Here is a 72,089-nt window from a genome sequence, read left to right on the forward strand (position 1 = left end):
CCCATTGTTTTGAAGCCTAGGCCCATCCAACATGGTGAGGGATGGAATTTTAGGCTTAAATCTGAAATTCCTGACCTTTTTAATTTCAGATAGAACCATACTTGATGGTATTATGAAGCCAATCAAGTTATTTTTTCATAGTTTATATTTTTTTAAATTGGAGTCTTCTGAGCAATATTTTCCTTGCTAGTTTTCTTCCCCCGCCCCCTTTCTTTTTGGTTCAACACTGATTTCTCCCCTCATTTGCCATGTTTTATATGACTAGCTTTTATCTAATTTCAAGATATTCCATCCCAAAAACTTGACAATGTCAAACACACCGCAGGAAGTAACATTTGTTAGTTAACTCGTGATGAGGTCATGTTTTTATTGTTCCTACAAAAAATGGTTATCTTTAAAAATGAATAAATGGATAGCAGATTTAAATACAATTTACATAATTAGAATCAGGAGTATTTTTCCATACCTGGATTTAAAAACAGGCTCTGTGTATTAAATTTTATGTTTTTGTTTTGCTTTGCTAGTGAGCCTTTTCTCCAAGGACAAGTGCAGTATAGTCTAAATATTTGACAGTGCTGTCTCTCCAGAAGAAAACATCCTGCATTTGTAGAGAAATGTTGGACTCTATAAACTAACATCTTTCTCATCTCTAACTTATATGATCTGTATTATTGGACTTCAGGCCTGATTTTTGATGTGGCCTACAGACCTCCCAAAAGCCCTTGGTTTTGCATGACTGTCCCACTTTCACCTACAAAATCCCATCCACGCTGAAGAATGCCCTGTCCAATGGGGCTGGCCGAGCTCAGCTCCTTAACTGAAGGCAGAGTGACCTGGCCCATGTTGCCTGAGGTTGCAGCTCTGATCACTCAAATTTAGGTGATCAAGCCAAATTCGAATGAGTGGCAAGAGGCCCAGCAGTGTAGTCACAAGCCCACCATGAGCCAGCCAGGGACCCCAACGCTCACAGCTACTTGCCATGATGCAGCGTATGTTTTGGTCCTTCACAACCAGCCTGGACGCTGCTGATTACTGGAGACAAACCAAGAATCTAACTCCCCAGATCTACCCCTGCCCTGGGCAGCAGACGAGCTGGGCGAGCCAGCAGCCCGGCCCCCAGCTCGAGCGAGGAGCCATAGTGGGGAAGTTAGCTCTCTGCTTTGCTCTGCATTGTGGAGCTGCTGCCAGGCTGCACCCCAGAGCTGGCTGCACGTGCAGGATGAAGTGATGCTTGGGAACAGTTTGCAAAGTGACTGCAATTTGTCAAGGCTCGATTCGCCACTGCGCGAGGGGAGCCCGGTTCCCGTCACTGCGCACCCCCCGACCCCGCTAGCGCTCCGCCATTGGCGGACAGCTCCCCACGGCCACGCCACGGACCCAGCTTGCCACGACAGCTCGCCGGCCTCGGCCCCGCCCCGCCCCGGGGCGCCTTACGTGCGAGCCGCCGCATCCTCAGAGTGGGGCAATGTCTCTCCCTGTGATTGACATCCCGCCGTAGCCTATGAGCGAAGAGGGCTGCCCCAGCCAGGGGACGTAGGGGGCGAAGCTGACCAACCAGGACCCGGCAGGGGGGCGGCCTTATTTCCTCTCTTGTCAATATGTCCCGTCCCTCCCCGCTGGTGGCTGTGCTGCAGGGGAGAGTCGGGGTTCGCCTCTGGCGGCGGGGTCCCTTTGAGCTATGAGCGTGGGCAGCGCGCGACCATGCAATGGCGGTCGCTGGTGCTGGGCCTGCTGCTGCTGAGGCTGGGGCTCCACGGGCTGCTGTGGCTGGTGTCCGCGCTGGGGCCCGGCCTGAGCTTCCACCAGCGCTTCCCCTTCGCCCTCCCGCCGCGCGGGGCCCCGCACCCGCCCTGGCCGCGGGCCGCCGGGCGCTGCGGCCGCGCGCACTGGGGCTGCCTGCTCCGGGGCGGGGGCGGCGGCTGCGGCCCGGCCGGCGGCGATGAGTACGAGAAGCGCTACAGCGGCGCCTTCCCCCCGCAGCTGCGGGTCCAGCTCCGCGACGCGGCCCGCGGCATGTTCGCCTTCGGCTACGACAACTACATGCGGCACGCGTTCCCGCAGGACGAGCTGAACCCCGTGCACTGCCGCGGCCGCGGCCCCGACCGCGCCGACCCGTGAGTGCGCGGCGGGGGGAGGGGAGAAGGGCGCGGCGGCGGGGGGCCGAGGAGAGGGGGTGGGGTTTGGTGAGGAGGTGGGGGAGTTAAAATGGGGGTTGGGGAGGGAGGAGGGGACTAGAGTGGGAGGGGGCTGGCAGGGTGGGGGTTGAAATGGGGGTAGGGGAGGGAGGAGGAGACTAGAGTGGGAGGGGGCTGGCAGGGTGGGGGTTAAAATGGGGGTAGGGGAGAGAGGAGGGGACTGGCAGGGTGGGGGATTTGGTGAGGAGGTGGGGGAGTTAAAATAGGGGTTGGGGAGGGAGGACAGGACTAGAGTGGGAGGGGGCTGGCAGGGTGGGGGTTTGGTGAGGTGGGGGGTTAAAATGGGAGGAGGGGAGGGAGGAGGGGTTTAGAGTGGGAGAGGGCTGGCAGGGTGGGGATTTGGTGAGGAAGTGGGGGTTAAAATGGGGGTAGGAGAGGGAAGGGGACTAGGGTGAGAGGGGGCTGGCAGGATGGTTTGGTGAGGAGGTGGGGGTTAAAATGGTGTAGGAGAGGGAAGAGGGAACTAGGGTGGGGGTTTGATGAGGTGGGGGGCTTTAAAATAGGGTAGGGGAGGGAAGAGGGGACTAGGGTGGGAGGAGGCTGGCAGGGTGGGGGTTTGGTGAGGAGGTGGGGGGCTTTAAAATGGGGTAGGGGAGGGAAGAGGGGGCTGGCAGGGTGGGGGTTTGGTGAGGATGTGCTGGGGCTGTTGAGATGGGGGCTGGGAGGGAGAGAAGATTTGGTTGGTGGGCAGGCAGGGAGGTGGTTTGGGTGAGAAGGGGTTTGGTGTTGTGGCAGGATGGGGGCTTGGTGAGCAGCAGGGGGTTGTCAAGATGGTGGCTAGGGGAGGGAAAGGGGGTCTGGGGGCTGGCAGGTGGGGCTTTGGGGAGCAGAGAAGCCTGTCTAGTGGTGGGGGATGGAGGAGAGCTGCTTGGAGAGATCTGGCCGTGGATTCCTGGTTCATTTCCCTGTCCCTTGGTGGTTGTGGCTGCTTAGGGGGCCCAGCTGTGTCATGCACACCCTCTGCTCCAACCATGCAGAGCCCAAGGATACTGTCACTTTTACATGGTGCCTTTTGCGTTAAAGAATTGCGGTTACTTTACAAACTGTTCCCAAGAATCACTTCATTCCTCCTGGACATGCAGCCACCTCTGGGAAGCAGCATGGCAGCAGCTCCAGAGTGCAGAGTAGTGCAACAAGCTAATTTCTCTACTATGGCTCCTCGCTCTAGTTGCGTCTATCAGTAACTGAAGAGCGTCCTCAATTTCTCTGTGCATTTCTTCATATTCTTATTGTTGCTCTAATATGTATGTTCCTGTTGTGGTATCTCTGTCTCTCCTAGTGTATATCTGTAGATGAAGACGTGTACAGTAGCAGCCTGCCAGCCTATGTAGTTTAACTAGAAGCCCCAATAACTCCAGGAAGTGTTTAGTGTTAAACCAGTCGAAGTCCAAGGCTACCCTCCCCTTTACACCTATCTGCAGGTTATTCAGGAGGTGAGCATTAATTCTATCCCATCTATTTTAAAACATAGTTGTAACCAGATAATTGATTGTAGAAATTGAAGTTGGCAGTGCAGAGATGTGAAGTAGCTAGCTCCTAAACTTTTATAGGGAATTGTGTGTGACTTGCATTGACTTTCATGTGCATAGGACAGCTAAATCCTCATAATGCTTTTAAATTCTAGGATTATGCCTCAAGTCACATATGTTTAGCTTCGTCTTGGAAAACACAGCAAGCATTGCTATACCTGCCAAAGAGCAAACTGTAACTTTAAAAATCTTGTGTCCAGTCAAGTTATGATAAATGGCATGTTTTCTGCTTTGTATTTCCTATCTCCACCCAGTACCATGTTAGAATGTTAAAGAGCAATAATTCAGTATGACAGAAAAGTACTTCTTGGGTCCGAAATTACCTAGTCCTTTACTTCTGGTTTACATTACTTTTGTGTGTATGGAAGGGAGCATATCGCTTGATGATTATATGTTCTGTTCATTTCCACTGGGGCACTTATCATTGGTCATTATTGGAAGACCAGATACTGGGCAAGATGGGCCTTTTGGTCTGACCCAATATGGTCGTTCTTATATAATAGTGAGATTTGGTTAGCCTGTTTTTAAGGCTAGTGACTTGGACAATAATTTCCTTCTTTTAATGTAGCTGAATTAACTTGTATATGTGGTCTGGATAAAGAATCCTCAATGAATCCAAATAGAATTATATCATGGCCCAGGTATCTTGTGATATATATAGAGAACTGGCTTGGCTTTGAGCATTGTTTCTAATCTCAAATGTGTGCTTGTAAGGAAATTATTAGTTTTTGGAAGCAGAATGGAAACACTTTAGTAGCACTAACTGGTAATACTGCAAATGCTTAGTGTTGAGTCAACGTAAACCTAGGCCATTGCTTAGAATTGCCACTGAGTTCTAGCTTTGAGAAATGAGAACAAGTTAACATGCTCTCATTCTAGAGAGAGCTGTTTTCAATCAGACATCATTTTCTTTAGAAATAGCTATTCACTGATGGCAGAAGAGAGCTAAAGCAGCTGTCCTATAAAATGTACACAGAATATTTAGGACTGCCCAGGGCGAGAATCACATTCAGATTTCAGAAAATTTGTGCTGATAGTAAAACATCCATGACTGTCTTGTTATGGTTGCTATTACTACATCAGAAATCCTCTCTGAAGGAAAGCCTCTGTTCACCCGGTTAACCAGCTTTGTGCAGTTTCCTTTCTGGTAATTTTGTAGTTCTCAGCTCATAGATGTTTGCATGCCTGTATGTTCTCTTTATCCACAACAAATAGCAAATGTGTGCAGTGTGCAATGTACTCTGTAAAGTCTCAGTTCCTACTGTTGATTTAAAACCTTTGAATAATGACACACTCTGTAGATTAGTAACCTGATTGAAAGCCCATTGAAGGTCTGGACTCTTAAGAATTGTAGTTTTTTTAAAAAGAAAGCTGGTAAATTTTTAAAGAAACCACTTTAGAGACTTGCCATTCTTTATAATGAATAAAGACGCATTTGTAACTGCTGCAGATATACATTTACCCAACAACTTCATTTCAACTGTGTTACCTGTTTACATGGTAGAGGTTTTACTACTGTAACAGGCCTGTATTTAACTCTTCTTAATCACATAAGCTGAACACTTGGTCTCCAATGCAATACTTCCCCGCCCCCACTTTTTTGTTTAAAATAACAATTCCAGATTTGTTAAAGATGTAACAATATGCCCATCTGACCTGTATATAGTTCTGCTCACAATGTCTTACATACAGTGAAATGGATGACTGCAACAAACTAATCCAGTCAACCATATTTATTTTGATAAAACAAACAATTCAATGTGAAAAGGCTGTACAATGAATACACTTTTTTTTTTTTAAGAAGACATCTTGAACTTGAGACAAATAGAGAAGACAAAAGTGACATGCTAGACTTGAAAAACAGTTTGAGCTCCACCATGCCTTTCTCTAGTCCCTTGGCAGAAAAAAAAAGGGACTGGGGGGAGGAAGAGGTTGAGTAAATTCACTATATTGTAGTCTGGAGAGAGCCTAGGCTACAATAATGCATCAGAAGCGCCTTCAAATGTATCAGCTTGAGTCCTGAAGAGGAGTGAGAGGCCTTTGTAACCTGTTGAAAAGTACTTTTTTTGTCAGTCAAGACAGGGTCATAGGGCTCAATTTTATCCCCATGGGAATCCAAAGCAAACTTCTTAGCAGCATGAGACTCGTACACTTCCCCTAAGTAATGTCTTGTATGCCTGGAAATAATTAAATACCCAAATACATATGATTGGCAGCTTATTCTCAGACTTTATAACAGAGAGTGTTGCCTGGTTAATTTTTTTAAGATTTATCTTTTAGTGGGGTGATAGAACTATCTATTTACAATCATGTAACATTTAACTGTATTTGTTTCAGTTCAAATCTGAATATCAATGATGTCTTGGGAAACTACTCTCTAACTCTGATCGATGCACTGGATACCCTGGCGGTGAGTTGTCAAAATACAAAAGTACATATCTTAAATTTCTTAGCAGGGGGTAAGAACCCACAAGTTGCAGTGGCTTAAGTATTTTCCAAGAGGACATGGATGGTGACTAGAATTGCTTTTTTGAGGCTGTAGCTCATGAAAGCTCATGCTGAAATAAATCTGTTAGTCTCTAAGGTGCCACAAGTATTCCTGTTCTTTTTTTGAGGGAGGGAAGGAAGACAAGTGGCAGTGGGGAAAGGCTAGCCACTCATTATGGAAAAGACTAAAGGAGATAAAACGGAGGATCTTTAACATCTTGTCCAGACCTCAATTGTTGATTGTGTCAGAGGTAATCTTTAATAGCAATAGTTCTATAAAGCATTCTCAAGCTGTACAGACACTGTACATGTGTTAAATGGATGAAGCTCTAGAATTTTTGAAATTGCAGTTCTTTGAATCAATCTAAGTAGATAGAAATCACCAGGAGAGAAAAGAGTAGCATAGGAAATTGAAAAGAACAAACTGAATTTTGCTAATTGAGTTAAATCTGTTTTAATGCACCTGAGTAGTATTGTCAGTGATGAGTCTTTGCTAATTAAAACCTGATGGCAGTGTCTTAACTGGGGTCAGAGGGACTGCCTGAAAAAGAGTAAAATCAGTTGGGGAGGAGGCTTGAGGGGAGTAGGAGATTCAAGATGGTCTTGGAATACATGGTTCTCTTCCTGGCTTGGTTCCTTCACTATCCCAAGCTCCTGGCTCTTGTGGCTGTAATAAGTCTGGATCACTTTTGTAAGTCTCCTCTTTCATTGACTTGTATTATCAGGCCTACTCTACCCTTAAAATTTAGGTCAACATAGCTATGCAGTGCAGGAGTGTGAAAAATCCAGAATTCTTCCATCGACCTAGTTGACCTCTCGGAAACAGGAAAACCCCTTCCATTGCTGTAGAAAGCATCTAAGCTGTGGTGACATGGCCTCATTCTATACCTGCTTCAGTGTAACAAACATGGTTACGTGTTGACCACTTACGCGTACCCTGCCCCCTCCTTTGCTTAAATATAGTACGTGATTGTGTTCTCTGCACCTTCTTGGTTTTACATGGTAGGCTTTTTCTCTTTTGTGAAGTGTTTTCAAACTTTATGAAGTCCTGAGTACAGCCTTTCCATAGTCTCATTTTTTGCATTGCATGATCAGGTTTTTATTTAAACTAGATGCTTCAGTCAGATAATTACTATTTGTCCACATCCATTGGATGGACAATATCTTCTGTAAATGAATTCTGCAGTTGTATATTTTTCTTCTATATACTGTCTTGCACTGTGATCTTTTAGAAATTTTTGCAAACTAAAGCACTTCCTCATCACTAAAATGGATACGTACTCTGTGGTGAAAAGCTGCAGCTGTCTGCTGGAACACAGCAATGATTTACAGAACTTAAAGCAGGAAATGAGAGGAAAAATGTTTTTTAACTGAAATGGTAGAGGGGACCTTAAAACACACATACCCAAAGCTTGAATCCGGCTTTCAAAAAAATGAATGTCGATATTTCTGATGTTTGGTTTTAAAAATAAAGTGATATGGTATATTTAATGGCCACAGGTCCACTTGTGTTTTTAGTTTCCTCTCATGTCCAGCAGTATGCTGCTGTTCAGGACCACACTAGATCATTGGCTCAATACTGGTAAGAGAGTGCCCCCAGTAAATATCCACTGCTTCTTGCATAGCATCTGTAGGCTGTTTTTCCTGTTGAGGTTTTCAACCAAGAACTAAACCTGCTTAACTTGAAATACCATTCACCCTTAGTCACAAGGCTGCTTTCTTCTGAGATTCAAACCTTTTCCTTTAGGAGGTTCTTGCAGACAGAGACTTCCTCAATTCACAGCTACAAGCCAGCCTCCTCTTGCAGTAGCAGCTCTCGTTCTGAATACTGGCTAGTCCCACTGTAACTCACTCATTGTGCCCTCATGCTGTTCTTAAAGGAGCAGCTCCATTTCTCTTATTACATAATTTAGTTCACCATTAACAAAAATATATGCCATAACAAATACTGTATAAATCAGACTGATTACTAAACACAAACATTATTAATCTGTTTCTAAAACATCTATTCCTGGGGCCTCACAATCACAACACAAGGTGGCATAGCTGCTAAAATAGACCCCATGTCGCTGTCACAACACTAATGCAGCTATGTTAATAAAGTGGAGTATATTGATGTCCCTTTCCTCATGCTGCTAGTGTTTTGCATTAGCCTCTGGTGGTAGCATTACTATATGAAAAATGCAGTAAGACAGATTTTCTGTGTCCTTAAACAAGCCTTTGGTGGCCAGCACCTTTTAACTTGGTCAAGAACACCCCAAATAATGAATTGGGTACTGCCCTAACAGAATCTATAACATTAATTTCTTTTTTAAAGGGGCAGGTTCTATAGCTACATGTGGGAAGCTGAAAATTAAGTGGGGGAGGGAGGAAAACCAGTTCTGTTTATCTTCATAGAAAACAAACTCTGAGCTGGACTTGAGGCCTCATGGAACGGCTGAATTCACCTCTCACCCTGGCATACAGCTGGAGTAACTTCCACAATGTTAATGGAGTTCCACCAGTGTAAAAGCAGTGTGAGAATTTGATTTTAAAACTCTCGGTGTCAGTATCCATGGTTGTGGTGGAAATAATTTTATTTTGTATATTTTGTCAACTCTTGAGCTTCTACAGGAAATGTGGCTGTTTTTAAGTTTCCCTCTACACAGAAAAAAATTCCTCTAATTTCCTGTCACTAATGTTTTTGAAATAAGCAATATAACTACATCTATTTGCAGGTGGTGTTAGCACAGACCTTGCTAGCATTGGGTAAAGTTAACTAAGCATTGCTTTGTTTCCCCCTTGTAGTATGCCGATTGTAAGAAATGCAGACAGATCTTAAAACACAAACTGAAGGCATATGAGTATCAACACATACTAGCGTAAATGAACAAAAGAGCGTAGTAAATATACAAGGCAAGGAAGGGCCGACTTGTCGATTTTTAGATGTTTTTATTATCTTGTGCTGAGTGAGGTGACTCGGAATGCTGTTTTGACGGAGGAGGGGGAAATAAGTGTATTATTTAAAAAGGGCAAAATGTATTGTAACAGTTCTAGATACCCTTTTGTACTTCCACTGCAACTACTTAGTGAAGTATTCTTGGCTTGTGTAATGGAATAAGTTTCAAAAATGTGCTGTACAGGGGTTAGGGGACAAGTTAGTGTTTATAAATAGAAACACTGACTTGGAATATCAAAACCACCATTCTCTACCCAGATGACACATTTGTGGCTTAAAATAAAAACTGCATTAATTCTCTTTTCTTCTGTGCAATAACCTGATCGACCTCTTTGTTCTTCAATATTTTTCTTTCATGTTGAAGATAATGGGAAATTCTTCAGAGTTCCAGAAAGCGGTGAAGTTAGTGATTGACACAGTCTCGTTTGACAAAGATTCTACAGTCCAAGTCTTTGAGGCAACAATCAGGTATGTGGTCATAAAAATCTGACTAATTAGCTGAGATTTTACATGTGTGTAGGAATGACTCAGAGAGGTTTCTTTGCTCAAAAAGAAACTTACTGGTCCAAAAAACTTCATTGCTTCCTAATTGTTCGCTAGGTATTGTTAGTCTCAGAGTGACTAGAAGTTGTACTCAGTGAACTGTCTTTCAAGTGCCACTATTGTTTTTTTGCTGTTAAGTGTCAGGGTTAAAACAAAAGGCAAGTGTGTTATGGAGATCATTTTTAAGGTAGTCTTCTAGTGCTGCTTGCTCAGTCTTTTCAAATTGCAAGATAATATTTGGACAGCTGACCACTTTTTTTGGAGAGTTTATTCAGGGTATTCATATAAAATATGTTGTTGTGCTCCCTAAAAAGGGGCTTCTGTCAATATATTGTAGACAGGCTTGGCATATCTGAAATCCCCACATCCAAGTAACACTCCAGTATAAGTCAAGTTCAGCAGTGCCATTCACTGTAATCTATAATCTGCAAACCATGCAAAATAAAAGAAAAATAATTTCCCAACACTAGAATTCCTCTCGCCTCTCTCCTTTCTTTTCTTCTCCTAGACATTTGAAAATATGTGCTGTGCAGGATGTCTTAAATATCACCTGATTCAGCCTAGTTGGGACCAAAGGATTGATATTGATTACTATCTTCCCAAAATTCATTTTTATTCTAATTTTGTGTATAACTGGTATTTCAGGAAAGGTCTCATGGGTTAAATTTGGATATTTTTGTCCTCATTTATAGTTCCGTTACAATCTCATTTTATTGTCTTATCTTGAGTTAATTAACATTGTGGGAAGACACATTGTGCTCTCTAACCTGCTTTTAAAAAGTCTTTTTAAAAACTTTTGATTTGGTTCATAGCCCTGTTTCATTTGAACTTGCAGATGTTGACACTGTATCAAGGTGGAGCTGTACTAACAAGAGCAAAAGTCCCTGCCTAATCAAATCCTGAGGGAGGGAGTTATAGGGCTCTTTCCAAGAGTGCAAGCTCTCCATTCATTGTGCTTGGTCTGTGAATCCCAAATGAATCTCTGCAGCCCAGGACTGAAGTTATTCCTTCTGCATTGTATAATTTAATGGTGCAGGAATGTGGGGAGCTAGGGGTGTGTGTGTGAGAGAGAGAGAGGATGCCACCTTCTTTCCCCAACTCATTACAGCTTTGCAGTGGTTACGTCCTCTCTGAATCACTCCTCTTTTTCAACTATATAATAGTCTTTCACTTCTCTGACTGATGGCTCATTTTTTAAGCTTGGCACTGTGTGCCAGGATTCTTATAAATGTTCTCACAGTTGAACTAAATCTGTTTGTATAGTAAAACTAAAAAGAAAATTAATGTATTGTGAATGGAGATGTTGAGATAGACAGCTAAGACTGGAGGCAGTTTATTGAATTTCAGTTTATGATAGGACCTAACCTTCAGATCGATGGAGTTTTACCAAGTTTGCTCATGTTCTTTTGTAGCATTAGGTATTGGCACACTGTAAGAGGCAGGATATTAGATTCATATTGCGAATTCTGTGGGTTTTTTTTAAACGTTCTGCAATCTCTCTTCCAATAGGGTTTTGGGAAGTCTGCTCTCTGCCCACATAATAATTACAGATACCAAGCAACCCTTTGGTGACATGACCATTAAAGATTATGATGATGAACTCTTACATATGGCTCGCGACCTGGCAGTGAGGCTGCTACCTGCATTTGAGAACACCAAAACTGGAATTCCCTATCCTCGGGTAGGTGTGATACAATCTATACTGATATACAGGGGTAACTTCCTTATGCTTATCTTTGTAAGGAGATGCAACGTCTGTTTTTACAGTAGTGAAATCTTTCTTTTGTCTAAAAGGTACAGCTGTTGGCATCAAATGTGACTTACTATATTTTCCAGTATTGTGCAGATTTGTTTTGAGGCCATTTATCCCCTCTGTAGATGCCAGGCTAAAGATTAAAAACTTAACTTCTCTGATATGCCTAAACTTTTTTGTTTAGAGAATGTAGAATAGGTAGTTACATTCTCTCTCCTTTACTCTAGCCAAACTGTACAGACTTATTTCTAACTCTTCCTCATTACTCAAGGTGCTATGTGTTGACTTTAAAGTACAGTATACATTAAATATTTTAATTTAGAAGGTCCCAACTAAAATTGTTAACTGTTATCATGTAGGGAGGCATGTCTGTAGAGTTACTTCGGTAGCATCAGTGAAATAATACCAAAATAATGCACATCCAGAATAGAAGCATGGACACTAAATTAGTTTAAATTATTATGTATTATATCAGCAGTCTAAAATGAGAAGTAATGCATGGCAGCTGGCTTACCACTGACATTTACAGTTTTATTTTTATATATATATATGTAACTTAAATGACCTTAGCTGAGTTAGAAAAATTTACTCTCCTATAGCAAGTTGAAAGCCATCAACAGCTGCAGAATCCAGGCTTTTGCTTAAAATGTTTCTAGTCTTTAGTGTTGCAAAGGAAACATTCCAATGTTGAACAGTAAATCAATGCAGTCTCTTTTTCCTGAGTCCGCAAATTGACTTCTTTGCCAGGTTCATCTGTTTGAAACGGGTGGAGGCTAAGGAAGGAACAGGAAAAACGTTGATTTTTTTTTTTTTTTTTGGTGAAAACTTCCTCCCACGTTTTGGCCAACTATATAGTGATTCAAAACTTTCTGAATATTGATATTCTTAAAATCCTGGAGCAAGGGAAGAATTCTTATTGCACTTTTTCCAACCAGATCTGTTGTCAGTTTTCAATTCCATGGTATTAGAGCCTGTCTAACAAGTGTCTTAGTTTTTGCTCCTCCGAACATTGTGGGCAGTAATGAAATTTGCAAGGAAATTGACAACTCTGATGGGTTGCTCTTGGAGAAAGTCCAGTGCATCCATATAGTGCTGTTCAAGGGCTGCCCCAGAGGAAGCAATGAAGTGAAGGCTGGGAGAGCAGAAAAGTAGAGAAGATACCCCTTGATTCTCCACCACTATCATGGCAGCCAGGAAATGAGGGAGTGGGGGTAGGAACTGAAGACAGCACAGGTAAATGTATCTAGTGATATACCTGAAGAAAATCATAGAATATCAGGATTGGAAGGGACCTCAGGAGGTCATCTAGGAGGTGCACTGAAGCCAAGAAAGGTTAATGAGTAGGACACGAACAAGAGGTTTGTGGGTTTTTTTAAAGTAACTTATTGCCAGTTAGCTTCTGTTCATGCATCATTAAATTAATCTTACTGAATAAAAACAGTTTCTTTACAATTAGTGTGTGTGTGTGCATGCAGTATGGCAGGTCAGATGTCTTTCATTCTGGCTTTTAAGCTTAATCCTTGGGCTCGCAGGTAGCAAGTAAATTTTTCAAGGCCTGGAATTTAGTGCTTGTGAACAGTGCTGCTTTGCAGAATGAATGCAGTATGGTGGGTAGCAGGAGTGCCCTCGAACTAATGGGAAATGATTCTTATAGGGCAGAGATGGCAATCCTATCTTGATGGCCATTTGTTTCTTAGCTCTCTTGTGCAGATAAAACTATATGCCATTGGTGAGGGCCTCTTGCAGCTGCTGCAGATCTAAGTTATCTCTGCCACTGAGAGTCTTTATTCGACTATGAAAGCAGAATATTTCTTCAAATGTGCAGAATTATGAGATTCCCACTAAATACTGTTGAGAATGAGAACGTTATCTCTGCCGTAAAGTAATAATGGACTTAAGTGCGGATACTGCAGAAAGATGATTTTCCTTGAAAGATGCATAGCATCTCATAGCAGAAGATTAACACATCATTTAGGTAATTGTTTCTAGCTACAATGTTGCAGTTTCAGAGTGGAGCACCTATTCTGCAGATGAAATGTGGTGTCCTACCTCAGTCTTCTTTATTGGGATATACTTCTCTTCTTCACAACAACCAAATGTATTTTAAAGGATTATTGTTGTTGTTTTGTGCTGTTATGTTTGCATCTACTGCATGTAGTGTGGACGTATACATAACCATGTATGTAGTATAAAGAGATTGTCTGTCTGTGTCCTTTCATTCCCAGGAATGAGGGAACAAGTTGAGGTGCACAGAAGAGTAAAGCTGTAATTCACAGTTTACAAACCTAAATGCACAAAATTAAGCACCTGAATTTCATTGGTGCTGAGCACTTGCAGTTTAGTAATTGTGTGCTTAGCACTTCTACTTACTTAGGCATGTGAATCCTACTTAGACATCTAATTTCAGGCACTGAAGTTTGAACTCGAATTGCAATTCATTTAGCTCTGGCTCCAATTGGCGGGAAGTTAATCTTTTCACTATATGTAACTAATGCACACTCTGTTAAAAAGCCTGGCATCTATAATAACAGCTAAGAGTGGAACTTAGAACATTGTAGCGCTCGTTGCTCAACAGGTCATGCAACTGAAGCTCCTGTTTCTGTTTCACAGGTGAATCTAAAGACGGGAGTCCCTCCTAACAGCAATAATGAGACGTGTACTGCAGGAGCTGGCTCTTTGTTGGTGGAGTTTGGCATTCTTAGCCGGCTGCTTGGAGATTCCACATTTGAATGGGTGGCACGGCGAGCTGTTAAAGCTCTGTGGAGTCTTAGGAGCAATGACACTGGACTATTAGGTACTTAAAGGCTCCCATGTGCTTTCCAGATGTCTTAGTTGCTTCAGTCAGAACAGGATGTATTAACTGTCTTGTCTCCCATCCTTCTATTTTTAGTTTCCTGACTTCCTGCACAGTAGTGCTTCTCACATTCTCCAGTATATAAAGGGCACCACTTATCTTCTCTCTGACTTGGATATTGTGAGCTCTCTACATATGTACGCTTATTATCAGTCTGTGATGTTCTGTGGATGTACAGGGAAAGCATCATAGAGATCCAGGACACACACCCCTGATGGTTGGATTTTTCCAAAAAAAACACAATTGTGAAATCAGTTTCTGAGTATGGCACAAACTTGAAGTTCCTACATATGTAGCCCTCATTAACATAAATTAAAATAGCATGTGTGTAAAGGCTGCAGGATAGGACCTTTAGTCTTGGAATAACTGCATGAGAGTACTAAGCTTAATTAGTTTCTTGAGCAAACAAGCATTAACTTTTTTACAATACTTTTTCCTTATAGTTATTTTGTAACTTGAATATGTGCAGGTCAAGAATTGGAACTTTAAAAACGAGTTGTCACCTGTGCTTCAACTAAAAAATGCACCAGGAAATGTTTTAGACATAAATCTTTGTCTTTCTGTCTATCCCTGAAGGAAATGTCGTGAATATTCAAACTGGCCATTGGGTTGGAAAGCAAAGTGGCTTAGGAGCAGGTTTGGATTCGTTCTATGAGTATCTATTGAAGTCTTACATTCTTTTTGGAAAAAAGGAAGACCTAGAGATGTTCAATGATGCATATCGAAGTATTCAGAACTACTTAAGAAGGGGGTATGTTTCCCACAGCTATCATTTTTCTTAAACATACAAACCCTCCAGTGCTGGGTTATAAGTTGTATAGTATCAGCTGCTGTCTTTGGAGAAACTGTGCCCTCAAACATTTTTTTCTTGATGTAATTATCTGGCCACCGTTGTTTGAAATTTGCACCAATAGTACTCTTATATAGATCAGTTGATGGGGGAGAGGAGAAGAGAAATGGTAAATCACTGTACATTTAAACCAGTATTTATTACTTGGTACAGTAGTAAAAAAAAGAGACCACCCCAGAGGGAGGGAAGGGAGTGTGGGTGCATGTAAGAGAGAGAAACAATATTGTACATGCTTGTTTAGGGCCCAATCTTACCCTTGCTGTGTCAGAGATAAGGCTCCCATTGATGTTTGTGAGAGTAGGATTAGGCTCTGAATTGATATAAATAATATTATATGGGATTAACCCTGTTTTTCTAATTTATTATATAGGCTCAAAAAAAAAAAATAGTATCCCCACATCTGTAGAATTCACGGTTTCTGTGATAGTTGTAAGTTATGGCAGTGTTGTAACAATTTAGCATTAACATGCCTTGTTCTCTGCTGAAAATGAAACATTCATGTGTTGTTATGGTTGTTTTGCAGACGGGAAGCCTGTAATGAAGGTGAAGGAGACCCTCCTCTCTATGTTAACGTAAATATGTTCAGTGGGCAGCTGATGAACACCTGGATTGATTCTCTGCAAGCCTTTTTTCCTGGACTACAGGTAATCTCAATTTTCAGTTTTTTGGCGATTAGGTAGTGCGGTGGGTTGGTTTATTAGAAATGTTTGTTTTAATGCTAGTTCTGTCAGAGTCTGAACCACAGGTACCGGTTTCTTCCTTTCCCTGGGGGTGCTCAACCCCTGCTCAGCCGCTGCCGCCTCCTCCCCGGCGCATGCCACAAAATAGCTGATCTGTGGCGGGTGGAAGGGGAAGGGAAGGGATCATTTGGGCCACCGGTGAGCAGGAAGCACTGGTAGGGTAGCGGAGAGCTGACTGCCAGTGGGTGCTAAACACCCACTAATTTTTTTCTATGGGTGCTCCAGGGCTGGAGCACCCATGGAGTTCAGGCCTTTGGTCTGACCATATCTTGGGAGTCCCCTGCAAACCCAGCAACCAGTGTGTCATGGCTGACTGTCTGCAAAAGAGAGGACCAAGACTAGATAGTAGGGTAACTCTGCCTAAGACTGAACTGTATCTAAAAGGGTGTCATCAGGAGGAGGGAGAAAACTTGTTCACCTTAGCCTCCAGCGATAGAACAAGAAGCAATGGGCTTAAACTGCAGCAAGGGAGATTTAGGTTGGACATTAGGAAAAAGTTCCTAACTGTCAGGGTAGTTAAACACTGGAATAGATTGCCTAGGGAAGTTGTGGAATCTCCATCTCTGGAGATATTTAAGAGTAGGTTAGATAAATGTCTATTAGGGATGGTCTAGACAATATTTGGTCCTGCCATGAGGGCAGGGGACTGGACTCGATGACCTCTCGAGTTCCCTTCCAGTCCTGGAGTCTGAGTCTATGAGTATCAGCAAAGCCGTGCTGAGAAGCATGGCCTGCACTTCACTAGACTTAAACTAGTCCCCAAATTTCAAGAATTAATTCTGATGCTAATTTTATCATTTTAGGGATCTGTGATGTGTTGATATAAGCTCCCTCATGCCAATGTTTCTGGTGTGAATGAACTAACAGCATGACTCTGCTTTTATTCGGGCCTCTTCCCTCCTTGAGGCGTATGTTACTTCTAGGCATACAATGCAATATGTGGGATGAAAGTGAATTACTGTCTCTTCGTTGTGTTAGCATACTGTTTCTTACATGCACATGTTTATAGCTGTTAATTATTTCTAGGTTTTAATAGGAGACGTCGAAGATGCTATTTGTCTCCATGCCTTCTATTATGCCATATGGAAACGATATGGAGCTCTTCCAGAGAGGTACAACTGGCAGTTACAGGCACCAGATGTCCTTTTCTATCCGCTGAGGCCAGAGTTGGTGGAATCTACCTATCTTCTTTACCAGGTACTTCTCATTCTTTGAGAATATGGCCTATATATGTGTTGTGGTTTCAGAATGCACCTCTGCTTTTTCTGTTATGTACTTGGTCATGGTCAGGCAGCAAATCTCATGCCAGCCCATCAAAAATATTTTTTATATAGAAAGTCTCCCTAGCGAGCTGTGTTTTACACATGTAAAACAGTATGTGCTGCTTTCTTTGAAAAGACGCTATACTATAAGTCAAAATGCCGCCTTTCAGATGTCATACGTAGCAGATCCTTGAACAAATACTTGTATGAAAGAATTAATATTTAAACTTGGTGTGGTAGCTGTTACAGTGGAAACAGGATCTGTGCAAAGGCATGTAACCACCTCTCCTCTCAGGTTCACCCTGGCACAGTTTCTGATGTAGTCCAAAGGCAACAATAATACTGCTTTAAACCATCAGCATCTCTCTGCCAGAAAACCAACAAAGATTCCTGCATCTGTTCTCTTCCCTGAACAGGACCTTTCCACTGGGGCAAGCCTCAGGAAACAGTGGGGGCACTGAATAGTCTGTCTAAAAATGGCTATCTTGAGAATGTGTTCCACTAAACTCCTTTATAGTGCCAATAAACCCCAACCATAATAAATACCAGCTTGACAATATTTTGAATTCCTGACTTCTTTTTTTCCTTTCTTTTCTTTGTCTACCCAGGCCACAAAGAATCCTTTTTACCTTCATGTAGGCATGGATATTCTTCAGAGTCTGGAAAAATATACAAAAGTCAAGTCAGTTTTCAAAGTCCTTACCGTTCTGTCTACTGTCAATGTGTATTTGTTTAAAGATGCTAAATGATCTGAAAATGTAAAGAGGTGATAAATATTTTTTCAGAAAGTGACAAAGTACTTAAAAGTTACATTTAATAATACATTCTGGGGGTTCTTATTTGAGTCAGCATATACATGTGATGTAACTGGCTTGTCTTCAGGTAGAAATTTGCATCTTCCACTGAGAAGAAATATTCAGAGTGTGTTGTGAATAATTTCTAAATTTATTAATTTTTTTAAACAAAAGATCCTTCCAATAATCTCTTTTTGTCTTGATACTATTTTTCCAGAGAATTGGGTCAGTTTTTGGCGAAAGGGAGGAAACTGACTTGCTTAAGTTCTCTTAAGAGGAATATTCCTAGCCTCAAAGACCAATCGCTAGTTTAAGTTTGGACTAAATCAAAATTTAGGGGTTCTCTGAACTAACATTTTGGTTTGAGACTACCTTTTTGTCAAAACAAAAGTTACTCTTAAATGGTGCCATTGATGTTAGAGTATGGGCTTGGTACCTATTTTACTAATGTTATTGCAGGACTCATACAGGAAACTTCAGGTAATTTGGTTTTAGACCTATCTGCTAAAATACAGTGATTCCAAATAAAACACTGTGAAATGTAGCTTCTCTCTGTTGCAAAATGACCCTAGATTATCTTTCACTTGCACATTTTTAGGCGCAGAATTTGTTTTTACTACTTTTTAAAAGTCATCCAACCACCAAATATGTTAGACTTGTGAAATATAACTGCAGGTAGCCTACTAGGCTGGATGACAACTGCCTTTATGTATTCCTAATGATACCCCAAATTGTGGCTATAAGGAAGACCAAGAGACTGTTGGCAGCTCTCCTCAGCTTACCAGAGAAGTTGTTAAACTGTAAAGGCATAGATCAGGACTCTGGTCAGAGAATGGCCATACAATCTGGATTCTTGCTACAAGTATATTATATTGCACTGGTTATCCCAATATATTTGTTTTAGAGTAGTACTGTATAACAAAATTTGTGGCTTAGTTCACAAATAACAGTAGTGGTATAAGCATCTATCTTTTTAAAGTGTGAGATATCTCATCTTTCTTGAATTTTAACTTCATCCTGTGTTTGGCATTTGCTGTGAATGGAGTTAGGAATGTGTGTTGTTCTTAAATGTCAAATGGGATGGAAATAAATCCAAACTAAATTTAATTTTAGATGTGGCTATGCTACATTGCATCATGTCATAGAGAAGTCAAAAGAGGACCGGATGGAGAGCTTCTTTCTCAGTGAAACATGTAAATATTTGTATCTGGTATGTATTTACATCTATCACCATTCCTCCTTGCAGGGATTGCAGGCAAGCAACAATAATAACAGTAGAAATGCAGGGCTGGAAGGTCCCTTAAGAGGTCATGAAACCCATCCCCCCTCCTCCATCCCTTGCTGAGGCAGGATTAAGTATTCCTGGACTAGTAGTCACCAACCGGTCGATTGTGATCGACTAGTTGATCCTAGAAGATCTCCCCGGGCGATTGTGATCTCTGGCAGTTCAGTGTGGCTGCTGCTAAGGCAGACTCCCTATCCCGGCCCCATGCTGCTCCCGGAAGTGACCAGCGATGCCCCAAGGGCAGGAGTGGGAGGCATCCGGGAGAGCTGCGGGGGTGGTGCTTGCAGAGAAGGGCAGCGTGCAGAACCACTTACCCTCCCAGAAGCCACAGGGGCGCATTGCTCCCTTGTGGGAGCGGTGTGGGGCCAGGATAGGCAGGGAGCCTGCCTTAGCCTGGCAGCACCCGCTGTCGACCGGGAGCTGCTGGAAGTAAGTGCTAACCAGTAGGAGGCCACACTCCAGCCCTGATTTCCACCCCCCTAGAGCCAGTACCCCAAGCCCCACCCTGATCCCCCTCCTGGAGCCTGCACCCCAACACTCTGCCCCAGCCCAGAGCCCCATCCTGCACCCAAACTTCCTCCTAGAGCTTGCATCCCTCGCCCCCTCCTGCACCCCAGTCCAAGCTCAGTCCAGAGTCCCCTCCCACACTGCAAACCCCTTGGCTCCAGCCTAGAGCCCGCATCCCCTCCTAAACCTCCTACCCTAGCATGGTGAAAGTGGCGGTGGGGGGAGGGAAGAGATGGAGTGAGCAGAACGGGGCTTTGGGGAAGGACGGGGGACAGAGTAGATTCTGGGTTGCCCTTGAAATCAAAAAGTGATCTTGGTCATAAAAAGGTAGGAGACCACTGTTCTAGACCGTCCCCGACAGGTGCTTGCCTAACCTGTTCTAAAGACTGTCCAGTGACACAATGCTGTGGGGGAAGGGAAAGGCTGGCTGCCATAATGATTCATCATACAACCTTCTGAATTCCTCAGAAAAATCTTTAGTCTGCACACTTCATGAGCACTTAAATTAGTGCAAAATGAATGCTTAAAAGTATTCAGCTCTCATACTGAGTAGTCATCTTCTAACTACCACCAATTTCTCTACTTTTAGAATTAAACTACCTCCAGCCTAAATTTATAATTTCCTTTTACTCTAATGGAAATGTGTGCCTCCAATCTCAGAAAATCTAAAGGTTGTTTGGTGTACTGACTTGTTTGGTGTCATGTTGAATTAGTGCACATGCATTTGATGAATGTCCTGGTAACAACCATGAGTTTCATTAGATAGATAGCATCATGTTTTTATCTCTTTCCCTTGCCTCTTGTTTAGTTGTTTGATGAAGAGAATCCAGTGCACAAATCTGGAAATAAATATATGTTTACTACTGAGGGGCACATTGTGTCTGTGGATGAACGTTTTCGTGACTTGCTATGGCAAGATACCTTCCCTGAAGAAGAGGAAAGGAATGCAGAAAAACTAAAGCCTAATGAATTAAAAGCCATGAACTCCAGTTCTAACGTAAGCAGTATATAAAGTGTCTCCGGCTGTGTAGTTGGAGAAAGGGGTGGTGGAATATTACACCTTGACAGATCGGGGAGAGGAAAGCAACTTTGAAGTGGTAACTAATGAACTTTGTGCAGCAAACTTACATTCAGATATTTAAAAATTACTGAACATCTCAAGACTTTTGAAAATTAGAGTGAATGCCTGTCTGAATGGGTCTGGATGGCTTGGAATACAGGTAATGGCACAACCTGTCAGATCCTAGGTCTCTTGCTCCAACTGTCCTCGCTTTCGTAGTAATAGAAAATAATTGTCACCTGATTGTTAGGGGATATGCACAGAGTAAATTTGTGTCCTCCATTCATTCCTAGAGGTCAGCTATGTGCATTGCCCAACCACCAGCTCAGACTTGGACTTTAAAGCCGGAAGGGACCATCCTGATCATTTAGTCTGACCTTCTGCATGTTGCAGGCCACAGAACCTCACCCACCCACTCATGTAATACACCCCCTAATCTCTGATTGAGTTACTGAAGTCCTCAAATCATGATTTAAAGATTTTTAAGTGGTGGATTCTCTGTAACTTGCACTAGTTCAAACTTCCAAGTGTCCTGTGCTCCTCCATGCTGCAGCATGTGAAAAACTCCAAATACAAACCAAGAGAACACTACTTGTTGTGAAGTTTGCCTAAGACAGAATGTGCAGGGTACTAACCAGGGTTCGGAAGGGCAGGAGAGTGAGGACCCAAACACTACCAGGCACAGCAGTACTTACTGCCACAAGTAATCAGCGAGACCACTGCATATGATGCTAAGCTTGACACATGGTAGTGTTTGTGGGATCAGTGCCTGAGATTGTAACACTGCAGTGCAGAGAATGTACATGATTGATTATAAGAGTTTTGAATTTTATGATTTGTTGCTTTGTTCACAGTGCAATAGGGTTCCTGATGAGAGAAGATACTTATTGCCGCTGAAGAGTATTTACATGAGACAGATTGATCAGATGGTGGGTTTGATCTGAATTTGTTCTTCAGAGTAATGTTTCATAATATGCAAGGAGGAAAGTGGACTCTGATTCTGATACAACTATCTACGAATGAACACCTGCAATACGTCCTTACATACACTGAATCACTTAAATAGCCACTATGTTTCTTAAGGATTTAAGTATAAACTGAGAAGGAGGTCTTGATAGAGTTTTTAATCGTCTTCTAAAGTGAAATGTAGTAAAGCAATGGGAATTCTGAATACAATTTGAACAGAGTTCTGTCCTGATAAAATTTCATACAGCAAACTTTGTATTGCAAATGAAGGCTGGATAATCTTGGAGACTTTTTTTTTAATTTAAAAAAGCAATTGGCATGTGCCATGAAAATCATTTTGCTCCCTTTTTGTAGCTGTATTGTAAATGATACTAAACTTTTTCCAAAGGAGCATCTAAATTGAAAATGTTTTGATGGAAAGGAAAGGGAATGTGCAATTTTATCACCAAATTTAATCATTTGGATTGTTCTGACTAGCAATAACAATGCTATTTGTTCCTCAGGTAGAAATATTTGTAGTGTTTTTTGGTTGAAGCAGGTTTTTGTTTAGAATAACAGCTTTGAGAGGCAACTCCTAGTCATAAAAGAGAAGTTTCTCAGTACAGTCACAAGATGTTTAAAGCAGTGTTCTTAACGTGAATTGCACGTTCACAAAAGCATACTAGCTATAGAAACCAATAATTTAAGAACAAGGTGCCTTTGTAGGGGAAATGCACAAGCCTCTCTGAGCTGTTCATCTTGTATTGCTTAGCTGAATAGATGTTCAAAATATTCTTTAGGTCATTTCTGTCATGTACCTAATCTCTAATGCCTTTTGTAAAGAGATCTGGAAGAAGTATACAATTATATGACAATATGAAAACAAAGTAATTATATTGTTGGTAGTGCTTTTGGGTTTAGTGCCTTAAGCTTACCTTCCCTCATGAAAAAAACGGAGCATTTCTTTGAGTGGGAATATATTTGTGTTAAATGGAGTCAGTTACTTTTGGAGTGCCTTGGTCATACAATGTTGAGTCCCAAAGAAACTGAAGTTGGTAGTTTAAATACCGGAAGGATGTTGCCTATTATGCATATCCCAAAGAATGTTGGATTCTGTATATCTTTTTTCTGTGAATTCAATCAAATATTATACTGTACATGCTGATGAGTATTGCCATGGTTGAGGAATTCATACAGAGCCTACAGCATGCTGAGATGCCTCTATCGAAAACAGTAGCAGTAGAGTGCATTCATCAACTTTCAGGAGGTACGCAGCATTTCACAGGTCGGGCCCATAGTGACTAGTAACGCAGTCTTGCCCTGTGATTGGGCCTCCATGATGAACTGCGGTGAGGTGGAGGGGAGGGTGGAAAACAGGCTGGTTGCCACCTGCCCTTCAACTGTACCAAGTGCAATTCAGCCATGCTTGAGGGTTATTGTGTGAATACTTGAGAAGAAAGCAAATGAATTTGGGACAATTTGTCATGAAGGAGGAAAAAAATCCCTTCAGCTGAGACTGAAACACAAATTATTTTAAGAGTTACTACTTTTAGTGCTTCTCATCAGTTAAATCTATATTTTAAAATCTCTTTTAGACTGCTGTTAAAATGTATTCAGCTACCACATTGTTTCTTACTTTTAAACAGAGCTAAAACTTCAGTAGGAATTTCAAAGTAACAGAGCCAAATGTGTGTGTATGTACAGATCATCTTAGTCTTATGACAAAAATCAAGTTCTTCATAAGCCATATGTTGCTTTCATAAAACATTTCTAACAAACGTGATGAAGTCCATGTATATGAGGCGCATGCTTAACTTAGTATACAGATGCATCTCAGGGACCTCCGACTAGACTTTTCTGTTCTTGCTAATAGATTTATCATGTGTTCAAGAAACAAAATCTTGTCTTCCTATTTTTACCTGGTAACTTTTGAGAATGGGGGAGGAGAGGGTGACTTAGGACAGGTAGCAGCTGTAAAGTTCCCAAAACATACTTGTATGAGGGTCTGGTGCCTTTTTGAATTTAGATGCATCCTGAGCTATATAGTATTTTTTTCTTAATTATGGCTTTCAAAACTATTACTAGAATATTTCATAGTCACTTCAGTGCCTATTTTAAAGTAAAACATGCTTCCGAGATGGTGTTACCAAAGATGTATTAGGGGAATGCAGGTGACAGAATCTTAACTGGGGATGCCAGTCAGCCTCAGCTGCTAATTTAAGTGCAAAGGGTATAACTAAGAAGCCTATTCTGTCTACTGGGGAAGGCATAAAGCAAAAATATCTGGGCATTCCAAACTGCTGCTACCTGGGCCAGACCTCTTAACTAGCAGGTAATTTGAAGTGAGAAACTTTAAAGTGAGTAATGTGAAAAGAAACCTGCATAGGGCCTCTAAAACTTGCAGCTTACAATTTATTGTAAGCAATTAGTTCATGCCAACACGTGTCCTGGTGACCTACTTCTGCTGACAGCAAAATGTCCCCGATCCTCAGCTAAGCCCTCTGAACACGCATTATATGCCCTGCTACTTACAGTAGTGTTTGTGCCTTCTGAAAAATTGAGCTGAAATGCAAGTTCCAGTTGGGGGTTAAATAAAAGTATATGTTAAATTTGGGTAATTCTCAAAAGAACAGTTTGTTTAACCAGGCTGTACAGTTTTTATTTTTCCTCAAGTTTTTAATTTTAGAATTACACTTTTTTTCATTTTTATGTGGACTGCCAAAATTAGACGGACATTCTTTAATTGCGGAATTGGTACAGTGTGGGCAGAGGCAGTGCAGGTGTCTCTGCTTTGTTCAGCTGGTGTGCCTCAGCCTTGTATTAGATTAATACATTACATCTAGTACGGAGAAGAGTTGGCTCTCCATGACTGCTTCAGTGCAGATCACTAGCCATGATGTCAAATGGGGTGTAGTCACCTGTCTGCTAGAAACAGGGCTGATGTCACCAATTTGCTTTTCATAATTACCTAATAGCCATCATCCCATAATAATAAACTTGGGTAACTATGGTACTGGATTTAATCTAGTGACCTGAAGGTGAAAGACACAATCTCCTCAAATGATCCAGTTTTTCCTTCTCCCTGCACCCCCCTTCTTAAAATATTTTTGAAATAAAACATTGCAAAACACAGGCCACATCTTATGTTTAGGGCAATAGTGTGAAAATCTATTTTTAATTAAGTATTAGAGCCAAGTTGAAAATACTGCTGGGATGACTTGCTGATATTTGTAATGTTGTACGTCTCAGTGTAATGTGCAATATAATTTTTCTAATTAAAATTGCATTGTATGTATATATTTAATTGTTGTAAAATGTATTTAACTGGGGGAGGGGAGAGACCTGTAAAAGGACCAAATGTTCTTTTATAAATGTCCTAAGAAATTTTGTCAAAATTGCTTAAAGTAAGATTTTACAAATTTGTATTAAAAGGCTATCTTTGACTTTTTTCTTTTCTTTTTTTTTTTTGTTCTCTTCCTTTGAAGAGGGAAGGGGGATGTAAGAGATTTTAACAGTGTAACTTTGGGAGTCCCGTGGTGCAGTTTGCAGATTACACATCTTCATTTCTTTCTTGGACTATGTAGTCTGCACATTTCATGCCTCCTCCCCGCATACACCTTCCAAAAATCTGGCTTAGTTGTTGGCTGAGAAGGCTGGACTACGTTATGAAACGGGAGTTTTCTGTAATTTTTTTTATTAAACCTATGTCGTCTTCAGTTTCCCCTATAGTTCACAAGGCTACCCAGTGGGCAGGGAGGGCATTAGGTAAAGGGCAGTTTACTCTCAGCACAGGCTAAGAGACATAGATGTGAATGTTTACTAGCTGTCTGAGCTTGAATGGGTCATGATACTAGGTAGGTCTCAGCCAGTCTTTTTTCAGTGGAGAATCTGAGAAGACAATGGCAAATCCAGTCACCTGGGCACTGGTTACTAGGTGTCAAGGGACAAACAACTGGGAAGATGAGGTTGGGGGGGTGGGATAAGAGTTGGTTGTTGGGCTATAGGTTAACCTTCATTTCGCTGTGCTAACCCAAGGACTTGCTAGGCTATGTTCCAGTTGACTAATGAACCTGACTCTCTTCACAGTGCTGTTTGAGTGTCACTGCAAATGCTTGGTGAGGTACATTAATCCTTGAAGAGTGTATGAGTCTCTCTACCAGGAGTCTGTCTTAGCAGGATTGCTGAACACAGCTCATGGTGTGAAGCAGAGGTTCAGTCTAAGGAGGCGATGAGGCTACATTCTTTACCTAGTGAAGGAAGAGTCTGACACACCTTGGGCTGGGGTTTGGCACATTGAAGGGGTTCTTCCTAGAGACTCTGAAAGCTGGGGGCATAGCACCGATCCTGTGGATCTGTGATGCAAGTGAAATAAAAAGTATACTAAAAGTTCCCGTGCAGGGAGAGCTGTAGGTCTTGTTACAGTCTCCTGTGACAGCATTAGCACCCTCTTAGATAATATGAACAAAAGGAAGTGCAGAACAGCTATTTCTGCTGCCAGCAATGTTGGGGAAAATGAAAAGCTTGTGAAAATTCTCACACAGTACAGAGGGAAAATTTAGGAAAAAATATTTTTTTCCTATATATTGAAGAGTTTCCCTTAGCTTGCCAGGTCTCTGAACTAGTGTTACCAGCTGTAGCCTCTCAAATATAAAAATGCCAATAATGAGCATATTCCTCCTGTCCCATATGGGATTCATGTTGAGGGTGGGGGAGAAGTATGTTTAAGGAATTGTTTCATATGGTAAACTTTACCACAGATCAAGTCCCATTAATCTGCCATGAAACTGCAACCATCTAATCCCTGGCCAGTGTTCTGCCCTTCCACAGCCAAGCCTGCTCTCATCCTTGCTTTCTCAGCATGCTGAGTGCATTGAGATCTGAGTTTTTCTGGAGAAAAGGAGTGGCTTAAACCAGATCTTGTAACTTCCATTTGCCCATGGGAAAAGGCAGGTTTTTCTGCATGTCCCTGCTTGCCTTTCTTTCCTGGGCTATACTTAGCTTCCAAGGCTTTGGTGTGGTCCACCTCCCCCACTCTTGCTTCACTTTTCTATCAGTTGCTATGGTTGAGTCCCAATTCAAAACTGTAGTAGAGTGTGTTGGCAGAGGAGCCCTTCCATGTCATACAGGGCTGTTGCTCTCATTAATAGTTTAATAGGTAGCAGGTTTAAAACAAAAAAGGAAGTATTTAACACACTGTACAGTCAACCTGTGGAACTCCTTGCCAGAGGATGTTGTGAAGGCCAAGACTAACAGGGTTAAAAAAAACTAGATAAGTTCATGGAGGATAGGTCCATCAATGGCTATTAGCCAGGATGGACAGTGATGGTGTCTCCAGCCTCTGTTTGCCAGAATCTGGGAATGGGTGACGGGATGGATCACTTGATGATTACCTGTCCTGTTCATTTCCTCTGTGGCACCTGGCATTGGCCACTGTCAGAAGGGCCAGATGGATCTTTGCTCTGATCCAGTACGGCCGTTCTTACATTATTAGTTGTAGGCCCTTTGAGTGCACCTTTCTTGCCCTGCTCAGCTAGCTATTTCCTCACTCCTCTGAGGCAGACTATTACCAAACCACGATCGCTGGGAAGGAAGAGGATGAATGCAAGTGGGTGGGGTTTCTGTAGTGATGCTGTTTTTTCTTCCTCCTACCTGTCCAGAAGACTGCATCCTATCCCACTGGACACAGAGCTGGTAATTTGTATTTATGACATTCAGGCTCTTTTCATCATATCTCCTGTAGGCCTAAAACCGTGTAACCTGAAAAAGCTCCAGCAGTCCATGCGCTTAGCAAGTCAGGCTGCTGTTTGCAATTCTTCCTGCCCACAGTCTACTCTTTGTGCTTTCTCCCTGCTGAACAGAGTCCAGTTCCAGGTCTCTCTCATATTCAAAGCCTTTATGGGATTCATCAAGCTTACTGGAAAGAACACCGTAACCTTTCACAACCCTGACCTTCCACTGGAGCCACGAAACTCTTTTGACAACAGGAATCCTGTGAGCGCAGGTGACAGGATTTTCCCAGATGCTGGATCTACACCATGGAACTTGCTTCTGCAAGAGCTGTGACTAATCAAGTCCTTTTGTAGCATTCAGACCTAAAGGCAAAACATTTCTTTGATGTAGTTTTCTTATTTGCTATACCCACCCTACAGCAAGTCACTTGCTCGTACAAACATAATCAACTTAAAAGCTCTATTAAACCAGTCAAACTGTTTCCCTTTAAGAAGGGACCTAAATAATTGTAATTTGTTTTATGATGGTTGAGGAGGGAGGGGGAAATGCTATGGGGTCATATAAGTAGCTTGACAGACTACAGCTGCTTTGAGGCTGAATTCTGGAAAAATCAGGGCTCAAATGGGGCTGATACACACCATATGCCCTACTGGTACCACTCCAGTGCAGCAGCTACCTTGCCCTGTCACCTTCCTTCTGTGATAGCTAGTGATGTTCTACTCAAAAGTGCAGTTGCTGACCTGGGGTATTAAAGCCTTATCTCAGGCAACAACAGGAGCAGTAGAGACACCTGGCACCATTAACTATGGGAGGAGAGAATGAGCAGCAGCTGCCCCTGCTTCCACAGACTCCTGATTGATCTGCGGTAGCTGTTGCTCCTGACCAGGATAGGGGTCTGGACCTTTCCTCCTTGCAGACTATGCTGCTGTTTTCTAGTTGGGAGTGAAGAACTCCAGGCTGCCCCTCTATCCTAAGAGGCAGCTGTGAGTCGGGCTGGAGAGTGGCTTGGCCAAAGGTGGAGATGTGCTATCGCTGCCCAGTGCAGTGTTGAGAATGTAACTGGGGTAAGTACTCTCACTTGTTTGTTTCTGGTGAGACCTAGAAACACTTACCCACAGTTATACTAAGCAGAACCCAGCGCATCTTGGGAATTTAGCTTTCAAAACTGAACTTTGTTGCTGTGTTCCCAGACTGTTTGAGCTCTTTAGTCTAGACTAAGGTTATTGGAAAAGGCTGTTGTGAACAGTATGAGGCATTGTCCATGGTCTCAGAAGTATAAAATTCAGAATAGCCCTGAAGCAAGGCTTGGTCTTTACTTTTTGTTTGTTCACTCTGTGTCTGGCCTTCTCTACTTTTATCATCTGCTCTGTGGACCTGATCTAAAACCCACTGAAATCAATGGGGAACTTTCCATTAGCTTCAGTGGGCTTTGGATAAGGCCCCAGTTTACTGATCTACTGAACATAAAGTCTATCAAACCTCAGGCCATTGCATTGGGATTTTGTGATGTACCCTATGGTCCGGGATTTTGTCTTTGCCTGCTCATCTAATACCCTCTCTTCTTTCTTCAGACAACTAGATCTCACTTCAGATCCACTTGCAAACTGAATTTAACAAATTTAACAGGGCCAAAAATGTCTTCTGCTTGAAGAAAAGAACAATAACCCTGGTTTGACACCCTTCAGATATGTCGCTCACCTAACAGTTGTCCCGAAAAGAAGCACTTGTTTCCCCCCTTCCAACACTCTACTACTTTTGCTTATCCTTGTTTAAAAAAATCTGTGTTTTGAAAATAATTGAGTTGTCAAACTGTATAGCTTTGTAAGAAGGCTGAGAGTTTTGAATAGAGCTCCTGATAATATTTCTGCTATTTAGGAAAAAACATAAGAAAGAGAAGCTGGTATTCTAGCTTGCAATTTCCAGGAGACTGGAGTAAATGAAGGCCCATGTGTGGTTAAGCTGTTTGGCCCAGAGTTTTACAAGTGTTTAGAAATTGCTGTGCTCAGCATTGCAAAACCTAATTACTTCAGGAGCCTAAATGTCATTTTCAAAATGGATTTAGGCACTTGTGAGCCAAAATCTCATTGACAGTTGATGATGTAATTTTGGCTTCTAAGTCCTTAAATCCCCTTTGAAAATGATTTAGGCAATGTTGAGCCCAGCAATACCTAAATAATTTTAAAATCTGGGCCTTAAAGCCTTATAACATGAGAGAGAACCTCTAAAGGTTTGGGAGTGTTCAGTGAGTATTTTCTCAAACTATCCCCATTATGAGGCAATAAAATGAGTGAATACAGAAAGGGGTAAGATTTTTCAGGTCGCCTATGTTCTAGTGTATTACATTTAGCATCCATGTTGTAGATGTGATGTGCTTCCACAAGAGACCACTCTTGCTTCACTATTTGGAACCTTGCTGTGCTTCAGACATGGAGGGGGGAAACCAATTGTAATAATATCTTTTAAGCTGAGTGTTTGGAAGTGTAATTTCATGGTTTTCATGAGCCTCGCTTTTCCTCCAAGCGGATCTGTGCAAAGAGCTGCAAAATGGAAAGATGACCAAGGAAAGCTAAAATGTAAATGTTCAGCTGTCGACAGACTGTGCGAGCCATGTGGCCTCACTGGAGGATTTGGCCCTATAGCTATAAGAAAGATTGCTCCCCTTAATTGGTAACGGTGTTTTACCTACAGGGAGAGCAGAAACTATTCTCCAAAAGCTGTTTCCTATTGCTGCTCTTCTGCTTGTTCATCACTTAAACTGATCAGAGGGATATTTGGTTATAAAGATCAGATTGGAATAACATCTGTTTTCAAAGGTAAGGGAATTCTGCTGCCTTGAATGTCACTTGGCTACAGGTAAAGAATATTGCCACTTGTGGGCATGCCTACTGGAATCCATTATAACCTTATTTACATGCCTTGGCAATGAGATGCTTAACATAACTCAATTTCTCCTTCCAAGATGGGAGACATGAGGGTTTCACACTCGTTTTAAGGGAGTGTAAGTCCGCTGACTTCAGTAGAGTTACTCCTGGTTTACACTGGGGTCAGTGAGAGCAAAATCAAACAAATTGAATCGGAGGGTGGGTCAGATTTGAGGAGTTTGCTGTTCTATGGATTAGGAGGTGGCAACTATAACTGTCAAAATGGAGATTGCTGAAACTGACCCCTAGAGCAAGATGAGGCTATACCTGGATGATTGTAGGTCATTCTGTTTGTGAGCGTGCGCTGCTGTGGTCTAAGAAGCAATTTGTGGGGAGGAGATCTAACTGAATAAATGGATTGAAGCCACTGTAGAAATGATTCAGATGGGTTTTGTGTATGTCAAAATATGAGGCAAGCTGACGGATGGTTGTTAGTGCTGATGAGTGTTTCAAATAAAATGTCATCCCTAGCGTTAGTAATTCTGCTAACATGGATTATAATTGCAGTCTGTTAGAGCTGCTCATGGGAGCCAGACTTGTAAATCTCAGATGGAGTAAAAAAAAAAAAAATTGCCTGTGCCTGTCAAAACCCATCATTCTATGGACAAATGCTAATAGCAGAGCGCTTATGCGAAGCCCTCAAAAAGTCAGTGGGGTTCTGGCAGTTTTTTTGCCTCAGGCAGGTTCACTTACTATCATTCGAAATATTGGGTGCACACTGTACCTTTCTATACCAACTGTAATTGGCTGAGATATCCCGGCTTAATGGGAGATGGATGCAAGTCAAATACATTAACCTTGTACAAGATGACAGGCCCCCTAGCCATAAAGGTACTTAGGCACCCGTGTCTGGGTTTAGGTGCCTAAATCACAGTTTTAGGCTCCACTGTGATCTACTGCTGAACACTGTAGATGCCTAAATTTGCTTGGTGCCTACATTTTCAGGGAAGAAGTTCCCTTAATGTCTAAGTTTTTTTTGCCTCTGAGCACGTGCACTGATGTCTCACTCTAGCTGTTGGGACACCGATCTCACACCTCAGCCCCAGAGTGATCCACAATAGGGGAAGAGAGGCATTCAATCGCCTATATCACTTGTGGAGCCCAGACAAGCAGGTGTGCTCAGAAGCCTCCTACTGAATCTGGTCCCATTCAAAACCTGGCACCAGGTGGTGGTAATGTGCTGGTGCCACCAAACTTATAACTTTTAGCACACTTGTTATAGCACTTTGCCTGGATCACCTGGCTGCAGAGTCATTCTCACTCTTGCTGTCTCTTTTTTTGGCCCAGTGAGTAGTATCTTTCTCTCCTGCTTATTCAGTTCCCCTGTTACTCATACTATCATGAAGGCCTCTCAGCTGAGGTGAGCCAAATGCTCTCTAGCTAAACTGGGAATATTGCTATCCCCTTTTTTTTTTAATTAGTAAAGGCACAGCCTTAAAGGAAGGATAAAGAGCCCAGTAAGAGTTAAAATGCCTTTTATTACCTGCTATTCAGGGCTTCCTTGCCTCTTTGGTGGTGGGTTTGTGATGGTGCTGCAGAAGGGAGGCTTATAGGCATAAGGGTTAAATATAATTATCAAGTGAAAGTTAGCAAGCATTTAATTGTTGTAAATACAACACCTAGAGAGAGCAGCTGATTTTGTTGCAAAAGCAGCAATGGAATTAGCATCATAACTAAAGAAAGGCTCCTTGAAAAGCTAGCTTGCTTATGCTGAGGCCTACGTGAGAACCACAATGCTCTGTAGAGGGCAAGCTTTAAGTCAAGGATTCCATAAAACAATGTGGCATCTCCAGTGCATTTTTATCCAGCCATCAGAGAGGCTCACTCATGAAAGAGCAGACAGGCCTTGGCTTAATCCAAGGATGGATTTATTTACAACAAGCAGTGAAGGGTACTTCATTATGCTTCACTACTATGCCAGGATTGCTAATAGATAATAGAGCTCTGAGGCATTCGATGCAATAGAGAACACTGCTTTACACAACATTTTACCTGCCATGGAATTTCCAGAGCTGCATACCAACAACAGACCATCTCTTTTCACTGGTGAATTTACGTTATCCGAGCCCCTTCCCATATTGTTGAGATCAGTTACTACTTTGGGAGTCAGTTTTTTTTCCTTCTTGGAAGTCCCTAATCCATTTTAACTGGACCCAGGAGCCCCTGAGAATTTCATCAAGGCATTATCAGTTGTGTTGCCAGATAGGACCTGGTTCTCTCTGAACTGAGGTTGAACCCATGTGATTATTTAATGGCCGGGGGAGAGTTTGCTGGTTCAGAATTTCATCCATCCCAAACACCACCTTTACATTCGACATAAAAGATAGACTTGATTTTGTGATGTTAATGGGACTTGGCCGTAGAAAAGAATAGAGAGACTTAGATTACTGCTGTTCTGCTTTAGTGTAACTGCATAAATGAGGGTTGAGGTCTGACAGCCATTAGGGGGAGGAGAAATTAGAATTGTGTCAGTCTTACTCATTGAAGAGAAAACGCATGTAATATTTATGTCACTCTGATTCATTGTTACAATTTCTGGAACTGAAATACATCCCTGCCAGAAACAGGAGCGATCACTGTCCAGGCAGCTTTATGACTGCCCCAAACAGATGTCATTGTCTGCTGTTTAATAGATGCCTTGGTGAACCCAAATGGAGCCACCTGATGGTAGCTTTTAACATGGAAACAGGGATCTGTTTGTGTGTCACCTTTTATTCTCTTGAGTGGATTCAGAAGTGTGTGATAGCTAGAATAAAGGGACCCCACTAGCAACAAGTGGTACTGTCTGCCTCAATCCAGGAACTTCTCATGTATACTTGTGTATGTCCTTTGTGAGACTGCAGGGGTCTGGGAGCTGGAATTAAATGGTGTATGTATGGGGGGGGAGGAGGCTAGAAGTTAAGGAGCAATGATGTATGGGGAATTGAGTTTTCCTTAGCCAATCTCCATGACTATATCTACGATACATGTGTCATGTGGCCTACATCAAATTATATATAAAATGTCAAAAGAACAATAAGCTACCTCTGGACAAGTACATATTATCTGTAACTAAATTAAATAAGGATTTCAGCAGCATACAGCTCAGCCTTCCATTTCAGTAGCTTATTGCTCGTAATCCCCCTTGCATCCGCAGCAATACAACTGAATACAATAAACCAATCTCATTTATCACTAAATTTCCTCATGAGCTCCTGGCATATTAAGTGCCGTGATGGGAACAAGATCCAGGTGAAATTGCAGAGTCTTCTCTGATCCAGCAGTACCTTCTTCCCCAGGAGTCTAAGTCTCTCCAGGAAATCAGGAAAGTGTAATCACTGACTACTTCCATCTGAATCTTGCAAGTGATGGTGTGTGCCATCTACCTCCTATTTTGTCTGGCTTGACCAGATGGTTGCATGAGTTATCATGGCAAGAGGAATACAGGGCCTGATCCAAAGGCTGCGGAAGTCAACTGAAGGGCTCCCATTTGTTTCAATGAGCCTACTTCCACTGAAGCACAGTTAGACTCCCTAGAAAGGTTTATTGATTCTGTTGAAGGCCTGCAGTATAGACACGGACTGAGTCAGCAGCAGTGTCCCTAAATGTGGTTAATACTCAGTGTGTTTCAAACAGTATGTCTACCTCTGGGAGGAAATACCAGCCTCGTTAATACAAAAGGGCTTGTGTGGGGTATTGTGTTGGGATCATTACTCCCAAAGCAACCCAAACTGACCTCGAAAACTATTCAGAGCTTAATAAAAGCATTAATGAACTACCCAGGGTGTGTGGTGGTGGTTCACCTTGAACATGGTTGACTCCAGTGTAGGAATCTTTCCCAGCTCACCCATTTTAATCTGATACTTTTGGATTTTTGATCTTGTATTTGAATGTTTTAATTTTTCTGTACCAGAAGTGTGTTCTCAGCACCGTGAGTGCTTTGAGGTACTGTTGCTGGTTGTCTTGAATCTCACACTTCCTCTGTGGAAGGGCAGTGGCTTGCCACCCAACCTGTTCAAAATGAGTTCATACACTGTAACATTTCTGTCTCTTAGGTCCTTATCTAGCCCCCATTACCATAGTATCTGAGCACTTCACACTCTTCATTGTGTATTTTTGCTCAACATCATGAGGTAGGGAAATGCTACCTATGACTACCTGGCCTGAGAGATTGCGTGACCTGCCCAAATTCAGGCAGGAAATCTATGGTGGAGCAGGGAATTAAATCTGGTTCTAACCACTGGACCATACTTTCTTTCATTAACTTAAATGGGAGAAGAGTTAGGTCAATACTGAGAGCATTGGAAAACTCCATGGTTTTCAAATTTTTTTTTATAAAATAATGTAGCAGCATCATTCCTTTGAACAGCTTAGTGTATTCTCATATTATGAACAGCACTGAGATATAGTCCATCTTTATATTGTGCAACCTTAGCTATAACTATAAACCAAAAGGATATTTAAAATGAAGTGATTTAAGCCAACATTTTAAATTTAAAAAAATAGACGCCTACTAAATCTATTGCTATTAAGGGCTACATTTCAGTCTGCAAAAAGAGCAATTAAAGTCTGTGCGGAGAACTCTAATAACGTCTGTGAGAGAAGATATTGACATACCTGTTTGCAAACTTATCTTTTGAGAACATTGTTACAAGTTTCTAGAGCCATATGATAATAGATTTAAAAACATGCCATTTACCTATTGGAACAGACCATCATAAACCTTAAAAAGCAATTAGAAAATAATCAAGATCTTCCTTTATTTTTTAAATAATTAAAATTATCTCCATCTTAAGGCCCAAAAGGTTTTACAATACTTGCAAGCTGGATGCCATTAATTTTTCATAATGTTAATTTTATTATAATATGGTTTTCTTAACACTAATAGTTCTTGAAAAGTACCGTGTTCTGGAATCAATTATTTTCATCGTGTAACAGCAGTAGTGGCAATACGGCATTACATGTTTGTGTCAAAGAACTGCATTTGTTTAACTTCAAGTGAAATAAAAAACCAGAGGGTTTGGAAAATCTTTCCATTTCTCTGGTCCTTTTACAGCAGAGATTTTTTTTTTTTCCAAATCAGGCTTGGGGTGCGGGGGAGGACTTTATTTTTACTCTAAAAGGAGATTTAAAATAAGCCTTTTTAATAGAACAAACAGTCCCCATACTTTAAGATGCGTCTGAATGAAAAACAAATTATACAATAGCTATTGATTTCTTTCTTTGCAAGTAATTATTCTCTGTCAAACATTCTTATTATTTTACCTCCATCTGCACAGCTCAGTGTATTATAACTATGTGACAGCCAGGCTTGTATTTGCACTTAATTCTTTCCATCCCTTTCACAGAGAAACAGATCTTTTGTCTTTTTATTAAATAATATGACACCATGTAGAGCAAAGGGCAATAACAATAATTAACCCATAAATTAGCAGAGGCAAAACCAGATCAATACAATTTCTCTGAACAGCGTGTGTGTTTTTTTTTTTTGTTTTTGTTTTTTTATGGTGACTTTTTTGCTTTATAAACCAGTCTGTTTCCCCCGTGATTACATGATGGGTGAAGACTGACACATTTGAGTTCTGTGCTGCCTCTAGGGGCTGGTAGGGTGACCAGATAGCAAATGTGAAAAATTGGGACTGGGTAAGGGGTGGTAGGTGCCTATATAAGAAAAAGTCCCAAATATCAGGACAGTTCCTATAAAATCAGGACATTTGGTCGCCCGAGGGCTGAGCAGGTTATGTGGTGTTAAGAAGTGTTTGAGGATGGTGTTTATGTTCACAGGGTCACCAAAATATGGTAGCTGCCGCCTGAGATTGCTAGAATAGAGATTCTGTTGAAGTTAGGGCGTAGTAGAGATGATTAGTTTAAAAGCTTCTCATCTGCATGCAGCTGTATGGGACAAATTCTATACTTGCCCCCTAAGATCAGACCAAGGCTTATTGGAAGAGGTTCCACAAAGCCTGGTCCTATCTTGCTTATTCCTATCCTGGCCATTTTGTATGGCTCTGACAGTGTAAATCAACTGTAAAGCCAGTGGATCCAAGCCCACAAGAATTTCACCCTGCTCAGGAGCCATTGTGGCTGCTAACTCATTGTTCCTTCTAGTCTCCATCTGAGTAGGTGCGTAATCTCTGGCTGCTGTAATAGCTTGTGCTTGTATATTAATGCCACCTTTCTCACTCCCCACTCATGTCTTAGACCTCTATAAGCAACAAGTAACCAAGATGAAGTCAGTTTTGTAACTTTTCTCAGGATATGTAAGAATTTATCCCAAGGAAACCCAATGGCTGGCAAAGAAGTAGACTGTAATTCCATATGAAAAGAATGAAGTGTGTGAATGAGCATACACAGAGATTGTAAGAGTCAACACCCAGCTTGTGAGGGGGGAGTAATTAAACCTGAACTCTGAATTTCCTGGGTGTCACCACTTTAGAGCCACATTCTGGTTTAAAAACAATTAGATTTTTTTTTTGCTTCTGTTAAAGAAAATAAAGGGGGAAAAAACCAAAGAACTAAGCTTTTCTCTGATGCAAAATGACAATGTCCCTGAACGATTACATAAATAAACCACGTCTAACTTGAAATAGATTCCTATTACTTAAATAGAATCAGAGGAAATGAAGGTAAACTAAGATTAGCAGCATGCCCAGGCCAGCTAACTGTCTAGAGAAGTTCTGACCTGCCCCTCAAGGTGATATTGGGTATTAGGTGTGTATGTGTGGGTGTGAGATTATAACTGGGAACTCCTCAGATCTCTGTAAGGAATATTGAGGTTGCTCAGTGGTAACTCAATAAAGGGAGAGGGAAAAAAAAAAAAGGATTTGTAGGCCAAGTTTCAGCCTGAAGTCAATCTGTTATGACTCACATACTCAAGAAATCCTATTTTTTTTTTAAAAAAGGATTTATTATGGAAACACTAAAAGAACCTTATCTATATTGCTGGAGTAAACCAGCTCCTCTTCATTAATGCCTCTAGGATATAATACAAGCTGGTTATTAAGTAGTGAATTCATCCCACATATATGAGAAAATCTGAAATGTGAATACACTCCTAATGTGCTGGGTTATGGTTTAGGAGTTCATGTGCAGAACACTGTACAATGATTAAATCCAGCCCAACAGGGACAACTAACGGGAGCCTGGCACTTCATTTACCACTCTGAGATGTTTAGGGGTGAAGAGAGTTGTCTGGCAGTGTGTTAGCCTCCCTCAGTTATGATGTGTGCCTGTGGAACTTTTCAAAGATGGTTTTGGTAGAAAGACTGTCTCTGCAGCCTTGCTGAAATCTCCACATTGTGGGAAAACCTGTATAAAGAGGGAGATGTTGCAATGTGCTCTAGGGGCCTGATCCAATGCCCACTGAAGTCAATGGAAAGATTGCTGTTGACTTCAGCAGGAGCTGGATTGGGCCCTAGATAAAGTGAGACAAGCTTCTTCGGCACTGAAGAATTTGACATTTTGGAAACCCCAGGACGCCTGAGTTTGTCAGACCAAAAGCCTATTGTGGTTGGGGGATGGAAGGTGTTAATGAGGGTCTCTTGGGCAGATGGGGGTTGGTGATAACACAAGTGATGCTTTTAGCCTTCCAAGGCCTGAGCTTTTCCCCACTTTGAAGTCCATGGCAGTTTTCCTACTGGGGCCCCAAGTGTGTATACTTATAACATAGTCTGCGCTGCTTTTGCAGTCCACTTTAGGTTGGTTTATGAAAGTATGTGATAGACTCTTCCAATGCCACCTGCTCTGGTGAGCTGCCACTTGCTCAATAAGAAAGGGTAAGATGAGCAGCTCAGATTGGCACTGCCCTTCCATGGCTCTCTAAGTCACTGCTAGAGGGTGAGCTTTCTTAACGTGCAGAATTTGTAGCCTGTAACCTTGGGGGCGGGAGAGAGAGAAGGGGGTAAAAGTAAATAAAGTCTTCCTTGCTGGTGCTTCCCTTTCTTCCAGACTTAGGACAGGAATCCATTCTTTCCATACCAAAATACAGATAACTCACGCTGTGTATGAAATGTGAGAAATAAACAGAATGGTAACAGTTCAGATAATGATCCAGCTAAACATTCCCATGTGGTCAAGAAGCACAGTCCTACAGCAAATGAAAGGGTTTCAGATAGAAAGCAGAATGATGGAAGTATAGCGTAAGAGTGCAAGAATAATTTAAAAGGTGCTAAATCCCTAGACATTTTAATAATACAATTACTGTGTGAGTAGAAAGTTCTGCCTTTTTCCTCTGTTGCTGCTTTATAGTTTTGGCTTTCAGGATTAATTTTTTCTACCACAGGGCTAAGAACACAACTTTTCAAAAATCCTCTCTCCTTGGTCCTACTTTTGGCAGTTGCTAAAATGCTTAGAGGCGGTAAAATAGAAATACCCCACTGTCCAGGTAAATTTTTTTTAAACGATACCCACTATGGCTCACCCTGCTTAATCATCATAATTCACAAAAGTACTTGGATGTGTTGCAGATGCTGGTTCAAAACTACCCTGATTGGCTTGCTAAGGAAACCTGATATCAGCAGTCAAGTTCATCTGTGCAAAGAACCATGGTCATCTGCATTACTCCCAACCCTTTCACTCTTTTTCTGTGTTTTTTGGTTTCTTCTTGATCTGATAGCATTTGTGTATTTTGCAATGCGTGTCGATAAATGCCATCAGCAGCAATTCAGCATATAACCTGCAAAGATTCTCTCCATTGAGTCACTGGGCTAGGTTTACAAAGGGGACTTTGACCAGCATTGCAATGCCTAGTCCCTAGGCAGTTTAGTACCTGGTGGAATCCGCAGCTCTGAGAAAGGTGCATGGACAGAGTTAGGTATTTAAGGGTACGTCTACACTACAGGATTATTCCGATTTTACATAAATCGGTTTTGTAAAACAGATTGTATAAAGTTGAGTGCACGTGGCCACACAAAGCACAATAATTTGGTGGTGTGGTCCATATACTGAGGCTAGCGTCGATTTCTGGAGCGTTGCACTGTGGGTAGCTATCCCATAGCTATCCCATAGTTCCCGCAGTCTCCCCCACCCACTGGAATTCTGGGTTGAGATCCCAATGCATGATGGTGCAAAAACTGTGTCGCGGGTGATTCTGGGTAAATGTCGTCACTCATTCCTTCCTCCGTGAAAGCAACGGCAGACAATCATTTCGCACCCTTTTTCCCTGGATTGCCCTGGCAGATGCCATAGCATGGCAACCATGGAGCCCATTTTGCTTTTTGTCACTGTCACCATATGTGTACTGGATGCCGCTGACAGAGGCAGTACTGCAGCGCTACACAGCAGCATTCATTTGCCTTTGCAAGGTAGCAGAGATGGTTACCAGTCGTTCTGTACAGTCTGCTGCTGTCATGGGTGCTCCTGGCTGACCTTCGCTGAGGTTGGCTGGGGACGCAAAGACAAAAACCTTTATGTTGCACCTAAAAATAGTCAGTCCTGCCTAGAATATGGGGCAAGTGTACTAGAGAACCACTGTATCAGAGAACCAGAGAGCACAGCCGCTCCGTGTCAGATTTCACAGAAATGATGAGCTGCATGCCATTCTAAGGGGTGTCCCTGCAACAACCCCATCCATTGCTTCCTTCCTCCCCCAACCCTTCTGGACTACCATTGCAGGGTTCCCCCATTTGTGTGATGAAGTAATAAAGAATGCAGGAATAAGAAACACTGACTTTTCAGTGAGATACAATGAGGGGGAGGCAGCCTCCAGCTGCTATGATAGTCCAGGCAGAACAGAATCTTTTCTTTAGACGTGAAAGGGGGTGGGGCTGATGGAGTTCAGCCCCCAGTTGCTATGATGAGGATGGTTACCAGCCGTTCTGTACCATCTGCCGGGAATAATCAGGAGTCATTCCTATTTTTACCCAGGCGCCCCCGGCCGACCTCACCTGAGGCCAGCCAGGAGCACTCATGGGCTGATGACGAGGACGACTACCAGTCCTACTGCACTGTACCGTCTGCCACCAGGGAAGGGAGGGGAGAGGATGCTGCAGCTTGCAGTAGACATACAGTGACATTGAAAAAAGTCAAGAAATGATTTTTTTCCCTTTTCTTTCACGGGGGAGGAGGGGGAATAAATTGACGAGATATACCCTGAACCACCCCAGACAATGTGTTTGACCCTACAGGCATTGGGAGCTCAGCCAAGAATGAAAATGCTTTTCGGAGACTGCGGGGACTGTGGGATAGCTGGAGTCCTCAGTCTCCCCTCCCTTCCTCCATGAGCGTCCATTTGATTCTTTGGCTTTCCGTTACGCTTGTCACACAGCACTGTGCTGTGGACTCTGTATCATAGCCTGGAGATTTTTTTCAAATGCTTTGGCATTTCGTCTTCTGTAAAGGAGCTCTGATAGAACAGATTTGTCTCCCCATACAGCGATCAGATCCAGTATCTCCCGTATGATCCAGGCTGGAGCTCTTTTTGGATTTGGGACTACATTGCCACCCATGCTGATCAGAGCTCCACCCTGGGCAAACAGGAAATGCAATTCAAAAGTTCGTGGGGCTTTTCCTGTCTACCTGGCCAGTGCATCCGAGTTCAGATTTCTTTCCAGAGCGGTTACAGTGGTGCACTGTGGGATACTGCCCGGAGGCCAATACCGTCAATTTGCGGCCACACTAACCCTAATCCGATATGGTAATACCGATTTCAGCGCTACTCCTTTTGTCGGGGAGGAGTACAGAAACCAGTTTAAAGAGCCCTTTATATTGATATAAAGGGCCTCGTTGTGTGGACGAGTGCAGCATTAAATCAATTTAACGCTGCTAAAATCGGTATAAATGCATAGTGTAGACCAGGCCTAAGAATGGGATGCATGGAAACCAGCAAATTGAGCAGGGAGCCATCGTAACTAGCTAGTAGGAAAGGTTGAGAAGGGAGTGGCCTAAGCCCTGCCCCCAAAAGGGAGTTAGGCATCTAACTCTAGGTGGGAGGGAGGTACCTCCTACCACTTAGGATTTGCAGCAATGAATCTTCTCCTGGAGTTAGGGCTGGCCTGGTTTAGGCACCTTTCTTATAAAAAAAATAAACAAACACAAAGAAGGTGCTGTGCCCCTCTCCCTATATGTAGATTACTGAGTCAGTGCACACCAGGGTTGGATTGAAGGCCAATGGGGTTGCATGGATTTAAAGCAGGCTGAAATTTGGCCCTGAAAATTATCTAATGGTGAAAGCAAGGGATTGGGACTCAGGACCCATGACTTCTCTTCCGAGTTCTAAACCGGCTTGCCTTGTGATCTTAACAAATTTTCTTAGTCTAGCTGTGCTTCAGTTTACCTACACGTAGAATGGATGTAGTAATTCATCTTAATTGTTTGCAAAGTGCTGTGAGATCTATAGATGAAAGGTGCTGAATACCAAGAACTGTTCTTCATTCTAGCTGATAAAAATACATTTGAAAAGTTGACTTAGATGGGAAATTCTTAAACATTCTCCAGTTACATACTGTACAAGCAGCTCTGCTTTACTTTAGATCCTGGCTCTTATTCTCTAGTGTATTTACTCTGTAATTTATATTCTGATTACCTTTTTCTTTTTTATTTCAACTATGGATATGTTAGACAGACACAAGGAAAGTTCTCATTATTACAGATCACTCAGCTTGGTCTACAGCTAAAATTTAGATCAACCTACCTACATCGCTCAGCTGTGTGAAAAATTCTAGCCTTGCAGAGACATAGATAAACTGACCTAAGCCCCAGTGTGGACATAATCAACTCAGCTATTGCCTCTTGAGGGGATGGATTTACTACAGTGATGAATCAACCCCTTCCATCACTGTAATAAGCATCTACACTACAGTGGCATAGTTACAGCTGTGCCATGATAGTGCTTGTAGTGTAGATATACCCTTAGAGTTTTAGGAACCCACTGGATCATCCTAGGACCCTTGAGTTCTGATACTGTTGCTGATTGTTAATTACCCATTAAGGTTTCAAATGTAGGCTATTTTTACTTAGCGTCACACACCTGATTAATGACATTGACCCTAATTGCCTTTAGTTTTGTGGAGGAATAATATCTCAAATTACAGCTCTTCAGACAGGAGAAGAAACTTAAAACACACAAATAAAATTTCCCAAAAGCTTGCCTGTTCACATTCCGAAGACAGCGCAGGTTTTATAACACTTTGAGTACTAACTCAAGGCTTTTCACAACCAATATTAGTAACACAAGGAGTAATAAGACGTTATAGATTGTCCAGATGCAACACTGCTGAAGGAAGAATGTGGCATAGCAATGTTTTAGGGAAACTCAAGCCAACAGTATGAAAAATGAAATTCTCCTTATCTTGAACTTCAGTCATTTCTTTAGTGGGTAATGCATCACTTGATTTTAATCAGGAGTAATTACCTTTGAGCATGAAAAACCTCTCCTTCCACTGGAGTGAAGTGGGATCATAAACAGGTTGAATCTCCTGTTTTAAGGCAATACTCATATTTGTTGTAAACCAAAAGAGTCAGAAGTCGTCATGTGGAAAAGGACAAAAAAGTAAGCAAGATCTATGACACTGTCAGGTTTGTTTGTAGATCTGTACATTCCATAGCAGCTGTCTCCTTGGCAGGAAGAGCAGGAATGCTCAAGCCAGTGATTGATAGTGTGATGAATCAACTGAGCAATGATGAGTCAGCAGGGGGCAGTGTGGTGAATCTGCTAATGGTGATTGGGCTGTGTTTTTCCTCCTGTTCAGGAGGGTGATGGGTTCTGCAAGGGAGGGTCCTATGAAAGTTAATTGGGAACAATGGGTCCCAGAGGCACAGTGTCTGGGGCCATGGGAGGAGCGGGGTGGTGCGCATTTGGAGAGTGCTTATTGTTTGCATTTCAGTAGCACCTAGGAGCCTGAGTCCCGGATTAAGACTCTATTGTGCTAGGCACCATACAAACATCTAACAAAAAGACAGACCTGTCCCAAAGAGCTTGTACTGGGAACTCCCAGGTGCTAGAGCCATAGAGCCTGTGCTGCCAACACACCTACTCCTATAGCATTTGCCTCAGCTGTGGTACACTGGGTGCGCTACCAGGGATGGGTAAGCTAAGGTGTGGTATACTGCCAGGCTGGAGACCTCATGAAAGACAGACTTTTATCTCAGATCAGAGCTCTGCCCCCAAAACTGAAAGCAGACTGGAGAGCGGGAAGGGGGAACCTTGGGTAAGCATATATACGTTTTCCTATTTCCAAGCTATTGAAAAGATATTGCAGACATTAGAAAAAGGAGAGAAACACCTGAGTTCTAATACCAACATGGACATTGACTGGTATTCAGGTGGGACACTAACTTGCCTTAGCTGCATCTGTGCTTAGGAATTAAGACTACTTTTTCAAATACAGCTCACTCCTCTGCTTTGGTTACTTAGTGGTTCAATAGAGCTGTTGGTACTTTGACTAGGCTGGTTGGTAAGACTGGAATGTGCAGCATACATTCAGAGGCACTGGAGCAGGTGCTTCCACATTCACCCTTAATTAAACTGCAGAGCCAATCAGTAAAGATAGGAGGTGTGAGTGGAGCATAGAATTGGGTTGAAGGTAAATAATTTAGGTTTGATTTTATTTTCTGATTTGTTTTTTGGCTTCACTTTTCCTCAATGGCAGAATCCCCACAGTCTCTGAGTCACCTTCAGTGCCTTAACCTTTCAGCCTCTGTTTCTCTTTCTGAACTGGGGATACTAGTTCTTACTGTAGCTACTTTCGCAGGTATCTTGTGAATGTTAATTAGTTAATGTTTGTGCAGAACAAAAAAAGACCTTTGAGAAGTGCTATAAAGTAACAAATTGTTATTAATAAGAACAAAACTAAATCCATATTTTAGATATAAAATGGTTCAAGCATTGAGACTTTCACCCCAGTTTGAAGGGCACATACTACAGCAAAAGAAATAGACAATTTGATCTGCTGTCTGAGGAATGTTTTATATTACCTAAGTTCCACTCATACAGTCTTTTGGGAGATGAGTGATGACAGTATTTGCTATCATTCTTTTAAGTTCTACTATAGCTGGAAGAATTAATTGCTAATGGTAATATTGGATTAGTCAGAAGGATGCTCGTACTGCTCCAGATATCTCATTAATAAAGCTTGGTGTAAATCCACGTTTTTATGGAAGCATGAACACGTTACCTATCCATATTTCCAATGAGAACTGACCCTCATTCTCCAGCTTTCCCAGTTACAGGTTGTACTGCTCCTCAGTTGCTCATTTCTTTGAGCAGAGTTGAATATACTCACTAGCACTTGACTTTAATGATCAAGTTTCTATGGAGGCTTTGGTCACTTGCAACTCTATAGTTCAGGTTGAGTTCTATTTTGCACTGAAAGCACAGATTCAGCCTCTTCATTATGTATAAAAAATATAGCATAATCTCCCCTGCCTTACAGCAGGCACTCTTTGAGCATATTTTTCTGAGAATTTGAAAGCAGACCTATTAGATTAGAGTTCAAATGAATGAAACTCGGTTCTTTAAGGAATTTAGTATCTGTCAGTTTTTTGTCCCATATCTTAATAATTATTTAGACACTTCAAACCTACTTCAGAATTGAAATGTGCATAGATTAAAATCTTATTTAAATATAATTAAGTTAAGGGTGATTTTATCTATTTGCTGTGATTATTAAGGCTACAAATCGGGGTCAGGTCTATAGCTCAGGTTAACTTAAGTAGGGCTATTGAGTGATGTCTCTGATGTCACAATCACCACCATTCCTCTGCTGCTAATTTGCATGCCACAGTTCTCTTGGCTGTAGTCAGACAAGGGTCAGAGGAAGACTGAACACATGTATTAGGAGTTCTTTCACTGGTTCATTACTTGGCCCAATAGTCACTGATCTTTAAAGGTTCTGTGGTTGCAAGCTAGCTGGAGAATCAATGCTTGCAGGGTTGTTTCTGTTAGAATGAGAAGCTGATGATATTATTCAGGTATATGCTTGGTGCAAGCTTGTTTATTTACAAAAAATGTTCACAAAGTTCCATTTCCCTGAATGCAGTACAAATGAACAACAGCAGGGAATTTCCTTGCTCAGAAATCTGAAAGTTTGCCCCTTCAGCAAGTTCTTTGTTTAAGAAGCTCCATTTTTCTGCTTCCTTGAAGGGTCAAACTCACAACTTCTCCTGACTTTCTGCCTTCAGCGCTCATACCCTGAGACTGATAGCCATCCAGGAAATGTCCCCTGTTCACATGACTTTGTTCTGACCTGCCATGCTGTCTAATGGCTTAGGTGGTAGCTCCCAGCCATTGTCTATTTTTACTACATAAAGGGGCTTGATTGCTCCTTCTGCAGAGCCTGAAAGGCACAGCCATTGACTTTAACAAGGTCTGGGATTCTTTTTTCATCTATGGTATGTCTTCTTCACTAAGAGCGCTACAGCAGCACACCTTCTGTCAACCTTAACAGTGTCTATCCCAGCGCTTATGTCAGCTTACCCGTGTCTCGAAGAGGTGTGAATTTTTCATATTCCTGAGCGAAATGGCTAGATTGACATAAGTTTTAAGTGTAGATCAGGCCTAAGACACATTTAATGGTATCTACTTGCACCTTTCTGTCTTTAAAACTAATTTTCATCTGGTATGAAACCACAAATGCTAAAATGCTTTAATCATCATCATTTTGTTATTTCGAGGCATCTCTGTAGAACATAGTTTCTTGTCTGGGAGCTTTGACAGTAGATTTTCATAGGCTAATATGTTCTGGATTTCTTTTAATAGTAACTTTAACTCTAGGTTTGTAATGCTTAGTTATGGAATAATTGTAGCAACCTTTTAATGCCTTTTGCCTTTAAGTTTCTGATATGTACCCTTAACTCTACTGTAACTTAGTTTGTTTGGAGTTTTTTTTGTCTTGGAATTTACTTAAGTGCTTAAAAACCTTTTTGAGGATCTGGGCCATAGTGCCTTTCATCTGCAGGCATCCCCAAACACTTTGCAAAGTTAAGAAAGTAATACAAAACAAAATATGGGGATCACTTCATCGATCAGTGAAATGTAGCGACCTCTGGAGTGAATGAAAAGTGTCAGCTAATGAATAGTGCTGAGCTTTACAGAACAATTAGGATAAGAAGTGAATGTGTGTTTTAATTTGAAAAAGAAATGCAGAATGTAAGTATCTGAACTGGAATTTGGTCAAGACACAGTGCTTTCCCCATTAGAGAGTATGGTTGTTAAGTGCCGCAAGATCTTTAATGACTGCAAGAGCTCCCACCGTGAGTTTTATATTTCCTCCAAAAGATTCTATTGCAGGAGGCACTGTACCACTGGAAATAGTGGTTCAGTTCTGACTCAGTGGGAAGAGTCCAAGCTATCAAAGGATAGCAAGTGAGCTTTACCTTAGAAAATTTGCATCTAAGTATTAACCCAGGCCCTGCTTAGCTTCTAAGATAGATGGAATCAAATCATAGGGTAGAATGAATGCAACCTTCAAAGTTCTCTTGGACTTCCAAAGGTGATTGATAGGAGTATCACTGCACTCTAATTGCATCTAAAAATTTCCTCTACCATGAGATGCTTTAAATAATGGGTAGTGTGGCTCTTCAGCTTTTGCCCAAACAACTAAAATATCCAACATCTGGAACTGATTGATTGAAATTGTGCCATTAGTAGGGGGAAAGGGAAGAACAGTATTCTGTGCTGTGAACTTGAGATCCATTAAGGCTAAGAGGCTAATGCATGATGGTAAATAATCATGCTAAGTATACAGAGTCCTCTGCATTTCAGAACCATGTTGATTTCTGCATATTTCACTGAATTCTTTTGTACCAAAACATAAACCAAACAAGCAAATAAAACCCAAGCAAGAATATCATTGAAGAGGGCTTTGAAATGGTAGGTTTTGGACTTGAGTAATGAAAACGATATTAAAAATGTATTATTCATAATGTGAAAAATGCAGTCTTCCTCTTCTGTTGACACACAATGATTAGATTTTGGAGGATTACTGTACCTGAATTTGTTTTGCTACTGGCACAACGTAAATGGCATCAGAACTTTTTGAACCAAGGAAGCAATTTAGGAATTCAATACTGTGGTAAAAAAAAAGAAGCAACAAATAGGTCTTGCCTGTTAGCATACAATGGCCCTAAAAAAATACAACTGCAATTTTATGGCTGACCTGTGCTGTAATTTGATACTGGTGGTTCACTAACTGAATGCACATTTATACTCTGGATGCCAAGCAGTTAGAAAAACAAGTATCTGTGCAAATCTCTTTGTAGGACCTATCAGTTAGAGAAGGAAAGCAAAGGCAGTACCTAAAGACATTCCTTGATATGCCCATGCAATGCCGCCTCCTATTTTTTTTCTTTTTAATTAACAAAAGCCCTAGAGACTTGAAATCAGCTGAAATGTTTTGCTTCAGGTTTTGGAGGCTGATTTATTTTCAGGTCAACTAACACTTTGAGTAAACGTGGTTGCTTGAGTGCTGGGGGAGTATTAAAGCACCATGGCAACTCCACAATATGTGCTCAGCAAAGCAAGCAAGAATGGCAGGAAGGACCAAGAACCACGGAGAGGATTCAAAGCTTGTCTACCGGGGAAATTGACTGGTATATATTATTTAATTATTATGCTGCTCTAGCTTTGCCGGTAATACTCCCTTATGTGGACATTTATTCTGGAATAATTACTCCATTTCCAAACAGTTACTGTGCTCTAGCTATGCTAGTCGGTTTCCCCACATAGACAAACACTCAGGGAAGGTTAATTGTTGGACTCTCATTGATGTTAAGATGTGGCTTGCTGTCATGTTCTTGCAAACATCCCTGAAACAAGGCGGACTAGGACTTTTGACTCTCAAATGCTATATAGACTTTCAGAGTGTGTCTGTCTCTCTCTCATTTTCAAGCCAGGTAGGCTGGGAATGCACCTTGCATTGCTCCATAGTGAGCTGGGGGTCACTACATCATTAAAATCTTAAGAGTGAGCCACATACAGACATCCTTGACCAGAGGAAGCGATGCAGCAAATACACTAGTGGGCTACATCCAACTCCTAGTGAAGTCCATTGGAGTCTCTTCATTTGCTTAATAGGAGATGGACTGGGCCCTAGGAGCAGCGAAAATTTCAAGTGTGGGATTTAAATTCCAGGTTACACTAATAATGTAGCCATGTCTCAAAGCTGTTTAAAAGTTGGTTCAAATGTGTACTGAACTATTTTCTAATATATGACTCTACCCTGTGAGATGCTGAGGACTAGCACAAAATTACCCTAGAAAGACAATGCAAAGTTAGCCATCTCCATTTTCTGGTCCGTTTACCATGCATCTCAACTGTCGTTTTCCTTACAGATGCCACCATTTTTTCTTATCCACTTTCCTACATCCATAAAGGCCCTGAGTTACAGTAACCTTCCCACCAATGGAGCCTGAAGGCAGCTCCTGAAGTAGCAGATAAACACTGCTCAAAAGTACCTCAATGCTAGAGACAGTCAAAAGCAATTAATTTTTCCCCTCAATTTTTTTTAGATATTTCTTATTTCACAGCCTTTTGCCCACACAACTAAATTCACCTCCCTTCCCCAGGCCATATCTTGCTGCCTGTACAGTGATCCCAGCTGCAGGGAATGAAGGTAAGAATTATGTTCTTGGTTTTCAAATGTGACCATCCTCATAGCAGTGCATGCCATGCATAGAGGTGAGGGCTCTCTTGCTGTCTTATCTTATTAAAAGAGATTTACGAACAACTACGAGCCTCTCTAAAACAAAACAGACTATGCTACTTCATTCCTGAGTGTTAATACTATCCAATCATTGTAGTATACAATTCATCTCTGTTAATGCAACTGATAAACTCTGCGAACTTGCATATCCTGTGTCAGATTTTATTTTTTTTAATGCTGAAACAAAACTGCCTGGATCAAATTGATTTTACTGCTGTTATATTTATTATGCAGGAAGAGTCAGACCTAGTTTGATAACGTTAGAGTTCTTGGTTTGCACAATGCAGTGCAGAAACAAAGCTCTTTATCGATGGGAAAAACCATACAAAGAAACCGAAGAACAGAGTTTAATAATGCAAAAAAATTAAAGGGAGAAACATTTTAACACTTTATAAGTAGATCCATGGATTTCATTAACTTGTGTGCAAGTTTTTCTGGGGTGGGTTTTATTACCTTATTCATTAAAACCTGACCAACAACATACATTAATATAATATGACTCAGTTGTTAGCTGTTTAAAACAGCTGTACTAATTAACCCCTTAACTCATACATTCCTCACCCACTGAGCAAAAAATATCCTGGCATTAAGCAAGAAGATTTTCTTAAAAAATAAGGCAAAATAAAAGGAGGACAAAAAGGACGTGCTGAGTGAATTCTCCATTTCTTAAGATTTTGTTCCAATGAGCGAGAGAGAGAGCGTGTGTGTGTGTGTATATATTAATATAAAAAACATGAATTTATGAATTACACCACACATACACGATATATTTTGCATACAATATGCCAGCACCAGAAGAGTATGCACTATACGGTTAACCTAGAAATCAAGTAGTATGCATGCAGACTCCATACCCTTCAGATTTTGGGTCGGCCTTGTGAGATTTGACCAGGGACTCTATAACCACTCTAGAAGGTTGGTCAGATTCATATAGCCACTGCAACAACCAGATGGTTCCCATCCCAATACATATTGATCTGCATACTCTGGAACTCAGTTTGGGGTTGAGTTTGGAGACCAGATGCTGACCCTTAATTAATCCTCTGACTATTGCCTCCTGCAAGCAGAGGTAAGGGCTAATTTTCTCCCTGAAGAAACTGAAGGACCAAGATGGATTCCACACTTTTCTCTAAGGGAAAAGCACTGTAGAAAAAGAACCACGCTATCACTGGCCAAATATGGCATTATGATTTAATTTTTATCCTCTTCTGATTTGCCATCCCCTCCGCTCACCACACAGCTTACGGGCGGTGGTGTTGAGCAATTGGAGTCTGATCCTGCTCTCATTGAAGTCAGTGGCTCTCATTGACTTCAGCAGGGCAGAACTGAGCCATTGCTCCTCTGCCCTGAGGGTGCTTTCGTGCAATGTTCTGCAGCTTTGTATTCTGCCAACCCTGCTACTGAGCGTGGACAAAGCAAGAGAGACGGGCTTCAGTGCCGTCATCAGACCCAAGAAAATACAGTTTCTTTGCTTTCCCAGTGCCTGGAGAGAGATAAGGTATCCAATGAGACCAGTCTGGGCTGAGCTTCAGCCACCCACACCAGAAGCAATACCAGTACTGGGAAATAGAAGGAAACAGTGACTTGCAATATTGTGCTGCAGCCACACCACTGGATAGACTTTAGATTATCTTTGCTATAGCACCCTACTCATAGACTCATAGACTGGAAGGAACCTCGAGAGGTCATCGAGTCCAGTCCCCTTCCCTCATGGCAGGACCAAATACTGTCTAGACCATCCCTAATAGACATTTATCTAACCTACTCTTAAATATCTCCAGAGTTGGAGATTCCACAACTTCCCTAGGCAATCTATTCCAGTGTTTAACTACCCTGACAGTTAGGAACTTTTTCCTAATGTCCAACCTAAATCTCCCTTGCTGCAGTTTAAGCCATTGCTTCTTGTTCTATCATTGGAGGCTAAGGTGAACAAGTTTTCTCCCTCCTCCTGATGACACCCTTTTAGATAGCAGTTTTCAGGTATCATGTCCTCTCTCAGTCTTTTCTTTTCCAAACTAAACAAACCCAATTCCTTCAGCCTTCCTTCATAGGTCATGTTCTCAAGACCTTTAATCATTCTCGTTGATCTTCTCTGGACCCTCTCCAGTTTCTCCACATCTTTCTTGAAATGTGGTGCCCAGAACTGGACACAATTGCCCAGAACTGAACACAATACGTACTGTCTCAAGGTAGCTTGAGGCAAGGAGTTAGATAACAGAGACCCTATTCTGATGTAAATTATACTTGTGCAAAATTGAAGTTCATAGGATTGAGTGGATATAAATGAAAGGCCCTGGGAGTATAATTAAGCCAACGGATCAGTAGCTAACACACACAGCAAAACATTCACCTTTTCTAAGTATCTTGCACAATCTGCAACCTCAAACTTATTTTTTTCTTTTAGTCCAATTCATAAATCCTGAAGTCCCTGTAGTCCTAGAGAAGAGATTCGCTTTGTAGATCTACAAGTAACTGTTACTGAAATTCATTTTATCAGACGTTAATTTGCATGTGTTACCTTGGGGATATAAGAGTGGTTTGTTTTGTTTTCTGATGAATGGATTTAATTATTTTGTTTTTCCTTTCAAAAACTATGGATTTTGCTGGGATTCTTCATGGTAAAAGTTCAGCAGAATCGCTCCAGGCCAAGTTTCCAGGGCTTATAACTAAAAGAACCCAGAGGATTTACGGGACAGATGTACATGTATTTTTTTTCTGGTTTCAAAACCTTTATAAAAATGGTTGGAAAATGTGGGGAGTTTTTAGGCATTTTCTGTCTAGGCCCTAATCCATCAAAACTCTCGTGTGTGTTAAACACATGACTAGTTTAGTTAAGGACAAAGTTAGACATGTGCTTGAGGGCCAGATGTGCAGAGGGATTTAGGCACCTAAAGGTGCAGCTAGGCACCTAGTGGGATTTACAAAACAAGCAGGTTCAATGCCTCTCCCACTGAATTTCAAACAAACACATTCAGGTACTGTTGTACATTCCACTAGCCACCTAACTTCAGGTTCTTGTCACCGTGCCTCAGTGGGTTGCAGCTGAAAAGGTGCCAGATTCAGGACAAACAGATGAGAAATAGGGCAGACTCACCTCAAAGGGGTGGCTATTCCATTATTCTATTCTATTCTAATAACCAAGCCAGACACAAACGTGTATTTCTGTCTTACCACACTGGTTAACAAGAAGTCCCAAATGTAGTCTCCTTAGACATCCCAGTCCTTGTTTCACCACCCAGACACTAGACTTGATGATCAGCAGTTATTGAAAACCAATTTTATCAAACAAAGGGTTCTTCTGATATGAAAAGATCAGTCATATAGCCAGGTCAGTATATAACTCCGATCTTACCTAATAATCACGCTGTTGCCAATCTGTAAAGGGAAATCGTGTCTTACTCATCTATCAGAGTTCTTTGAAGGGGTCAACAAACATGTGGCCAAAGGGGATCCAGTGGACACAGCGTACTTAGATTTCCAAAAAGCCTTTGATGAGATCCCTCACCAAAGGCTCTTAAGTAAATAAAATTGTCATGGGATAAGAGGGAAGGTCCTTTCATGAATTGAGAACTGGTTAAAAGACAGGGAACAAAGGGTAGGAATTAATGGTAAATTCTCAGAATGGAGAGTGGTAACAAGTGGTGTCCCCCCAAGGGTCAGTCTTAAGACCAATCCTATTCAACTTATTCATAAATGATCTGGAGAAAGGGGTAAAAAGTGAGGTGGCAAAGTTTGCAGATGATACTAAACTACTCAAGATAGTTAAGACCGAAGCAGACTGTGAAGAACTTCAAAAAGATCTCACAAAACTAAGTGACTGGGCAACAAAATGGCAAATGAAATTTTAATGTGGATAAATGTAAAGTAATGCACATTAGAAGAAATAACCCCAACCATTCATACAATATGATGGTGGCTAATTTAGCCACCACGAATCAGGAAAAAGATCTTGGAGTCATTGTGGATAGTTCTCTGAAGACGTCCACATAGTATGCAGCGCTGGTCAAAAAAGCAAACAGGATGTTAGGAATCATTAAAAGGGAAATAGAAAATAAGACAGAGTATCTTATTGCCCTTATATAAATCCATGGTATGCCCACATCTTGAATACTGCATACAAATGTGGTCTCCTCATCTCAAAAAAGATATACTGGCATTAGAAAAGGTTCAGAGAAGGGCAACTAAAATGATTAGGAGTTTGGAATGGGTCCCATATGAGGAAAGATTGAAGATGCTAGGACTTTTCAGCTTGGAAAAGAGGAGACTAAGGAGGGATATGATAGAGGTATATAAAATCATGAGTGATGTAGAGAAAGTCAATAAGGAAGAGTTATTTAATTGTTCCCATAATACAAGAACTAGGGGCCACCAAATGAAATTAGTGGGCAGCAGGTTTAAAACAAATAAAAGGAAGTTCTTCTTCACACAGTCAACTTGTGGAACTCCTTGCTTGAGGAGGTTGTGAAGGCTAGGACTATAACAGGGTTTAAAAGAGAAATGGATAAATTCATGGAGGTTAAGTCCTGCTAGGACTATAACAGGGTTTAAAAGAGAACTGGATAAATTCATGGAGGTTAAGTCCATTAATGGATATTATCCAGGAGGGGTAAGAAAGGGTGTCCCTAGCCTCTGTTTGTCAGAGGGTGGAGATGGATGGCAGAAGAGACATCACTTGATCATTGCCTGTTAGGTTCACTCCCTCTGGGGCACCTGACATTGGCCACTGTTGGCAGACAGGATACTGGGCTAGATGGACCTTTGGTCTGACCCAGTACGATCATTCTTATGTTCTTTAGTATCTAATATTGAACGGTTTATTTATAAGAGAAAAGGAGAAAGTTAAAATGGTCAAAGAAATCATACGCATGCAATCAGTGCAAAGTTCCTGGATCAGGTTTGTAGCAGTGATGATACAGACTGTTGCCTTGTAAAGTCTCTGATAACTTCCAGAAGATCAAAAGGTTCTCAGTCTATTGTCAATATGCTTATTTTAGTTTAAGTCCAGAACAGGAAAAAGGCAACATGGAGATGATCTAAGGGTTTTATATCCTCTCTTTGAAAAAGAAAACCTCCAGGCACATGACTAAACTCACAGCACAGTTTGTGGAAAATTACAGGCATACAATGGAATCTAGGGTCACTTGAGTAAGTCACATGCCCTTACACAGCTTGATGACTCGTAGGAGCATCCATTACCCATATTCTGGCTAAAGCGTCCACAGGAAGGCTCATTGGGCAGGGACAAGCTTCTTCTATGGCCAATTGTGAGAGTTAAGTGTTCTTTAATGGGCCACCAACTAGAGCAGTTCATTCACAATGTGCTGGCGAGACGGGATGTAAATTACCTTATGGGTGTTATCCCAGGAGCAAACGCATTTGAAATCTAGATCTATAGAGCCAATATTCATAGCTCCTGATAATGATGATACATAGATAAATATACTTAGCAAATCATAACCTTTCCATTGACACCTTTCATGATATACTTTGTGCAATATTTGTTGCAATTGTCTAACAGTAATGATATAAATGGTCATCTCAATCATACAGCATCACAGCTCCTAAATCCCTTTGTGAATCTGTCCCCAAGTGCTTTGCTGAATTGAGTCCAACAGTCCCTTGATTTCAATGGGACAGCTCTGAGTGAGTTACTATTTTGAGTGAGAGTGGCAGAAACCATCCATTCTAAATTGACTTTTTAAATTATTTTAAAATGAGTTAAAATGAAAATCATGTATAATAATTAGATGAAGCAAATCTTCATTGCTTTTCTTTCAGTCTACAGCTGCTTTGAACAACCATTTTAGGGTTCATAGCACACTGACATTAATAGATACAAGTAAGTCTGTAATCTGATTTTCCTGGAAGCAGTAGAGAGAAAATTGATTCTACAGATTTCCTCCTCAAGCTAGGAATGAACCAATGCCTGCCTGACAGAGCCCATATACTTGCACATCATCTTCACCTTATGGGAAATCATTAGTGTCCGCATATACGAGCTATTGTATGCTGAACTTTGGGGAACTATGCACCCCCCAGGGATCATACTTCCTTCTTCTCGTCTACCTTATAAAAATGTGAACAGAACAAACATTCACAATGTCTTTGGATGTGCTGTAACTCAGTCACCATATCTATATTGATCACAACAATAACATTAATTTTCCATTTGTTGCTTCTCCAACTGTGCAAGCACTGAGTTCTCTTTTGACAGAGAATAGCATGGAGTTTTAAATCTACACTGCAAAAAACGGTTTATTCTTAATTCAGGGTAGCCTGTGTTCATAGGTGCCAACTCCATGGGTGCTCCAGGGCTGGAGCACCCATGGAAAAATATTAGCCGGTGTTTCGCATCCATTGGGAACCAGCTACGCCCCCCCTCCCCCGTGCCTCCCATCTGCTGCCAGCCTTGCTGATCAATTCCTCCCCCTCTCTACCAGTGCCTCCCACCTGCTGCAATCAGCTGTTCCACGACATGCAGGAGGTGCTGGGGTGGGGGAGGAATGGGGATGGAGTGTGCTCAGGGAAGGCAGTGGAACTGGGTGGAAAGAGGCAGGGGGGGTGGGAGTGGAGCCTGGGGCAGAGAGGGAGTGGGAAAAGGTGGGGTGGGAGGAGCTTGGGGAAAGGGTTTGGGTGAGAGCAGGGCTGAGGGCAGACTGTGGAGGTTGAGCACCCCCGGGGCCCACAGGAAGCTGGCACTTGTGCCCAGGTTAACTAACCTGCTTAAAATAGAAGTGAAGACACAGCAACTCTGCTTTTAATTCGGGTCAGCAGCTCAAGTTCAATCTCATGTTCCCCTAGAAGCTGTTACTTGATATGCAAACCCTAGATGCCCTGTTTTCACTGCTATTTTAACTAGAGTTAGCTAACGTGGGTTATGGCCACACTTTATTTTATTTTTTTTGCAGCATAGGCATACCTTCTGATAACTGAACACTATGTAGTGTTATACTTATAAGAAGCACACGGGATCTTTGTCAGGGGAAAAGGCAATATGCTGTGTTTATTGACGTTACAACAATTAGCATATGCATTCAACCTCTCTCTCACTCACTCTGTCCCACCAGTCGATGTTATAGTTACCACTCCAGAGTTAAGATCAATCTAGTGGCCAGCTACGCTGATCATGGGTAGGTAGAAGCCAGGTTCTGTTGGTCATGACACGATGCTCTGGGGAAGTCTTGGCAGGACGAACCCAAAGTTTCATGGCAAGGCACCCTGTTTATATAGTGATTTTTCCTTCACTGAGACTGTCATGGTATAATTCCCCCCTCTGAACCTTAGCTTCCAAAAGATGGGGTACCAGCATGAATTCCTCTAAGCTCAATTACCAGCTTAGTACTTGTAGCGCTGCCACCAACCAGGAATTCCAGTGCCTGGTACACTCCGGTCCCCCCCAAAACCTTGCCTGGGGACCCCCAAGACCCAGTCCCTCTGGATCTTAACACAAGGAAAGTAAACCCTTTCCCCCCGTTGCATCTCCCAGGTTTCCCCTCCCTGGGTTACCCTGGAAGATTACTGTGATTCAAACTCCTTGAATCTTAAACAGAGAGGAAAATTCACCTTCCTCCCTCCTCTCTCCCCCTCCCAGACTCTCCCTGAGAGAGACAGTAATCCTAACACAGAGAGAAAATTAACCTCTTTCTCCCCACCAATTCCCTGGTGGATCCAGACCCAGTCCCCTGGGGTCTCACCAGAATAAAAAAACAGTCAGGTTCTTAAACAAGAAAAACTTTTAATTAAAGAAAGGAAAAAACAGTAAAAATTGTCTGTGTAAATTTAAGATGGAATATGTTACAGGGTCTTTCAGCTACAGACACTGGGAATTATCTCCCAGCCTAAGTATACAAGTACAAATTAAAATCCTTTCAGCAAAATACAAATTTGAACTCCTTCCAGCCAAATACACATTTGCAAATAAAGAAAACAAACATAAGCCTAACTCGCCTTATCACCTAGTACTTACTATTTTGAATCTGTAAGAACCTATATCAGGGAGATTGGAGAGAAACCTGGTTGCACGTCTGGTCGCTCTCAGAACCCAGAGAGAACAACAACCAAAAACTAACAGGGCACACACAAAATTCCCTCCCTCAAGATTTGAAAGTATCCTGTCCCCTGATTGGTCCTCTGGTCAGGTGACAGCCAGGCTCACTGATCTTGTTAACCCTTTACAGGCAAAAGAGATATGAAGTACTTCTGTTCTATTAACTCTTACTTATCTGTTTATGACAGAGACCAATGAATTTTGTACCCTCATGCTGTAATTAATTGTTTGACGAGCGCTTGTTTTCTTTTCACTCTTTATCTTGTCTCCCAGCGAGTTACTCCATGCTGGTTTTGATCACAGTTACTTTGTCCCCATTGATAGGTGCCTGTCTCATCTTTAGAGTCATCAATCTGCCCTTCTCTGCCATTTCAATAGTTTGTCTTCAGTTCCTCCCTAGAACATCTGGTTCGGTGATGGCCTTCACACTTACCTTCTAACACATACATTCCTCATTCACACACACAACAGAATTGATTTACACAGAACATTTGAACAGGAACATTAAATTGCAATTATTGCATTTTTACTTATTTAAAAATGCTAAACCTACAACAGAGTGGTGACTCTAAAAGGTCTCAAGTATCAGAGGGGTAGCTGTGTTAGTCTGGATCATGCATCTGACAAAGTGGGTATTCACCCACGAAAGCTCATGCTCCAATACGTCTGTTAGTTTATAAGGTGCCACAGGACACTCTGCTGCCTCTAAAAGGTCTGTTACCGCTTTGAAATCAGCTCAGACACAGATTCCAGCTGATGTATCTTTACCAAATGGCCCATCAGGCCATTCCTTTCTGCTATTCAAAAAGAGTGGCTGGCAGGATATAATCAGATCATACACCAGTACATTTAATACCTGCAATGTTGTTATTCCTTAATCTTCATTCTAATACAAATATAAAATCCTCCTACTACAGCAGCACCCAACTCTTTGAGCAGTTCCACTGAAGACAGTGGGACAACTCCTGAAGTAAATGCTACTTATCAAGATGAAGGGCATAGGAATCTGACCCATCGTCAAGATAGGACTTTAATAAGCACAACTGTATCTATTTGTTGATCTTTTCAATCATAAAACCATTTTTCAGATTCCACAGCTTTAGTTCTTACGGTGCACTAGGGTGACCAGACTGCAAATGTGAAAAATTGGGATGGGGATGGGGGATAATAGGAGCCTACATAAGAAAAAGACCCAAAAATCAGGACTGACCCTTAAAATCGGGACATCTGGTCACCCTACGATGCACTGAGTTAAAAATACTGTGAATTTCACAGTATTAAGCTGGTTACATCTTCTGTCTTGTTACTTTTTGTGATTACTGTCTTCGGAAAATGCAAAACATGTCTGTTGGGAAAGTGTTTGAAAGCTCAGAGATCAGTTTAGAGATGCTTTGAAATTGCATGCTACTGCATAATTTAATGCTACCACTTTCAAGAGTGAGATCATTTTTTCTGAGCAGCAAGAACAAAAGATGTAGGTTAGCTTAGTAATACAATGTGCTGTATGATTGCCACAGGAAAATAACATTGATTTAAATTATGCGTGAAGTTTTAGGGCCTGAAAAAGCCCTCTCAAGTCAGTGGGAGTTTTTCCATTGACTTCACTGGACTTTTGGATCAGGCCTTTAGTGGGGTGGGTGGAGTGTGTGTGTGTGTATAGAGAGAGAGAGAATGAGAGTAATAGCAAAGTTATTAAGCAGCTTGACATTCCCCCAGGCAATCAGTCTTTGTAGATAGTCTTCTGCTCTTTTTTTAAGTAAATGGCTGTAATTTAAAGATTAAACAACTCAAAATTACAGTAATTTGATCACCATCACAATAAAAATGAGACTAAAAATGTTAACTTTGGGAAATGCTGTTTTATAGTTCACAAAATGGCAGAGCAAGCAGTAAAATTTGAAAGCACTGGAACACTATACCAGAATATGTTAAAAGCTTCAAGTTTGTGAATGGGATGGTAGCTTGTTGCTCAAAATCAGATGTCTCATGTGAGTCCTTTGATTCACAGGCCTTAAATTTGCCAAAATAATTGTAAAAGCAGCAAAGAATCCTGTGGCACCTTATAGACTAACAGACGTTTTGGAGCATGAGCTTTCGTGGGTGAATACCCACTTCCTCAGATGCATGTAATGGAAATATCCAGGGGCAGGTATATATATGTGAGCTAGCAAGCAAGCTAGAGATAACGAGGTCAGTTCAATCAGGGAGGATGAGGCCCTGTTCTAGCAGTTGAGGTGTGAAAACCAAGAGAGGAGAAACTGGTTCTGTAATTGGCAAGCCATTCACAGTCTTTGTTCAATCCTGAGCTGATGGTGTCAAATTTGCAGATGAACTGAAGCTCAGCAGTTTCTCTTTGAAGTCTGGTCCTGAAGTTTTTTTGCTGCAGGATGGCCACCTTAAGGTCTGCTATAGTGTGGCCAGGGAGGTTGAAGTGCTCTCCTACAGGTTTTTGTATATTGCCATTCCTAATGTCTGATTTGTGTCCATTTATCCTTTTCCGTAGAGACTGTCCAGTTTGGCCGATGTACATAGCAGAGGGGCATTGCTGGCATATGATGGCGTATATTACATTGGTGGATGTGCAGGTGAATGAACCAGTGATGGTGTGGCTGATCTGGTTAGGTCCTGTGATGGTGTTGCTGGTGTAGATATGTGGGCAGAGTTGGCATCGAGGTTTGTTGCATGGATTGGTTCCTGAGCTAGAGTTATTATGGTGTGGTGTGCAGTTACTGGTGAGAATATGTTTCAGGTTGGCAGGTTGTCTGTGGGCAAGGATTGGCCTGCCACCCAAGGCCTGTGAAAGTGTGGGATCATTGTCCAGGATGGGTTGTAGATCCTTGATGATGCGTTGGAGGGGTTTTAGCTGGGGGCTGTATGTGATGGCCAGTGGAGTCCTGTTGGTTTCTCTCTTGGGTTTGTCTTGCAGTAGGAGGCTTCTGGGTACACGTCTGGCTCTGTTGATCTGTTTCCTTATTTCCTCGAGGAAATAAGGAAACAGATCAACAGAGCCAGACGTGTACCCAGAAGCCTCCTACTGCAAGACAAACCCAAGAGAGAAACCAACAGGACTCCACTGGCCATCACATACAGCCCCCAGCTAAAACCCCTCCAACGCATCATCAAGGATCTACAACCCATCCTGGACAATGATCCCACACTTTCACAGGCCTTGGGTGGCAGGCCAATCCTTGCCCACAGACAACCTGCCAACCTGAAACATATTCTCACCAGTAACTGCACACCACACCATAATAACTCTAGCTCAGGAACCAATCCATGCAACAAACCTCGATGCCAACTCTGCCCACATATCTACACCAGCAACACCATCACAGGACCTAACCAGATCAGCCACACCATCACTGGTTCATTCACCTGCACATCCACCAATGTAATATACGCCATCATATGCCAGCAATGCCCCTCTGCTATGTACATCGGCCAAACTGGACAGTCTCTACGGAAAAGGATAAATGGACACAAATCAGACATTAGGAATGGCAATATACAAAAACCTGTAGGAGAGCACTTCAACCTCCCTGGCCACACTATAGCAGACCTTAAGGTGGCCATCCTGCAGCAAAAAAACTTCAGGACCAGACTTCAAAGAGAAACTGCTGAGCTTCAGTTCATCTGCAAATTTGACACCATCAGCTCAGGATTGAACAAAGACTGTGAATGGCTTGCCAATTACAGAACCAGTTTCTCCTCTCTTGGTTTTCACACCTCAACTGCTAGAACAGGGCCTCATCCTCCCTGATTGAACTGACCTCGTTATCTCTAGCTTGCTTGCTAGCTCACATATATATACCTGCCCCTGGATATTTCCATTACATGCATCTGAGGAAGTGGGTATTCACCCACGAAAGCTCATGCTCCAAAACGTCTGTTAGTCTATAAGGTGCCACAGGATTCTTTGCTGCTTTTACAGATCCAGACTAACACGGCTACCCTCTGATACAAAATAATTGTGTGTCAGTGCAAGGGGTGGCTCAGGCCTGGGATACCTCATTTGTAGGTGATATAACACTGTCCACTTTGTCTGAGCCTGGATATAGAGATGTGTGTGTCATAAATGCTAGGGCATGTGCTTTTGCTTTAGCAGCATTGCCCTTAGAAAATTCTCCATCTGTTAATAGTCATGTTCACCACAGGATACTACTGGTAAACTGGGACATGAATGTGTGTGTCTATAAATATTATACTTTAGCTACACCTGTGTTTGAATAATCATAATAACCAAGATACTTATTTTTGATTAACTTGTTTCATCCGTAGATCTCCAAGCACCTTACAAAGAACACAACATCAAATTTTAAATAATGTCACAAATCTAGGGTCAGACTCTGATCTTACCTAGGCTGTCATTTTATAGATGCGAATACTGGCAGAGAGGTGAAGGGACAATAGAGAAGATGTAATTATCACAAAACCAAGGATTACTAAATCCAGGGCATTCAAAGTGAAGGTTACACTTAAAAGAGAACTAAAATGTATTACGTTATGGAAATGCACAATTAAGGCACCAAACAACCTTAGCTTTGTCCTGTAGAGACACTATGAGAAGACAAAATATGGGTGGGCCAGGAGACAGAGGAGAGAGGTTTTAAAAAACAGCTTAATCTAATCTGGTACCACAAACACTCAAATGCCCTTTATCACAACTGGATGGTTATTACACGGTACTGTTATATGGTAGAGTTAATCTTGTTTGTGCTTTTAGCTTTTTGATAGGATATCCTCTTTTCAATAGAACCTTAACTCGGAATGTCCTGAGTTTATAATGTTCGCTTTTGATATAATCACAACATCACTGTAATGTGTTTTTACCCTTAGGTTACTGATACATACTTCTATCTTTAACACATCTTCATGTGTGTTTTTTATTCCTGAATCTTTGTGTATGCATGCATCAGTGGCGACTTCAGGCCCCAGTGCTCTAATTGTGTGCCTGGGATGGCAAGCCGCGGGGGGCGTCCTGCCGGTCCCTGCCAGGGTGGCAGCCTTCGGTGGCGCGCCTGCGGGAGGTCCACCAGTCCCGCGGATTTGGCAGCAATTCGGCAGTGGCTACGCTGAAGGCGTTGGACTAGTGGACCTCCTGCTGGCGCTCGGCTGAAGATGGCCTGACTGCCGTGCTTGGGGCGGCAAAAAAGCTAGAGCCACCCCTGGCATGCACACAAAACAAATTAGAGGTACAACTTCTCCCCCGCCCCCTCCACTAGTCATCTAGTCCATTTTTAAGATGTATTTTGAATGAGAGTCAGATCATTTAGGTAGCCCATGGTCTGAGTTTTAAATGAGCAATAGGGAATACTTTAGGTGCTCTCAGCTGCACCAGGAACCCCTCAGCACCCCAGGATCAGGGACACAAGTTCTTCCCCTTGCACCTTCTGTTGGCCTAGGTTCCTGTGCAAGAATGAATTCCCTCCTGGGTGTCATTACAGCAACTACTATGTAGATTGACATTTGAACCAAACTAGCAATCAAATTACAGCCTGATCCAGCTGCCAATGAAGTTGATAGAAACTCCCTCCCCTCTTGCCTTCAGTGGGAGTTGGGTCAGGCCCTTAGGGTTTGTCTACACAGCATTCAGGAGTGATCCTGGCAGCCTGGGTTGACAGACTTTTTAGGTTAGTGGGGCTCATGCTAGCACTCTAATAATACCTGTGTAGACAGAGCTCTGAAGTCGTGGCTCAGGCTCTGAAGCCTAGGGAGGGGAGTTGATTGGTGGAATCTGGCTGGGAGGCTCCTTTCCGCACACCGCAGACAATGTTTACGCTGTAATTGGGAGTGTGATTGCAGTAGATGTAGACATACCTGAGCTATCTTTGACCAAGCTAGCTCGCCTAACAATAGCAGTGAAGCTGTGGCTGCATGGGCTAGCCCAGCTGACCTAGGACCCCGGGTGCATGTTTCAGGAGCTGCTGCCTGCCTTGCTGTGGCTTCACTGCTAATATTACTCAAGTTAGCTTTGATCTGGCTCAGGGATAACCAATTATTTTTTGTCAAATTCCAAATTTCTTGGTCGAGGTATTGTCAAGATCCAGAGAAAATTAATACAAAACCAGTAACAACACTGATAATTAAATAAAAAGATGTCACGGTGCATTCCAAAGCATCTGGCGATCCGGATTTGGCTCACTGTCCACTTATTGACTACCCTTGAGTAGCTGGATCAAAGCTAGCTCAGCTTTGTCTATACACTGCAGTCACGCTCCTGATTATAATATAGACATACCGATGCAAGAATTCAGTGTGACTTGAACTGGAGCAAGTCAATGGGGCTGAGCCCTAGCACTTCTGAAATGTCAGGAACGTAGCGTATAGTACTGTACATCCCTTGTTCAAGCATTGCTTTGGTGGGAGCTTTTTCTTCCATCAAACGTTGAACGAATGATTTCTATCCTATGTAACTTTCAATATGGAATGGGGTTGCTGTTGCCTTTAGCACGGCAGGCATGCTCCCATTCATTACCATGGTAGCTCCTTTCCAACACCCTACTGTGAGTTCTGTCTGCTAGCAAAGCATTCTCCTTCACCTTTGATTTTATTATCTGCTTTTTTCAGTTGCCTGATGAAGGAGAAACAGTATAAAAACAAGGGTGCACTATAGATACAAAAAAATATAGGTTTTGTTACGTTGAAATTAGGGAATAAATTGAACTGAAGCTGAGTAGCAAAATGTCATGTCTGCAGAGAGATTGCATTAGCTTTTCTAATATAACCATAACAGGCACAATAAATTATAAAAGTACCCTGAAATTAAAATTTCTTATTCAGAAATGCCTATGCTTGTGCTGTTGAAAAAACAGATCATGAAATCATTATCTGGTGATAAAGCTTGTGGGTTTTCAATCAATTGTGGAGGTTGTACTAGGTTTGCTTTTTTTAATTTTGAGGTTATGATTTTTAAAAGTTATTCTACAATTTATTAGATTAAGGACTTCTTCAAGGTCTGGGACCAGGGAGCCTTTTTATTGATCTTCTTCCAGAAGATATCAGGAAACATTATTGTACACTTTCTTCTATTGCCCATTCACCAGAGCCCGGGGAACCTGTGTGCGCCCTCGGAGACACTGGCCTGCACGTTTCTGCTTCTTACTCTTGCTCCCAGCACTGAAGTTTAGAGCATAGCAGCCAGCTCTGCATTAATCATACATCCTTGATTTATATCAATTATTTAAGTTTGGGGACTTTATTTATTTTTATTTTTGCATCCCAACTGCAAAATATAATCTAAAGGCAAGAGCTTTTGTTTTCTGGGATGTCACCTGCAAAGGCTAAATTTATTGGATTTCATGTGCTAAACCACTTGCATCCATTTTCTGCTGATGGTGATCCTGGGACTTTTGCTAGTTCCCGAACAACCCCTGTTGTTTCTTGCAGCAGCAATGCTTCACAACCAAATGAGTTTAAAATATGTGTGGCATGTTGCGCCAGTAAACCACATTCAAAGTTTACAAAGCTTATTCTAAAATGGATGGATACTTAGTTATGTCGAGTTATATCTCCAGGAAATGCTGTTACAAATTAGAAAAGTTACTTCTGGAGAAAATACTTCACTGCAAATTGTCTGTTAAGCCTTCTAAAGTTCTTTGCTTGGCAGATGGAAAAATTATAATCTGAGCTGTGGAACATGAACACAAGCACCAGATCCCTTCCCCATTTTTACTTTAAAAAGTAGATTTTCTAATTCTGTGTGATCTGCAGGATAATATTTGACATCTATTTGGGCATTAGCACATTGTTATTTCTCAGCCACTGAGAAGTTAAGGCTTGATCTTGTTCTTATTGAGTTTAATGAGGGCAGCAGTGGGCCCTTATCGTATTATAGCTTTTCTGTTGTAATTTCAAAGCTATTGTATTATTGAACCAGATACTGTAATTACAATTTAGAACTTTGCTTTGGCACTTGGATATTGCAATATAATTACCCCTGGGGATAATCTGAACAGTAACAAATGTGCAGCTGTGAAAGTTACATTACATATTTAATAGCCATACATATGAACCTTAAAATAAACAGAAGTGTATTAACACGTTATTCTGAAAGAGGGTAATATTAATACCTTCTAGTATGCAAGTTCTTTACTTTGGCTGCAATTTGGGATTAGTTTCTGTGCATTAGGCACTCTGATTTGCTGCAGCACAGATCTTTAGACACCGTATGCCTTCAAAAACATGGTTGCTTCAGCTTCATATTTAATTAGCTGACAGAAGAAGTTAAAAAGGGCTAGCAGAAGGACTGTTGTAGAGACAGGAAGAGGCAGTGTTTAAAGTGTGTGAGGAGGAAGAGGTGGCAGATCCAGGCCCTTCCTCCCCAAAAGAAGAGCTGAATGGCTGGGAGGAATACTTTAAATACTGTTTTACTAAAGTTACTGCTCCCAGCAGTGTGATAGACCCCCATCCCCCACACTTTGCAGTGGCAAGAGGAGAATATTTTGGGGAGGACAGGGCTCCTGACTCTAGCACCTTGGGCTAGGTAAGTTGAGCAATACTCCCTGCCTGCCACTATTCTGTCTCCACACCGTCATTCCCAGCATTCCTAAACCACTGCATGAAGCAGCCAGGTTGTCAGAACTTTTAAAGCTGAGCCTAAAACCAATTGAAATGGACCTAGCTTTAGAGTTCATCTCAAATCTACAAGTCAAAGCAGTCTTGCTGAAAGATTTGTAGACACTGTTGCAATCCTGGGACTGGTTTGATGTAAACAGGGATTGATTTATGGTGGACATAATAAATGGTTTTGTTTTGTTTTTGTGTGTGTGTGGGGCTTTCACAGAAAATCAGGCAGAACTTAGTTGTTTGGGGTGAGTTATTGTTTTTTTGGTTTGTTCGAACCCAAAGCTAATAACAAAACTCGGAGTGAAAAGTCTCTCATTCTGTTCAACTCCCTCTAACAGAAACTTAAGAAAATGGTCATCCAAACCTCACTGAACTGGCACTAGAGGGACTGGCATGGTCTTTCAACTTAGTAGCAATCTCTATAATAAGATTCCAGGATTGTCACCTGTCTGCATGTCACTCTGAAGCTCAGAATGTCAGAGTCTGTGTGAAATGATGGAAATAGCTACAAGCATGGGTTGAGAGCTCTTTTTATTCAGAATGCTACCAGGCTGAGTCATCGCTGAATTTCACGGTCTGCTATCATCGATTTTTAAATTCTGAGCCATTTTGATTTTATGAATTACAGCTGTACTACAGCAAGGCATGTATCTATGCCATGCCAAGAGTCCTAGACCACTGTATGGGGTAATTCAACCACTCTCCGCCTTTACTCTACTGCTAATATACATGTGATGCAATTTCTTTGATTATATGAGGGAGACTGCAGAGATGTGGATTTTTTTTCAGCCCAACTGTCACAGTATTGGCTTTTCAATGGCTAGTAGTAAGATAACTTAAGTTAAAAGATACCAGCTAACCTTGACCAAATTTAGCACTGCTTTACATACCATGCAATGACCTCATTGGCTTGAATTTCTGCACTTCCCATGACAGGCTGATGTACAGCCCTATTTCAGCAGAACACCTGTGTAAGGTCTGAACAGGAGTTTAACAGTTTGTTTGCTGGACATCAGTTAAGGCCTCTGCAGCCTGTAAAATGACCACTGGAAAAATCTGGATTACGATTTTGAAGCAGGTTTGGGGCCAGATCCTCAGCTGGTACAAACCAGTTTATAATTGATATCTGCATTATGGTAGTGTCTAGAGTCCTCAACTAAGATTTGGTCCCCATTGTCCTGGGCACTGAAGAGGTTACAGTCTAATGGACAAGAAAGAGCAAAACTGAGAGGGAAAACAGAGCTGAAGTGACTTGCCCTAGTTCACACAGCAGAAACGCAGTTGAGCTGGGAATACAACCCAGCTCTTAAGACTCCCTTGGTAGCGCCCTATTAACTGAGCAATGCTGCCTCTCAGAATGGAGTTCGTACAGCTTGGGTAAGCAGAGGATCTGACCCTTGGATTTTTAACAACTTCAAAGATGATGAGCTAGTTTGTGGATGAGAAATTTGAATTGGGATAAAACTTGGCAATTTAAAATTCAGATGAATATTAATGAATTTGGTTTAGTTTCCCCTGCCCATCCAGCTGAATAGTGTGGATTAATGTGTCCACTAAAGGCATCTAACTACATTTGGAATTTGAATCCAAAGTGAAGGCTTTCTCCCTTGCTCCCCTCCACCGTTGACTCATTTGTTGATCCTTATGACTGGCTAGCTAGACTGCCTATCTTTTGCCTCAGCCTGTAAACACTTGGGTTAGCTATTTCCTGATAGGTGGAAACTGATGAATAGATTGTTTAGGTGACCATCTGTGCAGGTTTGTAATTACATATGATTTTTGCAAGGATCAGTTGAACCCAAATGTTGATGAGCTTTGTTTTGAGGGCCTAAAATTCTCAAAGTGAAGCTTGGTGGCTGCAAACCCAATCCTCTTCTCTCTCCCATACCAAAAATGGTGCACGGAAACTTCTGTAACTCCAAATTGCTGATAGCAAACATCTGCAACTTTCAATACCAGGTTTATTATAGCTGTTTGCCTAGCTACGAAGATCATGATTTAATCTGTTGAAGGATGGTCCTGTGATTAGGTGGCTGAAGTGGGATTCAGAACATTTGGATTCTGAGTTCAGGTCCTGGCTGTGTCCTAGATTTTTTTTCTTTTGTTTGACCTTGGTCAAGTCTTTCTCTGACTTGGTTCTTCATTAGTAAAATAGGTGGAAGAAAGAAAAGTTTATTAGCCTCTTTGCCTGCCTTGTCTATTTAGGCTGCAAGCATATTGGGTCAGGAGCTGTTTCTTACTATGATATTGTTCAGTACCTCACATACTGGGGCCTCAGTCTTGCATGGGACCTCTAATTGCTACCATAATAATTAGGGTGACCAGATAGCAAGTGTTAAAAATCAGGACAAGGAGCGGGGGGAAATAGGAGCCTATATAAGAAAAAGACTACAAAATCGGGACTATCCCTATACAATGGGGACATCTGGTCACCCTAATAATAATAATAGTAATAAATTTGGGACCGATAAGTTGTCGGAAATGGGTGAAAACCAGGGCATTGTTAAGATGAATGGAATTAGGTCTATCTTGAATGTCCCTTTGTAGATGGGGTTCAATTTTATTAGGAAACTGCAATGGAAATACAAAAACTGGTTTAACTGAGTTTAGTGCTGGTGAAAGGGGCCATGTTAACAGCTCGGCAGAGTGACATACATACTCTGTTTAAGTGCAGCTCAGTTAAAGCAGGAACACCAGCAGTACTATGCCATGGTGCAAAAACCCTAGATACACACATTGTCTTTCCAGTATGCAAGACTTAAGAAATAGATCTGCTTGAGGCACTTCCAGTGAAAAGGGAAACTCTCGTTTCTTTCTGTAAGCAAATTTTTTAAAAAATGGATAATTTAAAATACTCTGATAAGAAAGGTATAAAACTAATTAACAGCTCTGATTTATAATTGGAATTGTTAAATTTTTCAAACTACATTTTGCTCCAGCATTGTCCAGGGTAAAGTTTCACCTTCTGCACTATGACTTGCTAATTCAGAACAGAAAAACTGGTGAAGACAACTCTTAAAAATGAAAGTTTTTGCAAGATAATTAGGAAAGGAATTTCAAATATTTCTCCCTGAGTAACAGGGTCATCAGTATTCTTAATGTAGTTTCCTGTTTGTGTGAGAGGGGCAGCTGGTTCCAGTGAAATGGCTGTAAGCTTTGCATTCACAGGAAGGGACAGGATTTTGATGGATTTTGTGTAAACTGTAGTTGTGGTAGGTTTAATAGTAGTCTGCAGTGCATAGAGTCTGTGGCCAGAAACTGCCTCTAGAGGGCAGTGTAATAATATTAATAAGTTGTCATTCCTCAGAGCAGTTCATAGCCTAAGGCACATAATGATGGTATGAACTGTGATTAGGCCTGGCAGAATTCGATTTTTATTTTTCATAATTTCCAGTGGATAATTATTTTTAAGCATTTTTTTATTTGTATCGATTTTTAAATGTTCACGATTGTGGGAAATGGGGGGGGCAGACAATCATTTAATGACAGTGGATGTTGAGATTCAAAAAGCTAAAGCTTTATAACTGTTAAAACACAGATCGTCAACATCCAAGTATACAAAGTAAATAGCCTTAACTCAAACTGTAGTTCTCCAGCAGCATTTTACTTACTGTGCCTATCTGTAAATTTCAGTTGTCATCCATGGAAACATTTTTTTCATCCATTTGCGTTATACAGTGAAACTGATTTTTACTGACATTTACCGATTAAAAATCTAATTCTTCCAAGGCTAATTTAGGACACTGAAGCTACTTAAAAGGAACAAGATGAATTTATTAAATAAATATTTTATATGGTATTTTTGCTATTCTTTACAAGAATTTTTGCTATAAGCTGGGGACGTATCAGTTGGAAGCGACGGAGGAGGAGGAAGACCTGGGTGTGTTGGTTGGTCATCTTGCGATCAATGTGCCAGTGTGATGCAGCCATGAAAAAGGGTAATGCAGTTCTAGGGTGCATCAGGCAAGGTATTTCCAGTAGAGATAGGAAAGTGTTGTTGAAATTATACAAGGCACTGGTGAGACCTTATTTGGAATATTGTGTACAAATCTGGTCATCCATGTTTAAGAAGGATGAATTTGAAGTGGAACAGGTGCAGCAAAGGGCTACTAAGATGATCAGTGGAATGGAGAATCTATCTTATGAGAGAGAACTCAAGTTGTTTGGCTTGTTCAGCTTAACACCACAAAGCCTAAGGGGAGAGATGAATGCACTCTCTAAATACATTAGAGGGATAAATGTCAGGGAGGGAGAGGAATTATTTAAGTTAAGGGCCAATGTTTACTGTGGAACAAATGGGTATAAACTGACCATCAACAAGTTTTTAGGCTTGAAATTAGATGAAAGTTTCTAATCACCACAGGAGTGAACAGCCTTTCAAGGAGAGCAGTGGGGACAAAAAAAACCTAAGTGATTTCAAGACTGAGTCTGATAAGTTTATGGAGGGGATGATATGATGAGATTTCCTATAATGGTATGTGGCCCATCTTCAACTGCCAGTAGCAAATATCCCCAGTGGCCCAAGATAGGAGACTAGATGGGGAGAGGGCTCTGAGTTACTACAGTGAATTCTTGCCCAGGTGTCTGGCTGGTGGGACTTACCAACATGCCCAAGGTCTAATAGATCACAGTATTTGGGGTCAGGAAGGAATTTTTCTGCATGTTCAGATTGGTAGAAACCTTGGGTTTTTTTCTCCTTCCTCTGCAGCATTGAGTCAAGGTCACTTGCAGGTTTAAACTTGAGTAAATGGTGGATTCTCTGTAACTTGAAGTCTTTAAAACATGATTTCAAGACTTCAGTAACTCAGCCAGAGGTTAGAGGTCTATTACAGGAGTGGGTGGGCGAGGTTCTGTGGCCTGCAATGTGCAGGGGTCAGACTAGATGTTCACAAGGGTCCCTTCTGGCCTTAAAGTCTCTGATTGAAAATATTCAAACTGGAGCATAAAGGTAAATGTGTAGAAAGTTTCAAGTAGTATAAGACTGCAAAATACTTAGATGATATGCTCAGAGGGCAGCTCTTTTTGTTATGGATGCATAGCACCTATCTCTAGGCACTACTGCAATGCAAATTCTTCTTCAATATTTAAGATCAGCATGAGAAGACAGGAACCTCCTAGTTGTATTGTTACTAAAAGGAGTGATATACTGCAAAGTTTCTGCTGCAGAAAAATTCTAAGGAGCTTTTTTTTTTTTTTAATTGCAGCTGCCATGTTAGGAGTGTGATAGTCTCCTATTCCCATCAGGTGGTGTGAGTACCACTTGTGTTAGTGGCAGTTTCACAGTTTGCTGAGAAGAGAAGAGAATTATTGCTGTGAGAGCTGATGACAGGTTGCTTGATTTAAAAAAATTAAGCAAACTAAGATGTACAATATTTCAAGAGATAGTTAACTTTGTCTTAGGCTCAACACTTTGGTTATTTAAGAAATATAGGTTTTACAAAACCTACTATGAATAAACTGAATAATAATAGGAGTTATTTATTTTACTCTGGTAGCACCTAAAGCCACCAAATACGGATTCGTCCCCCGTTGAGAAAGGTATTGTATACACTGATTAAAAGACAGTCCATGGTTACAATGTCTAATCTGAAAGATAATATATTGGACACTCCCACTCCCCTTCCCTCCTGCACCATTCTGGGCCCTGGTTCAGTACCTGATCTTCAGAGAAAAGCACTTGAACTGCCAGGAACACTTTCTGTAGTATTTAGCTCAAAATGTGTACACTGGAAACAGCGTTTAATCCCATTCAGTTCACGGTTAGAGCTTTACATCCTGAAGGAGATGAGTGCAATTAACTTATGTCACCTCTGTAGTTAGATATCTCAAAGATAAGATCTATAGTACTGTAAAATCCGTCAGGAAATTTCACGCTCTGCTTTGTAAACACACTGTACAATATATAAATGTCAATTTCTCATTTAACTACTGTTGAAATTCAGTGTTGGCTTGATAATACTCTGTGTAAATGGAGACAGTCATTAAAGTTTAACTGGAACTTTGGTGCATGATCAAATTAATTGAGTCGAGGTGTTTCTCAGGAAACAAAGATATAATTAACTTTTCCCACATTGGTTCTAATGGTTTAAAATAAAAATATTATCTGCACGTGTGTTTCTCTTAAGTAATTGTTCCTTGTTCTGCTTTCTTACTTAAAAAATGGGAAGTTATTCTCTACTCGCAGCTTTGTCACTTCTTTCATTCTGCTGTTTTATGAGGCTGGTCCAAAGACCACTGAAGTTAATGGAAAACTCCCACTGGCTCCAGTAAGATTTGCGTCAAGCCCTCTATTTGCAGTAGTCTCCCACGCTCCGTGCACTTTCCCTGTCCTCTGAACAATCCCATTTGGGGCCAAATTCAGCCCTGGTGTAATTCCAGTAACGTCACTGAGTTAGATTGTGATGAATTTGGCCTTGCACAAAGCCATAGTCTGGTGCTCCTCCTCATGGTCTCTGTTTCCCCATCTG

At 41.6% G+C, this 72,089-nt stretch overlaps 1 protein-coding gene across 2 annotated transcripts; it reads left to right on the forward strand.

The window, feature by feature from the left end:
• Positions 1 to 1,609: 1,609 nt before the first annotated feature.
• On the forward strand, positions 1,610 to 25,185 carry EDEM1 (ER degradation enhancing alpha-mannosidase like protein 1). Of its 2 annotated transcripts, XM_050957397.1 has the most exons (13): positions 2,016 to 2,114; positions 3,475 to 3,628; positions 6,062 to 6,134; positions 9,514 to 9,617; positions 11,202 to 11,373; positions 14,056 to 14,239; positions 14,876 to 15,050; positions 15,673 to 15,793; positions 16,916 to 17,086; positions 17,760 to 17,833; positions 19,059 to 19,155; positions 20,546 to 20,734; positions 21,652 to 25,185. In XM_050957397.1, exons 4-13 carry the CDS (start codon positions 9,517 to 9,519, stop codon positions 21,739 to 21,741), a joined length of 1,374 nt encoding a protein of 457 aa, XP_050813354.1. In that variant the 5' UTR covers positions 2,016 to 2,114; positions 3,475 to 3,628; positions 6,062 to 6,134; positions 9,514 to 9,516; the 3' UTR covers positions 21,742 to 25,185. The 2 variants fall into 2 exon arrangements, with proteins under 2 accessions (XP_050813353.1, XP_050813354.1); XM_050957396.1 differs by lacking the exon at positions 3,475 to 3,628 and having other exon boundaries at positions 1,610 to 2,114.
• The last annotated feature ends 46,904 nt before the right edge of the window (positions 25,186 to 72,089 follow it).

This window comes from Gopherus flavomarginatus, chromosome 6 (genome assembly GCF_025201925.1).
Source record: "Gopherus flavomarginatus isolate rGopFla2 chromosome 6, rGopFla2.mat.asm, whole genome shotgun sequence".
NCBI classification, from domain to species: domain Eukaryota; kingdom Metazoa; phylum Chordata; order Testudines; family Testudinidae; genus Gopherus; species Gopherus flavomarginatus.

Coding starts and splice junctions, on each gene's coding strand:
- EDEM1 (XM_050957396.1), top strand. CDS start 1,702: ATGCAATGGCGGTCGCTGGTGCTGGGCCTGCTGCTGCTGAGGCTGGGG. Junction 15,794..16,915: donor CCTTTTTTCCTGGACTACAG/GTAATCTCAATT, acceptor AATTATTTCTAG/GTTTTAATAGGAGACGTCGA. Junction 20,735..21,651: donor CCATGAACTCCAGTTCTAAC/GTAAGCAGTATA, acceptor CTTTGTTCACAG/TGCAATAGGGTTCCTGATGA.